The sequence below is a fragment of the Vicugna pacos genome, unplaced genomic scaffold (genome assembly GCF_048564905.1).
Source record: "Vicugna pacos unplaced genomic scaffold, VicPac4 scaffold_19, whole genome shotgun sequence".
NCBI lineage: Eukaryota > Metazoa > Chordata > Mammalia > Artiodactyla > Camelidae > Vicugna > Vicugna pacos.
In genome coordinates, this window is record NW_027328740.1 from 30,880,198 (window position 1) to 30,951,841 (window position 71,644).

The window sequence follows — 71,644 nt, forward strand, 5'->3', positions numbered from 1 at the left end:
ATAGAGATCTGAACAAAAGGAAAGAGGGAAGAAGAAAGGCCCATGGGACGCTAGTGGGTAGAATCACATTTACCTTAGGAACCTCTCGTCGGATGCAGCCCCTCCCCCAACACTGACAAGATGCAGCAGCCATTGGGGATGGCAGTTAGCGGTTGGATTCCAGGTGGAATGTTGGTGTGTACCGCGAGGCTTGTTGTGGCTGTTGGATCCTAGGTAACCGGGCAGAGTTCTGTGGGTGGATCAGTGTGATGGAGGGGCTGCCGCCCTCTGTGGAGCTTGGCTTAGGTGTTTGGTCCGGGAAGCTGTGTAAGTTCGAGATACTGCTGCTGCCCAAAGACCTGAGGTCACAGGTCAGTTTCCAGAACCTGAAAGGGCAGACAGTGGAAGATCTGCCTGTCATCAGCTTACTGGTGAGGCTCCGAGGTACTTTCAGACTTGCCCAGTCCTGGTGAAGTCAACTTTAGGGGAGACACGAAGAGAAGCTGGCCGAAAAGCTGGCTGAACGGATTGAGGAGAGATGCGAACACATGGATGAGAGATGTTCTGCTACAATGGAGAATACTGGCGTGGAGACAGCTGTAGAGGATACCAGGCTCCAAAGACATTCATGAGACATATTGAACCTCGCTGATACTGGCAGAAACATACGGAGTGCCAACGTGGACTTGAGGAAGTTCCTCAATTCTCTTCTCCAAGAACGGGTCCAAGGTCCCTGACGTCTGCAAGAGAAGAGATGGCAGAGATGATCAAAACGCTCCTGTTCTTGGAAGAGGTCATGGGAATCCACACTTCCCAAGGGGCCTTCCCAAGCCATTCAGACCAGAATTCACCAAGCCCAGGTAAGCCTTTTCCCAGGTTTGGGCCTAGCTAGCAAGCACTTGCCTTCCCTCCCCTCCACACAGGCATCCATTTTGAAGGATCAGTAGCTGAGCTGCAATGAAGCCATTACGAGTAAAACAAGCCCCTCCTAGAATCAGAGTTCCTCCAGCTTCACACTCTGTGAACAACAGTGAACTCCTTAAAGGTCCAATAAACTTGGCTGAAATAGATAGGAATTGAATACTTAGCTCACACCTAGAAACGATGGCCTTCCGCTAGATTCAGCAAATGTTGTGCTTATGTCTTCCCTGGGGTGAAGGGAGTGTGGTAAGAGAGGGGAATCTGACTGAACTTGAATCTGTATTAGGCCTCAATTTTTCAAGACAGTATAGGTAAATAGTACAAGTCAGAAAGAGAACTGTACTGTAAAAGTCGCCAATGATATAAAAGACACAGCTTATGTGGATCGTCTTTCACTTGAGTCAAGCCCCCGTGGGCACTATATCATGCGGGTGCAGACTTGGTTGCGTTAAATGGCTTTACCCAACATGATCGGATGATTAAGCGTTCTCATCACTGATAGAAGAACACCTGGTTCTCCATAGACTAGCATAATTGCAGCAGGGTTCTCCTAGCTAGAATGCCTCTAGGTGCTTTTGGATTCAAACCTAAATGTATATATTTGGTTTCTTTCCTCTTGTATTTTCCTAGAGAGGGATGTTACCCCTTGAAATGCCAATATTGGCCAGTAGGTGTCATTGGGAGTAAAGGGCACCAATGCACAAGTGTATCCAAGTTTGGGGGTTATTTCAAGTTTCCAATAGTTATTTCATGGTTCCTGTTGGTTTCGGAGGCTTCAACCGTAAAGAGCCGACATGAACCCTTTAACAGTTTGGACTGCCAATTTGCATTCTATCTGTCTAGGTTTTCCGTCGAGCTGACAAAATGTTACCAAAATTGACAAGTCTGGCTTCTAGGTCGATTGAGTGTGTTTCAAAAAATAACTTCATTTCCGTATAACTCCCAAAACATGTAAATGAATTCTTTTAAACTTCTTAAAGACTGCAAATGAGATATCAACACAATGTCAAAACAGGTGTATTCGGACCATCCCTCCCACCACGGCTGTATAGAAACAAAGAGCTAAGCAAATATCACATTTCTGTGAAATGTATCTGGATAGTGTTGATTCATCGATGCCCAGTTGGCAGAGAAGAAGTGCAACCTGCACTCACTCGCTCCCATGAACAGAGCAATGGAAACATCCACTCACCCAGCCCTTGGCACAGGACACTTGCCGAAGAGAGGTCTGTTACTTCCAAAGACAGGATGAGGCCTCAGGACACCTGGAAGCAGGAGAAGGCAAAGCAGGAAATGGAATCCAGTGAGGGTCTGACCCCTAGTGATGGAGCAACAAGGGTGAACCTCTGTTTAACTTGGACGCACACTCTCAAGCGGACAGGAGACATGGGATAGAAGGTGATGTGCTGAGATTTACAAGAGTGCACAGCAGATGCTTGGCTGACAGAACTCAAAGAAACCAGCGCAAAATATCCCCACAGTTGATTCGGAGTCCAAGATCCCAGCTGCCACATTTGAGGTAGCAGAGGCAACGTTCTGTGAGGGATAGGGCTACGAATGATGGCACACGCTGAGTCTCAGGGATCTGGAGTGCATTGTGGGATGTGGTGGGTCGAATCAAGAGAGCAAACCAAAATGTGTACCAATGATAAAGCATCAAAACTGGTCACGTGGTTGAGATTACCAATATGTCCCATGGCCACACCCAGTGCATCTGCAGGACCAGGGACCAATTGGGCATTTTGCCAATAGAGCACGTGTGGGGCTGAATCAGAGATATCGTTCATCTGGTCTGAGGGATCCAGGGGGCCTTGGTTTTGAAATCAGAATGAAAAGCCTTAGGATCTGCTACATTCATAACCTGGGCTGGGATTATGGTTTGGTTTGAGGCACAGGATGCGCAACAGCTGTGTGGTTGCCTTCGTGCACCCGTGCCACAAGGATGAGAGGACAAGGAAGAGTGGTCCAAGTCCACAGCGTTAGAAGAGGAAGCATTACCTACAGCATTATCTCCCTAAAGCGGATGCTACATTTTGGATGGCACCAGCACGGTACGGCACCGAGGACACCAAGGTAGGTGTGCGGGATCATTCCAGCAGGCCCTGATATGTGACATCCATAGATATGCTTCCACTGTTGCTTCTGTAGACAGAGAAGCTCTGAGAAGAACTGCTTTCATTGGCACATTCCCGTGGAACTACAAAGCACAAGCGCACTCTCAGTTTGCTGTTTTGGAAACACTCCAAAATGACATAGAGCAGAATGCAGAGCTGAGAACCTTTAAAAGCTTCATTTCCACAAGAGGAAGTGTCCTGCGCACTTTCAGAATTGTGAGATAAGCATTATCAAAATGAAGTTATGCAAATCGAAATAGTATTGGTTTTTCATCAAAACTAATGCAACAACAGCAATTGGAGATATACCAGACAACACACACAGGAACACGATATGGCATCAATGTCTAGGAGAAATTGTCCGCACAGAAATCCCATGGAATTGCGTAGAGCCAAAAGTCTAAAATTTTCACTTAACAAAGCCCTAGAAGTCCACATTACATACCTGATATTACCTGAGCAGTAGAGGTGAAGAAGTACAGTAAAAGAAACAGGAAGTACCATTTTCAGTTCCAAAGATATTGAAGGCCCAAAAGATAAGCTTTCAAACAACTAGACTGCAAAACGCTATCCAGACCATGTGTTGAAAATGGAGGTCAGGAAATCACTGAAAAACAACAGTGTCTCAGAATCACATAAGGCAGAATACCGGAAAAGGGGAAGAGAAAGTCTAAAGACGAGCCAAAAAATATCAGGAAACTCAATGGATGTGATAATATCAGGGCTAAAATTTAGTCGTAAGCAGACTAGATAATGCAGAGGGACGCGTGAATGACTGTGAAGACATGGGATCAGAAAAACCTCGGTCAGAAGCAGACATAGGAAAGCAAGTGCAAAGCAATGTAAACATTGCTGTTGAACCCTGGGTTAAGACAGGGCATGAAAGACTAGAATTCATAAGGGTCCCAGATGGAAAAGCAAGAGATAAGGAAACAAAAAATGTCTGAAAATTTATCTGTAGAAAAATCAGACTGAAACTTCCTGAAAGCCAAGAAAGAATCATGTATGCGAATTCAGGAATTACACAGCATCCAAAGGAGGTGGAATCCCAATAGACCTACCAGCAGCTGTATGATTCAAATCAACAAAGCTCACGAATATCACAGTGATTTAAAATGCACCTGGAGGAAACAACATAGTCACAAGGGAACCTCAAGAGGGGATTCAGCTGATATCTCGGCAGCAATATTGCAGGAGAGGGAGGAGTGCCAGGACACAGACCATATCCTGAATGGCCAAATGCTGCCACCTAGGGGAGCCTATGCCACATGACCGCCAGTCCTAATAACGGCAGAGCTAGAAAATTCCACAAACCGGCAAATCTTAAAAGATTTCAGCAGTTCAAAACTTATCCTACAAGAATGGTTGAGAAATCTACCCTGAATAGAAAAGCAGCAAGATGAAATGGAAAGAAGAAACCATTATTGGAAATGCAAGAAGAGCATGAGTGGCAAAGAAGAAACAAGAAGAAGGCAAGGAGGACATCAAAACCCTAAAGATGGGAGAGGGAAGCAGGAAATCATAGGTGATTGGAAGCACTCTCTTAAGTGAATCAGCTTACTTGACTCTCTGTTTCAAGCTTAAGGAGAGATGCATGGCCTGTCGTGTTTGCAATACAAGCGAGAAGCAGACCAACAAAGAATCAAACCAACAAGCAAACACCAAAATGGTACGGTTGGCTGATATTTACCAAGGGAACCATGATTATTCAAAAGAAAATACTTAAGGTGATGTCAAGGATCATTCAGCATGCATCGACCCATTATCGCGGCTTGCATGTACTCAGCACACTTGTATTCGGAGGCGTGCATTCATATTCGTAAATTTTGATTCATAAGAACATATCGTGACCTAACCCTAATGCCGATTTGGAATCAAATGGATTCCTAGTCCGTGATGTAGACTTGTATGTCTTCCAACAGGATGAAGGAATGCCATATTCTAGGCTACGTAGAGAAGAATTGTAAGAAGCCTATAACAAAGGCAAGTAGCTCTGCCAAAGTGTACTAAGAGCAAAAGAGACTGACAGCAAAGTGCACATTGGGGTTGGTTTCATTTCTTGGAATTTCAGCCCCCATGAAACCAATGGATCCATGTCCTGAGAGTGCGGGTGTTTCAGCAGAAATCAGGCGACGCATATGTATTCCGGGTGTACGGATATTATAGGAACATAAGTCTCCTTTAGTGGGTCTCTGTGTACTGTGAACTGTTAGAAAGTTTAAAGACGTGTGAAACCATCAACTGAAAAGGGACACACTTCCCTCCATTGGTACTGTGCATAGAGATCTGAACAAAAGGAAAGAGGGAAGAAGAAAGGCCCATGGGACGCTAGTGGGTAGAATCACATTTACCTTAGGAACTTCTCGTCGGATGCAGCCCCTCCCCCAACACTGACAAGATGCAGCAGCCATTGGGGATGGCAGTTAGCGGTTGGATTCCAGGTGGAATGTTGGTGTGTACCGCGAGGCTTGTTGTGGCTGTTGGATCCTAGGTAACCGGGCAGAGTTCTGTGGGTGGATCAGTGTGATGGAGGGGCTGCCGCCCTCTGTGGAGCTTGGCTTAGGTGTTTGGTCCGGGAAGCTGTGTAAGTTCGAGATACTGCTGCTGCCCAAAGACCTGAGGTCACAGGTCAGTTTCCAGAACCTGAAAGGGCAGACAGTGGAAGATCTGCCTGTCATCAGCTTACTGGTGAGGCTCCGAGGTACTTTCAGACTTGCCCAGTCCTGGTGAAGTCAACTTTAGGGGAGACACGAAGAGAAGCTGGCCGAAAAGCTGGCTGAACGGATTGAGGAGAGATGCGAACACATGGATGAGAGATGTTCTGCTACAATGGAGAATACTGGCGTGGAGACAGCTGTAGAGGATACCAGGCTCCAAAGACATTCATGAGACATATTGAACCTCGCTGATACTGGCAGAAACATACGGAGCGCCAACGTGGACTTGAGGAAGTTCCTCAATTCTCTTCTCCAAGAACGGGTCCAAGGTCCCTGACGTCTGCAAGAGAAGAGATGGCAGAGATGATCAAAACGCTCCTGTTCTTGGAAGAGGTCATGGGAATCCACACTTCCCAAGGGGCCTTCCCAAGCCATTCAGACCAGAATTCACCAAGCCCAGGTAAGCCTTTTCCCAGGTTTGGGCCTAGCTAGCAAGCAATTGCCTTCCCTCCCCTCCACACAGGCATCCATTTTGAAGGATCAGTAGCTGAGCTGCAATGAAGCCATTACGAGTAAAACAAGCCCCTCCTAGAATCAGAGTTCCTCCAGCTTCACACTCTGTGAACAACAGTGAACTCCTTAAAGGTCCAATAAACTTGGCTGAAATAGATAGGAATTGAATACTTAGCTCACACCTAGAAACGATGGCCTTCCGCTAGATTCAGCAAATGTTGTGCTTATGTCTTCCCTGGGGTGAAGGGAGTGTGGTAAGAGAGGGGAATCTGACTGAACTTGAATCTGTATTAGGCCTCAATTTTTCAAGACAGTATAGGTAAATAGTACAAGTCAGAAAGAGAACTGTACTGTAAAAGTCGCCAATGATATAAAAGACACAGCTTATGTGGATCGTCTTTCACTTGAGTCAAGCCCCCGTGGGCACTATATCATGCGGGTGCAGACTTGGTTGCGTTAAATGGCTTTACCCAACATGATCGGATGATTAAGCGTTCTCATCACTGATAGAAGAACACCTGGTTCTCCATAGACTAACATAATTGCAGCAGGGTTCTCCTAGCTAGAATGCCTCTAGGTGCTTTTGGATTCAAACCTAAATGTATATATTTGGTTTCTTTCCTCTTGTATTTTCCTAGAGAGGGATGTTACCCCTTGAAATGCCAATATTGGCCAGTAGGTGTCATTGGGAGTAAAGGGCACCAATGCACAAGTGTATCCAAGTTTGGGGGTTATTTCAAGTTTCCAATAGTTATTTCATGGTTCCTGTTGGTTTCGGAGGCTTCAACCGTAAAGAGCCGACATGAACCCTTTAACAGTTTGGACTGCCAATTTGCATTCTATCTGTCTAGGTTTTCCGTCGAGCTGACAAAATGTTACCAAAATTGACAAGTCTGGCTTCTAGGTCGATTGAGTGTGTTTCAAAAAATAACTTCATTTCCGTATAACTCCCAAAACATGTAAATGAATTCTTTTAAACTTCTTAAAGACTGCAAATGAGATATCAACACAATGTCAAAACAGGTGTATTCGGACCATCCCTCCCACCACGGCTGTATAGAAACAAAGAGCTAAGCAAATATCACATTTCTGTGAAATGTATCTGGATAGTGTTGATTCATCGATGCCCAGTTGGCAGAGAAGAAGTGCAACCTGCACTCACTCGCTCCCATGAACAGAGCAATGGAAACATCCACTCACCCAGCCCTTGGCACAGGACACTTGCCGAAGAGAGGTCTGTTACTTCCAAAGACAGGATGAGGCCTCAGGACACCTGGAAGCAGGAGAAGGCAAAGCAGGAAATGGAATCCAGTGAGGGTCTGACCCCTGGTGATGGAGCAACAAGGGTGAAACTCTGTTTAACATGGACGCACACTCTCAAGCGGACAGGAGACATGGGATAGAAGGTGATGTGCTGAGATTTACAAGAGTGCACAGCAGATGCTTGGCTGACAGAACTCAAAGAAACCAGCGCAAAATATCCCCACAGTTGATTCGGAGTCCAAGATCCCAGCTGCCACATTTGAGGTAGCAGAGGCAACGTTCTGTGAGGGATAGGGCTACGAATGATGGCACACGCTGAGTCTCAGGGATCTGGAGTGCATTGTGGGATGTGGTGGGTCGAATCAAGAGAGCAAACCAAAATGTGTACCAATGATAAAGCATCAAAACTGGTCACGTGGTTGAGATTACCAATATGTCCCATGGCCACAGCCAGTGCATCTGCAGGACCAGGGACCAATTGGGCATTTTGCCAATAGAGCACGTGTGGGGCTGAATCAGAGATATCGTTCATCTGGTCTGAGGGATCCAGGGGGCCTTGGTTTTGAAATCAGAATGAAAAGACTTAGGATCTGCTACATTCATAACCTGGGCTGGGATTATGGTTTGGTTTGAGGCACAGGATGCGCAACAGCTGTGTGGTTGCCTTCGTGCACCCGTGCCACAAGGATGAGAGGACAAGGAAGAGTGGTCCAAGTCCACAGCGTTAGAAGAGGAAGCATTACCTACAGCATTATCTCCCTAAAGCGGATGCTACATTTTGGATGGCACCAGCACGGTACGGCACCGAGGACACCAAGGTAGGTCTGCGGGATCATTCCAGCAGGCCCTGATATGTGACATCCATAGATATGCATTCCACTGGTGTTTCTGTAGACAGAGAAGCTCTGAGAAGAACTGCTTTCATTGGGACATTCCCGTGGAACTACAAAGCACAAGCGCACTCTCAGTTTGCTGTTTTGGAAACACTCCAAAATGACATAGAGCAGAATGCAGAGCTGAGAACCTTTAAAAGCTTCATTTCCACAAGAGGAAGTGTCCTGCGCACTTTCAGAATTGTGAGATAAGCATTATCAAAATGAAGTTATGCAAATCGAAATAGTATTGGTTTTTCATCAAAACTAATGCAACAACAGCAATTGGAGATATACCAGACAACACACACAGGAACACGATATGGCATCAATGTCTAGGAGAAATTGTCCGCACAGAAATCCCATGGAATTGCGTAGAGCCAAAAGTCTAAAATTTTCACTTAACAAAGCCCTAGAAGTCCACATTACATACCTGATATTACCTGAGCAGTAGAGGTGAAGAAGTACAGTAAAAGAAACAGGAAGTACCATTTTCAGTTCCAAAGATATTGAAGGCCCAAAAGATAAGCTTTCAAACAACTAGACTGCAAAACGCTATCCAGACCATGTGTTGAAAATGGAGGTCAGGAAATCACTGAAAAACAACAGTGTCTCAGAATCACATAAGGCAGAATACCGGAAAAGGGGAAGAGAAAGTCTAAAGACGAGCCAAAAAATATCAGGAAACTCAATGGATGTGATAATATCAGGGCTAAAATTTAGTCGTAAGCAGACTAGATAATGCAGAGGGACGCGTGAATGACTGTGAAGACATGGGATCAGAAAAACCTCGGTCAGAAGCAGACATAGGAAAGCAAGTGCAAAGCAATGTAAACATTGCTGTTGAACCCTGGGTTAAGACAGGGCATGAAAGACTAGAATTCATAAGGGTCCCAGATGGAAAAGCAAGAGATAAGGAAACAAAAAATGTCTGAAAATTTATCTGTAGAAAAATCAGACTGAAACTTCCTGAAAGCCAAGAAAGAATCATGTATGCGAATTCAGGAATTACACAGCATCCAAAGGAGGTGGAATCCCAATAGACCTACCAGCAGCTGTATGATTCAAATCAACAAAGCTCACGAATATCACAGTGATTTACAATGCACCTGGAGGAAACAACATAGTCACAAGGGAACCTCAAGAGGGGATTCAGCTGATATCTCGGCAGCAATATTGCAGGAGAGGGAGGAGTGCCAGGACACAGACCATATCCTGAATGGCCAAATGCTGCCACCTAGGGGAGCCTATGCCACATGACCGCCAGTCCTAATAACGGCAGAGCTAGAAAATTCCACAAACCGGCAAATCTTAAAAGAATTCAGCAGTTCAAAACTTATCCTACAAGAATGGTTGAGAAATCTACCCTGAATAGAAAAGCAGCAAGATGAAATGGAAAGAAGAAACCATTATTGGAAATGCAAGAAGAGCATGAGTGGCAAAGAAGAAACAAGAAGAAGGCAAGGAGGACATCAAAACCCTAAAGATGGGAGAGGGAAGCAGGAAATCATAGGTGATTGGAAGCACTCTCTTAAGTGAATCAGCTTATTTGACTCTCTGTTTCAAGCTTAAGGAGAGATGCATGGCCTGTCGTGTTTGCAATACAAGCGAGAAGCAGACCAACAAAGAATCAAACCAACAAACAAACACCAAAATGGTACGGTTGGCTGATATTTACCAAGGGAACCATGATTATTCAAAAGAAAATACTTAAGGTGATGTCAAGGATCATTCAGCATGCATCGACCCATTATCGCGGCTTGCATGTACTCAGCACACTTGTATTCGGAGGCGTGCATTCATATTCGTAAATTTTGATTCATAAGAACATATCGTGACCTAACCCTAATGCCGATTTGGAATCAAATGGATTCCTAGTCCGTGATGTAGACTTGTATGTCTTCCAACAGGATGAAGGAATGCCATATTCTAGGCTACGTAGAGAAGAATTGTAAGAAGCCTATAACAAAGGCAAGTAGCTCTGCCAAAGTGTACTAAGAGCAAAAGAGACTGACAGCAAAGTGCACATTGGGGTTGGTTTCATTTCTTGGAATTTCAGCCCCCATGAAACCAATGGATCCATGTCCTGAGAGTGCGGGTGTTTCAGCAGAAATCAGGCGACGCATATGTATTCCGGGTGTACGGATATTATAGGAACATAAGTCTCCTTTAGTGGGTCTCTGTGTACTGTGAACTGTTAGAAAGTTTAAAGACGTGTGAAACCATCAACTGAAAAGGGACACACTTCCCTCCATTGGTACTGTGCATAGAGATCTGAACAAAAGGAAAGAGGGAAGAAGAAAGGCCCATGGGACGCTAGTGGGTAGAATCACATTTACCTTAGGAACTTCTCGTCGGATGCAGCCCCTCCCCCAACACTGACAAGATGCAGCAGCCATTGGGGATGGCAGTTAGCGGTTGGATTCCAGGTGGAATGTTGGTGTGTACCGCGAGGCTTGTTGTGGCTGTTGGATCCTAGGTAACCGGGCAGAGTTCTGTGGGTGGATCAGTGTGATGGAGGGGCTGCCGCCCTCTGTGGAGCTTGGCTTAGGTGTTTGGTCCGGGAAGCTGTGTAAGTTCGAGATACTGCTGCTGCCCAAAGACCTGAGGTCACAGGTCAGTTTCCAGAACCTGAAAGGGCAGACAGTGGAAGATCTGCCTGTCATCAGCTTACTGGTGAGGCTCCGAGGTACTTTCAGACTTGCCCAGTCCTGGTGAAGTCAACTTTAGGGGAGACACGAAGAGAAGCTGGCCGAAAAGCTGGCTGAACGGATTGAGGAGAGATGCGAACACATGGATGAGAGATGTTCTGCTACAATGGAGAATACTGGCGTGGAGACAGCTGTAGAGGATACCAGGCTCCAAAGACATTCATGAGACATATGGAACCTCGCTGATACTGGCAGAAACATACGGAGTGCCAACGTGGACTTGAGGAAGTTCCTCAATTCTCTTCTCCAAGAACGGGTCCAAGGTCCCTGACGTCTGCAAGAGAAGAGATGGCAGAGATGATCAAAACGCTCCTGTTCTTGGAAGAGGTCATGGGAATCCACACTTCCCAAGGGGCCTTCCCAAGCCATTCAGACCAGAATTCACCAAGCCCAGGTAAGCCTTTTCCCAGGTTTGGGCCTAGCTAGCAAGCAATTGCCTTCCCTCCCCTCCACACAGGCATCCATTTTGAAGGATCAGTAGCTGAGCTGCAATGAAGCCATTACGAGTAAAACAAGCCCCTCCTAGAATCAGAGTTCCTCCAGCTTCACACTCTGTGAACAACAGTGAACTCCTTAAAGGTCCAATAAACTTGGCTGAAATAGATAGGAATTGAATACTTAGCTCACACCTAGAAACGATGGCCTTCCGCTAGATTCAGCAAATGTTGTGTCTATGTCTTCCCTGGGGTGAAGGGAGTGTGGTAAGAGAGGGGAATCTGACTGAACTTGAATCTGTATTAGGCCTCAATTTTTCAAGACAGTATAGGTAAATAGTACAAGTCAGAAAGAGAACTGTACTGTAAAAGTCGCCAATGATATAAAAGACACAGCTTATGTGGATCGTCTTTCACTTGAGTCAAGCCCCCGTGGGCACTATATCATGCGGGTGCAGACTTGGTTGCGTTAAATGGCTTTACCCAACATGATCGGATGATTAAGCGTTCTCATCACTGATAGAAGAACACCTGGTTCTCCATAGACTAGCATAATTGCAGCAGGGTTCTCCTAGCTAGAATGCCTCTAGGTGCTTTTGGATTCAAACCTAAATGTATATATTTGGTTTCTTTCCTCTTGTATTTTCCTAGAGAGGGATGTTACCCCTTGAAATGCCAATATTGGCCAGTAGGTGTCATTGGGAATAAAGGGCACCAATGCACAAGTGTATCCAAGTTTGGGGGTTATTTCAAGTTTCCAATAGTTATTTCATGGTTCCTGTTGGTTTCGGAGGCTTCAACCGTAAAGAGCCGACATGAACCCTTTAACAGTTTGGACTGCCAATTTGCATTCTATCTGTCTAGGTTTTCCGTCGAGCTGACAAAATGTTACCAAAATTGACAAGTCTGGCTTCTAGGTCGATTGAGTGTGTTTTAAAAAATAACTTCATTTCCGTATAACTCCCAAAACATGTAAATGAATTCTTTTAAACTTCTTAAAGACTGCAAATGAGATATCAACACAATGTCAAAACAGGTGTATTCGGACCATCCCTCCCACCACGGCTGTATAGAAACAAAGAGCTAAGCAAATATCACATTTCTGTGAAATGTATCTGGATAGTGTTGATTCATCGATGCCCAGTTGGCAGAGAAGAAGTGCAACCTGCACTCACTCGCTCCCATGAACAGAGCAATGGAAACATCCACTCACCCAGCCCTTGGCACAGGACACTTGCCGAAGAGAGGTCTGTTACTTCCAAAGACAGGATGAGGCCTCAGGACACCTGGAAGCAGGAGAAGGCAAAGCAGGAAATGGAATCCAGTGAGGGTCTGACCCCTGGTGATGGAGCAACAAGGGTGAACCTCTGTTTAACTTGGACGCACACTCTCAAGCGGACAGGAGACATGGGATAGAAGGTGATGTGCTGAGATTTACAAGAGTGCACAGCAGATGCTTGGCTGACAGAACTCAAAGAAACCAGCGCAAAATATCCCCACAGTTGATTCGGAGTCCAAGATCCCAGCTGCCACATTTGAGGTAGCAGAGGCAACGTTCTGTGAGGGATAGGGCTACGAATGATGGCACACGCTGAGTCTCAGGGATCTGGAGTGCATTGTGGGATGTGGTGGGTCGAATCAAGAGAGCAAACCAAAATGTGTACCAATGATAAAGCATCAAAACTGGTCACGTGGTTGAGATTACCAATATGTCCCATGGCCACAGCCAGTGCATCTGCAGGACCAGGGACCAATTGGGCATTTTGCCAATAGAGCACGTGTGGGGCTGAATCAGAGATATCGTTCATCTGGTCTGAGGGATCCAGGGGGCCTTGGTTTTGAAATCAGAATGAAAAGCCTTAGGATCTGCTACATTCATAACCTGGGCTGGGATTATGGTTTGGTTTGAGGCACAGGATGCGCAACAGCTGTGTGGTTGCCTTCGTGCACCCGTGCCACAAGGATGAGAGGACAAGGAAGAGTGGTCCAAGTCCACAGCGTTAGAAGAGGAAGCATTACCTACAGCATTATCTCCCTAAAGCGGATGCTACATTTTGGATGGCACCAGCACGGTACGGCACCGAGGACACCAAGGTAGGTCTGCGGGATCATTCCAGCAGGCCCTGATATGTGACATCCATAGATATGCATTCCACTGGTGTTTCTGTAGACAGAGAAGCTCTGAGAAGAACTGCTTTCATTGGGACATTCCCGTGGAACTACAAAGCACAAGCGCACTCTCAGTTTGCTGTTTTGGAAACACTCCAAAATGACATAGAGCAGAATGCAGAGCTGAGAACCTTTAAAAGCTTCATTTCCACAAGAGGAAGTGTCCTGCGCACTTTCAGAATTGTGAGATAAGCATTATCAAAATGAAGTTATGCAAATCGAAATAGTATTGGTTTTTCATCAAAACTAATGCAACAACAGCAATTGGAGATATACCAGACAACACACACAGGAACACGATATGGCATCAATGTCTAGGAGAAATTGTCCGCACAGAAATCCCATGGAATTGCGTAGAGCCAAAAGTCTAAAATTTTCACTTAACAAAGCCCTAGAAGTCCACATTACATACCTTATATTACCTGAGCAGTAGAGGTGAAGAAGTACAGTAAAAGAAACAGGAAGTACCATTTTCAGTTCCAAAGATATTGAAGGCCCAAAAGATAAGCTTTCAAACAACTAGACTGCAAAACGCTATCCAGAAAATGTGTTGAAAATGGAGGTCAGGAAATCACTGAAAAACAACAGTGTCTCAGAATCACATAAGGCAGAATACCGGAAAAGGGGAAGAGAAAGTCTAAAGACGAGCCAAAAAATATCAGGAAACTCAATGGATGTGATAATATCAGGGCTAAAATTTAGTCGTAAGCAGACTAGATAATGCAGAGGGACGCGTGAATGACTGTGAAGACATGGGATCAGAAAAACCTCGGTCAGAAGCAGACATAGGAAAGCAAGTGCAAAGCAATGTAAACATTGCTGTTGAACCCTGGGTTAAGACAGGGCATGAAAGACTAGAATTCATAAGGGTCCCAGATGGAAAAGCAAGAGATAAGGAAACAAAAAATGTCTGAAAATTTATCTGTAGAAAAATCAGACTGAAACTTCCTGAAAGCCAAGAAAGAATCATGTATGCGAATTCAGGAATTACACAGCATCCAAAGGAGGTGGAATCCCAATAGACCTACCAGCAGCTGTATGATTCAAATCAACAAAGCTCACGAATATCACAGTGATTTAAAATGCACCTGGAGGAAACAACATAGTCACAAGGGAACCTCAAGAGGGGATTCAGCTGATATCTCGGCAGCAATATTGCAGGAGAGGGAGGAGTGCCAGGACACAGACCATATCCTGAATGGCCAAATGCTGCCACCTAGGGGAGCCTATGCCACATGACCGCCAGTCCTAATAACGGCAGAGCTAGAAAATTCCACAAACCGGCAAATCTTAAAAGAATTCAGCAGTTCAAAACTTATCCTACAAGAATGGTTGAGAAATCTACCCTGAATAGAAAAGCAGCAAGATGAAATGGAAAGAAGAAACCATTATTGGAAATGCAAGAAGAGCATGAGTGGCAAAGAAGAAACAAGAAGAAGGCAAGGAGGACATCAAAACCCTAAAGATGGGAGAGGGAAGCAGGAAATCATAGGTGATTGGAAGCACTCTCTTAAGTGAATCAGCTTATTTGACTCTCTGTTTCAAGCTTAAGGAGAGATGCATGGCCTGTCGTGTTTGCAATACAAGCGAGAAGCAGACCAACAAAGAATCAAACCAACAAACAAACACCAAAATGGTACAGTTGGCTGATATTTACCAAGGGAACCATGATTATTCAAAAGAAAATACTTAAGGTGATGTCAAGGATCATTCAGCATGCATCGACCCATTATCGCGGCTTGCATGTACTCAGCACACTTGTATTCGGAGGCGTGCATTCATATTCGTAAATTTTGATTCATAAGAACATATCGTGACCTAACCCTAATGCCGATTTGGAATCAAATGGATTCCTAGTCCGTGATGTAGACTTGTATGTCTTCCAACAGGATGAAGGAATGCCATATTCTAGGCTACGTAGAGAAGAATTGTAAGAAGCCTATAACAAAGGCAAGTAGCTCTGCCAATGTGTACTAAGAGCAAAAGAGACTGACAGCAAAGTGCACATTGGGGTTGGTTTCATTTCTTGGAATTTCAGCCCCCATGAAACCAATGGATCCATGTCCTGAGAGTGCGGGTGTTTCAGCAGAAATCAGGCGACGCATATGTATTCCGGGTGTACGGATATTATAGGAACATAAGTCTCCTTTAGTGGGTCTCTGTGTACTGTGAACTGTTAGAAAGTTTAAAGACGTGTGAAACCATCAACTGAAAAGGGACACACTTCCCTCCATTGGTACTGTGCATAGAGATCTGAACAAAAGGAAAGAGGGAAGAAGAAAGGCCCATGGGACGCTAGTGGGTAGAATCACATTTACCTTAGGAACTTCTCGTCGGATGCAGCCCCTCCCCCAACACTGACAAGATGCAGCAGCCATTGGGGATGGCAGTTAGCGATTGGATTCCAGGTGGAATGTTGGTGTGTACCGCGAGGCTTGTTGTGGCTGTTGGATCCTAGGTAACCGGGCAGAGTTCTGTGGGTGGATCAGTGTGATGGAGGGGCTGCCGCCCTCTGTGGAGCTTGGCTTAGGTGTTTGGTCCGGGAAGCTGTGTAAGTTCGAGATACTGCTGCTGCCCAAAGACCTGAGGTCACAGGTCAGTTTCCAGAACCTGAAAGGGCAGACAGTGGAAGATCTGCCTGTCATCAGCTTACTGGTGAGGCTCCGAGGTACTTTCAGACTTGCCCAGTCCTGGTGAAGTCAACTTTAGGGGAGACACGAAGAGAAGCTGGCCGAAAAGCTGGCTGAACGGATTGAGGAGAGATGCGAACACATGGATGAGAGATGTTCTGCTACAATGGAGAATACTGGCGTGGAGACAGCTGTAGAGGATACCAGGCTCCAAAGACATTCATGAGACATATTGAACCTCGCTGATACTGGCAGAAACATACGGAGCGCCAACGTGGACTTGAGGAAGTTCCTCAATTCTCTTCTCCAAGAACGGGTCCAAGGTCCCTGACGTCTGCAAGAGAAGAGATGGCAGAGATGATCAAAACGCTCCTGTTCTTGGAAGAGGTCATGGGAATCCACACTTCCCAAGGGGCCTTCCCAAGCCATTCAGACCAGAATTCACCAAGCCCAGGTAAGCCTTTTCCCAGGTTTGGGCCTAGCTAGCAAGCACTTGCCTTCCCTCCCCTCCACACAGGCATCCATTTTGAAGGATCAGTAGCTGAGCTGCAATGAAGCCATTACGAGTAAAACAAGCCCCTCCTAGAATCAGAGTTCCTCCAGCTTCACACTCTGTGAACAACAGTGAACTCCTTAAAGGTCCAATAAACTTGGCTGAAATAGATAGGAATTGAATACTTAGCTCACACCTAGAAACGATGGCCTTCCGCTAGATTCAGCAAATGTTGTGCTTATGTCTTCCCTGGGGTGAAGGGAGTGTGGTAAGAGAGGGGAATCTGACTGAACTTGAATCTGTATTAGGCCTCAATTTTTCAAGACAGTATAGGTAAATAGTACAAGTCAGAAAGAGAACTGTACTGTAAAAGTCGCCAATGATATAAAAGACACAGCTTATGTGGATCGTCTTTCACTTGAGTCAAGCCCCCGTGGGCACTATATCATGCGGGTGCAGACTTGGTTGCGTTAAATGGCTTTACCCAACATGATCGGATGATTAAGCGTTCTCATCACTGATAGAAGAACACCTGGTTCTCCATAGACTAACATAATTGCAGCAGGGTTCTCCTAGCTAGAATGCCTCTAGGTGCTTTTGGATTCAAACCTAAATGTATATATTTGGTTTCTTTCCTCTTGTATTTTCCTAGAGAGGGATGTTACCCCTTGAAATGCCAATATTGGCCAGTAGGTGTCATTGGGAGTAAAGGGCACCAATGCACAAGTGTATCCAAGTTTGGGGGTTATTTCAAGTTTCCAATAGTTATTTCATGGTTCCTGTTGGTTTCGGAGGCTTCAACCGTAAAGAGCCGACATGAACCCTTTAACAGTTTGGACTGCCAATTTGCATTCTATCTGTCTAGGTTTTCCGTCGAGCTGACAAAATGTTACCAAAATTGACAAGTCTGGCTTCTAGGTCGATTGAGTGTGTTTCAAAAAATAACTTCATTTCCGTATAACTCCCAAAACATGTAAATGAATTCTTTTAAACTTCTTAAAGACTGCAAATGAGATATCAACACAATGTCAAAACAGGTGTATTCGGACCATCCCTCCCACCACGGCTGTATAGAAACAAAGAGCTAAGCAAATATCACATTTCTGTGAAATGTATCTGGATAGTGTTGATTCATCGATGCCCAGTTGGCAGAGAAGAAGTGCAACCTGCACTCACTCGCTCCCATGAACAGAGCAATGGAAACATCCACTCACCCAGCCCTTGGCACAGGACACTTGCCGAAGAGAGGTCTGTTACTTCCAAAGACAGGATGAGGCCTCAGGACACCTGGAAGCAGGAGAAGGCAAAGCAGGAAATGGAATCCAGTGAGGGTCTGACCCCTGGTGATGGAGCAACAAGGGTGAAACTCTGTTTAACATGGACGCACACTCTCAAGCGGACAGGAGACATGGGATAGAAGGTGATGTGCTGAGATTTACAAGAGTGCACAGCAGATGCTTGGCTGACAGAACTCAAAGAAACCAGCGCAAAATATCCCCACAGTTGATTCGGAGTCCAAGATCCCAGCTGCCACATTTGAGGTAGCAGAGGCAACGTTCTGTGAGGGATAGGGCTACGAATGATGGCAAACGCTGAGTCTCAGGGATCTGGAGTGCATTGTGGGATGTGGTGGGTCGAATCAAGAGAGCAAACCAAAATGTGTACCAATGATAAAGCATCAAAACTGGTCACGTGGTTGAGATTACCAATATGTCCCATGGCCACAGCCAGTGCATCTGCAGGACCAGGGACCAATTGGGCATTTTGCCAATAGAGCACGTGTGGGGCTGAATCAGAGATATCGTTCATCTGGTCTGAGGGATCCAGGGGGCCTTGGTTTTGAAATCAGAATGAAAAGACTTAGGATCTGCTACATTCATAACCTGGGCTGGGATTATGGTTTGGTTTGAGGCACAGGATGCGCAACAGCTGTGTGGTTGCCTTCGTGCACCTGTGCCACAAGGATGAGAGGACAAGGAAGAGTGGTCCAAGTCCACAGCGTTAGAAGAGGAAGCATTACCTACAGCATTATCTCCCTAAAGCGGATGCTACATTTTGGATGGCACCAGCACGGTACGGCACCGAGGACACCAAGGTAGGTCTGCGGGATCATTCCAGCAGGCCCTGATATGTGACATCCATAGATATGCATTCCACTGGTGTTTCTGTAGACAGAGAAGCTCTGAGAAGAACTGCTTTCATTGGCACATTCCCGTGGAACTACAAAGCACAAGCGCACTCTCAGTTTGCTGTTTTGGAAACACTCCAAAATGACATAGAGCAGAATGCAGAGCTGAGAACCTTTAAAAGCTTCATTTCCACAAGAGGAAGTGTCCTGCGCACTTTCAGAATTGTGAGATAAGCATTATCAAAATGAAGTTATGCAAATCGAAATAGTATTGGTTTTTCATCAAAACTAATGCAACAACAGCAATTGGAGATATACCAGACAACACACACAGGAACACGATATGGCATCAATGTCTAGGAGAAATTGTCCGCACAGAAATCCCATGGAATTGCGTAGAGCCAAAAGTCTAAAATTTTCACTTAACAAAGCCCTAGAAGTCCACATTACATACCTGATATTACCTGAGCAGTAGAGGTGAAGAAGTACAGTAAAAGAAACAGGAAGTACCATTTTCAGTTCCAAAGATATTGAAGGCCCAAAAGATAAGCTTTCAAACAACTAGACTGCAAAACGCTATCCAGACCATGTGTTGAAAATGGAGGTCAGGAAATCACTGAAAAACAACAGTGTCTCAGAATCACATAAGGCAGAATACCGGAAAAGGGGAAGAGAAAGTCTAAAGACGAGCCAAAAAATATCAGGAAACTCAATGGATGTGATAATATCAGGGCTAAAATTTAGTCGTAAGCAGACTAGATAATGCAGAGGGACGCGTGAATGACTGTGAAGACATGGGATCAGAAAAACCTCGGTCAGAAGCAGACATAGGAAAGCAAGTGCAAAGCAATGTAAACATTGCTGTTGAACCCTGGGTTAAGACAGGGCATGAAAGACTAGAATTCATAAGGGTCCCAGATGGAAAAGCAAGAGATAAGGAAACAAAAAATGTCTGAAAATTTATCTGTAGAAAAATCAGACTGAAACTTCCTGAAAGCCAAGAAAGAATCATGTATGCGAATTCAGGAATTACACAGCATCCAAAGGAGGTGGAATCCCAATAGACCTACCAGCAGCTGTATGATTCAAATCAACAAAGCTCACGAATATCACAGTGATTTACAATGCACCTGGAGGAAACAACATAGTCACAAGGGAACCTCAAGAGGGGATTCAGCTGATATCTCGGCAGCAATATTGCAGGAGAGGGAGGAGTGCCAGGACACAGACCATATCCTGAATGGCCAAATGCTGCCACCTAGGGGAGCCTATGCCACATGACCGCCAGTCCTAATAACGGCAGAGCTAGAAAATTCCACAAACCGGCAAATCTTAAAAGAATTCAGCAGTTCAAAACTTATCCTACAAGAATGGTTGAGAAATCTACCCTGAATAGAAAAGCAGCAAGATGAAATGGAAAGAAGAAACCATTATTGGAAATGCAAGAAGAGCATGAGTGGCAAAGAAGAAACAAGAAGAAGGCAAGGAGGACATCAAAACCCTAAAGATGGGAGAGGGAAGCAGGAAATCATAGGTGATTGGAAGCACTCTCTTAAGTGAATCAGCTTATTTGACTCTCTGTTTCAAGCTTAAGGAGAGATGCATGGCCTGTCGTGTTTGCAATACAAGCGAGAAGCAGACCAACAAAGAATCAAACCAACAAACAAACACCAAAATGGTACGGTTGGCTGATATTTACCAAGGGAACCATGATTATTCAAAAGAAAATACTTAAGGTGATGTCAAGGATCATTCAGCATGCATCGACCCATTATCGCGGCTTGCATGTACTCAGCACACTTGTATTCGGAGGCGTGCATTCATATTCGTAAATTTTGATTCATAAGAACATATCGTGACCTAACCCTAATGCCGATTTGGAATCAAATGGATTCCTAGTCCGTGATGTAGACTTGTATGTCTTCCAACAGGATGAAGGAATGCCATATTCTAGGCTACGTAGAGAAGAATTGTAAGAAGCCTATAACAAAGGCAAGTAGCTCTGCCAAAGTGTACTAAGAGCAAAAGAGACTGACAGCAAAGTGCACATTGGGGTTGGTTTCATTTCTTGGAATTTCAGCCCCCATGAAACCAATGGATCCATGTCCTGAGAGTGCGGGTGTTTCAGCAGAAATCAGGCGACGCATATGTATTCCGGGTGTACGGATATTATAGGAACATAAGTCTCCTTTAGTGGGTCTCTGTGTACTGTGAACTGTTAGAAAGTTTAAAGACGTGTGAAACCATCAACTGAAAAGGGACACACTTCCCTCCATTGGTACTGTGCATAGAGATCTGAACAAAAGGAAAGAGGGAAGAAGAAAGGCCCATGGGACGCTAGTGGGTAGAATCACATTTACCTTAGGAACTTCTCGTCGGATGCAGCCCCTCCCCCAACACTGACAAGATGCAGCAGCCATTGGGGATGGCAGTTAGCGGTTGGATTCCAGGTGGAATGTTGGTGTGTACCGCGAGGCTTGTTGTGGCTGTTGGATCCTAGGTAACCGGGCAGAGTTCTGTGGGTGGATCAGTGTGATGGAGGGGCTGCCGCCCTCTGTGGAGCTTGGCTTAGGTGTTTGGTCCGGGAAGCTGTGTAAGTTCGAGATACTGCTGCTGCCCAAAGACCTGAGGTCACAGGTCAGTTTCCAGAACCTGAAAGGGCAGACAGTGGAAGATCTGCCTGTCATCAGCTTACTGGTGAGGCTCCGAGGTACTTTCAGACTTGCCCAGTCCTGGTGAAGTCAACTTTAGGGGAGACACGAAGAGAAGCTGGCCGAAAAGCTGGCTGAACGGATTGAGGAGAGATGCGAACACATGGATGAGAGATGTTCTGCTACAATGGAGAATACTGGCGTGGAGACAGCTGTAGAGGATACCAGGCTCCAAAGACATTCATGAGACATATGGAACCTCGCTGATACTGGCAGAAACATACGGAGCGCCAACGTGGACTTGAGGAAGTTCCTCAATTCTCTTCTCCAAGAACGGGTCCAAGGTCCCTGACGTCTGCAAGAGAAGAGATGGCAGAGATGATCAAAACGCTCCTGTTCTTGGAAGAGGTCATGGGAATCCACACTTCCCAAGGGGCCTTCCCAAGCCATTCAGACCAGAATTCACCAAGCCCAGGTAAGCCTTTTCCCAGGTTTGGGCCTAGCTAGCAAGCACTTGCCTTCCCTCCCCTCCACACAGGCATCCATTTTGAAGGATCAGTAGCTGAGCTGCAATGAAGCCATTACGAGTAAAACAAGCCCCTCCTAGAATCAGAGTTCCTCCAGCTTCACACTCTGTGAACAACAGTGAACTCCTTAAAGGTCCAATAAACTTGGCTGAAATAGATAGGAATTGAATACTTAGCTCACACCTAGAAACGATGGCCTTCCGCTAGATTCAGCAAATGTTGTGCTTATGTCTTCCCTGGGGTGAAGGGAGTGTGGTAAGAGAGGGGAATCTGACTGAACTTGAATCTGTATTAGGCCTCAATTTTTCAAGACAGTATAGGTAAATAGTACAAGTCAGAAAGAGAACTGTACTGTAAAAGTCGCCAATGATATAAAAGACACAGCTTATGTGGATCGTCTTTCACTTGAGTCAAGCCCCCGTGGGCACTATATCATGCGGGTGCAGACTTGGTTGCGTTAAATGGCTTTACCCAACATGATCGGATGATTAAGCGTTCTCATCACTGATAGAAGAACACCTGGTTCTCCATAGACTAACATAATTGCAGCAGGGTTCTCCTAGCTAGAATGCCTCTAGGTGCTTTTGGATTCAAACCTAAATGTATATATTTGGTTTCTTTCCTCTTGTATTTTCCTAGAGAGGGATGTTACCCCTTGAAATGCCAATATTGGCCAGTAGGTGTCATTGGGAGTAAAGGGCACCAATGCACAAGTGTATCCAAGTTTGGGGGTTATTTCAAGTTTCCAATAGTTATTTCATGGTTCCTGTTGGTTTCGGAGGCTTCAACCGTAAAGAGCCGACATGAACCCTTTAACAGTTTGGACTGCCAATTTGCATTCTATCTGTCTAGGTTTTCCGTCGAGCTGACAAAATGTTACCAAAATTGACAAGTCTGGCTTCTAGGTCGATTGAGTGTGTTTCAAAAAATAACTTCATTTCCGTATAACTCCCAAAACATGTAAATGAATTCTTTTAAACTTCTTAAAGACTGCAAATGAGATATCAACACAATGTCAAAACAGGTGTATTCGGACCATCCCTCCCACCACGGCTGTATAGAAACAAAGAGCTAAGCAAATATCACATTTCTGTGAAATGTATCTGGATAGTGTTGATTCATCGATGCCCAGTTGGCAGAGAAGAAGTGCAACCTGCACTCACTCGCTCCCATGAACAGAGCAATGGAAACATCCACTCACCCAGCCCTTGGCACAGGACACTTGCCGAAGAGAGGTCTGTTACTTCCAAAGACAGGATGAGGCCTCAGGACACCTGGAAGCAGGAGAAGGCAAAGCAGGAAATGGAATCCAGTGAGGGTCTGACCCCTGGTGATGGAGCAACAAGGGTGAAACTCTGTTTAACATGGACGCACACTCTCAAGCGGACAGGAGACATGGGATAGAAGGTGATGTGCTGAGATTTACAAGAGTGCACAGCAGATGCTTGGCTGACAGAACTCAAAGAAACCAGCGCAAAATATCCCCACAGTTGATTCGGAGTCCAAGATCCCAGCTGCCACATTTGAGGTAGCAGAGGCAACGTTCTGTGAGGGATAGGGCTACGAATGATGGCAAACGCTGAGTCTCAGGGATCTGGAGTGCATTGTGGGATGTGGTGGGTCGAATCAAGAGAGCAAACCAAAATGTGTACCAATGATAAAGCATCAAAACTGGTCACGTGGTTGAGATTACCAATATGTCCCATGGCCACAGCCAGTGCATCTGCAGGACCAGGGACCAATTGGGCATTTTGCCAATAGAGCACGTGTGGGGCTGAATCAGAGATATCGTTCATCTGGTCTGAGGGATCCAGGGGGCCTTGGTTTTGAAATCAGAATGAAAAGACTTAGGATCTGCTACATTCATAACCTGGGCTGGGATTATGGTTTGGTTTGAGGCACAGGATGCGCAACAGCTGTGTGGTTGCCTTCGTGCACCCGTGCCACAAGGATGAGAGGACAAGGAAGAGTGGTCCAAGTCCACAGCGTTAGAAGAGGAAGCATTACCTACAGCATTATCTCCCTAAAGCGGATGCTACATTTTGGATGGCACCAGCACGGTACGGCACCGAGGACACCAAGGTAGGTCTGCGGGATCATTCCAGCAGGCCCTGATATGTGACATCCATAGATATGCATTCCACTGGTGTTTCTGTAGACAGAGAAGCTCTGAGAAGAACTGCTTTCATTGGGACATTCCCGTGGAACTACAAAGCACAAGCGCACTCTCAGTTTGCTGTTTTGGAAACACTCCAAAATGACATAGAGCAGAATGCAGAGCTGAGAACCTTTAAAAGCTTCATTTCCACAAGAGGAAGTGTCCTGCGCACTTTCAGAATTGTGAGATAAGCATTATCAAAATGAAGTTATGCAAATCGAAATAGTATTGGTTTTTCATCAAAACTAATGCAACAACAGCAATTGGAGATATACCAGACAACACACACAGGAACACGATATGGCATCAATGTCTAGGAGAAATTGTCCGCACAGAAATCCCATGGAATTGCGTAGAGCCAAAAGTCTAAAATTTTCACTTAACAAAGCCCTAGAAGTCCACATTACATACCTGATATTACCTGAGCAGTAGAGGTGAAGAAGTACAGTAAAAGAAACAGGAAGTACCATTTTCAGTTCCAAAGATATTGAAGGCCCAAAAGATAAGCTTTCAAACAACTAGACTGCAAAACGCTATCCAGACCATGTGTTGAAAATGGAGGTCAGGAAATCACTGAAAAACAACAGTGTCTCAGAATCACATAAGGCAGAATACCGGAAAAGGGGAAGAGAAAGTCTAAAGACGAGCCAAAAAATATCAGGAAACTCAATGGATGTGATAATATCAGGGCTAAAATTTAGTCGTAAGCAGACTAGATAATGCAGAGGGACGCGTGAATGACTGTGAAGACATGGGATCAGAAAAACCTCGGTCAGAAGCAGACATAGGAAAGCAAGTGCAAAGCAATGTAAACATTGCTGTTGAACCCTGGGTTAAGACAGGGCATGAAAGACTAGAATTCATAAGGGTCCCAGATGGAAAAGCAAGAGATAAGGAAACAAAAAATGTCTGAAAATTTATCTGTAGAAAAATCAGACTGAAACTTCCTGAAAGCCAAGAAAGAATCATGTATGCGAATTCAGGAATTACACAGCATCCAAAGGAGGTGGAATCCCAATAGACCTACCAGCAGCTGTATGATTCAAATCAACAAAGCTCACGAATATCACAGTGATTTACAATGCACCTGGAGGAAACAACATAGTCACAAGGGAACCTCAAGAGGGGATTCAGCTGATATCTCGGCAGCAATATTGCAGGAGAGGGAGGAGTGCCAGGACACAGACCATATCCTGAATGGCCAAATGCTGCCACCTAGGGGAGCCTATGCCACATGACCGCCAGTCCTAATAACGGCAGAGCTAGAAAATTCCACAAACCGGCAAATCTTAAAAGAATTCAGCAGTTCAAAACTTATCCTACAAGAATGGTTGAGAAATCTACCCTGAATAGAAAAGCAGCAAGATGAAATGGAAAGAAGAAACCATTATTGGAAATGCAAGAAGAGCATGAGTGGCAAAGAAGAAACAAGAAGAAGGCAAGGAGGACATCAAAACCCTAAAGATGGGAGAGGGAAGCAGGAAATCATAGGTGATTGGAAGCACTCTCTTAAGTGAATCAGCTTATTTGACTCTCTGTTTCAAGCTTAAGGAGAGATGCATGGCCTGTCGTGTTTGCAATACAAGCGAGAAGCAGACCAACAAAGAATCAAACCAACAAACAAACACCAAAATGGTACGGTTGGCTGATATTTACCAAGGGAACCATGATTATTCAAAAGAAAATACTTAAGGTGATGTCAAGGATCATTCAGCATGCATCGACCCATTATCGCGGCTTGCATGTACTCAGCACACTTGTATTCGGAGGCGTGCATTCATATTCGTAAATTTTGATTCATAAGAACATATCGTGACCTAACCCTAATGCCGATTTGGAATCAAATGGATTCCTAGTCCGTGATGTAGACTTGTATGTCTTCCAACAGGATGAAGGAATGCCATATTCTAGGCTACGTAGAGAAGAATTGTAAGAAGCCTATAACAAAGGCAAGTAGCTCTGCCAAAGTGTACTAAGAGCAAAAGAGACTGACAGCAAAGTGCACATTGGGGTTGGTTTCATTTCTTGGAATTTCAGCCCCCATGAAACCAATGGATCCATGTCCTGAGAGTGCGGGTGTTTCAGCAGAAATCAGGCGACGCATATGTATTCCGGGTGTACGGATATTATAGGAACATAAGTCTCCTTTAGTGGGTCTCTGTGTACTGTGAACTGTTAGAAAGTTTAAAGACGTGTGAAACCATCAACTGAAAAGGGACACACTTCCCTCCATTGGTACTGTGCATAGAGATCTGAACAAAAGGAAAGAGGGAAGAAGAAAGGCCCATGGGACGCTAGTGGGTAGAATCACATTTACCTTAGGAACTTCTCGTCGGATGCAGCCCCTCCCCCAACACTGACAAGATGCAGCAGCCATTGGGGATGGCAGTTAGCGGTTGGATTCCAGGTGGAATGTTGGTGTGTACCGCGAGGCTTGTTGTGGCTGTTGGATCCTAGGTAACCGGGCAGAGTTCTGTGGGTGGATCAGTGTGATGGAGGGGCTGCCGCCCTCTGTGGAGCTTGGCTTAGGTGTTTGGTCCGGGAAGCTGTGTAAGTTCGAGATACTGCTGCTGCCCAAAGACCTGAGGTCACAGGTCAGTTTCCAGAACCTGAAAGGGCAGACAGTGGAAGATCTGCCTGTCATCAGCTTACTGGTGAGGCTCCGAGGTACTTTCAGACTTGCCCAGTCCTGGTGAAGTCAACTTTAGGGGAGACACGAAGAGAAGCTGGCCGAAAAGCTGGCTGAACGGATTGAGGAGAGATGCGAACACATGGATGAGAGATGTTCTGCTACAATGGAGAATACTGGCGTGGAGACAGCTGTAGAGGATACCAGGCTCCAAAGACATTCATGAGACATATGGAACCTCGCTGATACTGGCAGAAACATACGGAGCGCCAACGTGGACTTGAGGAAGTTCCTCAATTCTCTTCTCCAAGAACGGGTCCAAGGTCCCTGACGTCTGCAAGAGAAGAGATGGCAGAGATGATCAAAACGCTCCTGTTCTTGGAAGAGGTCATGGGAATCCACACTTCCCAAGGGGCCTTCCCAAGCCATTCAGACCAGAATTCACCAAGCCCAGGTAAGCCTTTTCCCAGGTTTGGGCCTAGCTAGCAAGCACTTGCCTTCCCTCCCCTCCACACAGGCATCCATTTTGAAGGATCAGTAGCTGAGCTGCAATGAAGCCATTACGAGTAAAACAAGCCCCTCCTAGAATCAGAGTTCCTCCAGCTTCACACTCTGTGAACAACAGTGAACTCCTTAAAGGTCCAATAAACTTGGCTGAAATAGATAGGAATTGAATACTTAGCTCACACCTAGAAACGATGGCCTTCCGCTAGATTCAGCAAATGTTGTGCTTATGTCTTCCCTGGGGTGAAGGGAGTGTGGTAAGAGAGGGGAATCTGACTGAACTTGAATCTGTATTAGGCCTCAATTTTTCAAGACAGTATAGGTAAATAGTACAAGTCAGAAAGAGAACTGTACTGTAAAAGTCGCCAATGATATAAAAGACACAGCTTATGTGGATCGTCTTTCACTTGAGTCAAGCCCCCGTGGGCACTATATCATGCGGGTGCAGACTTGGTTGCGTTAAATGGCTTTACCCAACATGATCGGATGATTAAGCGTTCTCATCACTGATAGAAGAACACCTGGTTCTCCATAGACTAACATAATTGCAGCAGGGTTCTCCTAGCTAGAATGCCTCTAGGTGCTTTTGGATTCAAACCTAAATGTATATATTTGGTTTCTTTCCTCTTGTATTTTCCTAGAGAGGGATGTTACCCCTTGAAATGCCAATATTGGCCAGTAGGTGTCATTGGGAGTAAAGGGCACCAATGCACAAGTGTATCCAAGTTTGGGGGTTATTTCAAGTTTCCAATAGTTATTTCATGGTTCCTGTTGGTTTCGGAGGCTTCAACCGTAAAGAGCCGACATGAACCCTTTAACAGTTTGGACTGCCAATTTGCATTCTATCTGTCTAGGTTTTCCGTCGAGCTGACAAAATGTTACCAAAATTGACAAGTCTGGCTTCTAGGTCGATTGAGTGTGTTTCAAAAAATAACTTCATTTCCGTATAACTCCCAAAACATGTAAATGAATTCTTTTAAACTTCTTAAAGACTGCAAATGAGATATCAACACAATGTCAAAACAGGTGTATTCGGACCATCCCTCCCACCACGGCTGTATAGAAACAAAGAGCTAAGCAAATATCACATTTCTGTGAAATGTATCTGGATAGTGTTGATTCATCGATGCCCAGTTGGCAGAGAAGAAGTGCAACCTGCACTCACTCGCTCCCATGAACAGAGCAATGGAAACATCCACTCACCCAGCCCTTGGCACAGGACACTTGCCGAAGAGAGGTCTGTTACTTCCAAAGACAGGATGAGGCCTCAGGACACCTGGAAGCAGGAGAAGGCAAAGCAGGAAATGGAATCCAGTGAGGGTCTGACCCCTGGTGATGGAGCAACAAGGGTGAAACTCTGTTTAACATGGACGCACACTCTCAAGCGGACAGGAGACATGGGATAGAAGGTGATGTGCTGAGATTTACAAGAGTGCACAGCAGATGCTTGGCTGACAGAACTCAAAGAAACCAGCGCAAAATATCCCCACAGTTGATTCGGAGTCCAAGATCCCAGCTGCCACATTTGAGGTAGCAGAGGCAACGTTCTGTGAGGGATAGGGCTACGAATGATGGCAAACGCTGAGTCTCAGGGATCTGGAGTGCATTGTGGGATGTGGTGGGTCGAATCAAGAGAGCAAACCAAAATGTGTACCAATGATAAAGCATCAAAACTGGTCACGTGGTTGAGATTACCAATATGTCCCATGGCCACAGCCAGTGCATCTGCAGGACCAGGGACCAATTGGGCATTTTGCCAATAGAGCACGTGTGGGGCTGAATCAGAGATATCGTTCATCTGGTCTGAGGGATCCAGGGGGCCTTGGTTTTGAAATCAGAATGAAAAGACTTAGGATCTGCTACATTCATAACCTGGGCTGGGATTATGGTTTGGTTTGAGGCACAGGATGCGCAACAGCTGTGTGGTTGCCTTCGTGCACCTGTGCCACAAGGATGAGAGGACAAGGAAGAGTGGTCCAAGTCCACAGCGTTAGAAGAGGAAGCATTACCTACAGCATTATCTCCCTAAAGCGGATGCTACATTTTGGATGGCACCAGCACGGTACGGCACCGAGGACACCAAGGTAGGTCTGCGGGATCATTCCAGCAGGCCCTGATATGTGACATCCATAGATATGCATTCCACTGGTGTTTCTGTAGACAGAGAAGCTCTGAGAAGAACTGCTTTCATTGGCACATTCCCGTGGAACTACAAAGCACAAGCGCACTCTCAGTTTGCTGTTTTGGAAACACTCCAAAATGACATAGAGCAGAATGCAGAGCTGAGAACCTTTAAAAGCTTCATTTCCACAAGAGGAAGTGTCCTGCGCACTTTCAGAATTGTGAGATAAGCATTATCAAAATGAAGTTATGCAAATCGAAATAGTATTGGTTTTTCATCAAAACTAATGCAACAACAGCAATTGGAGATATACCAGACAACACACACAGGAACACGATATGGCATCAATGTCTAGGAGAAATTGTCCGCACAGAAATCCCATGGAATTGCGTAGAGCCAAAAGTCTAAAATTTTCACTTAACAAAGCCCTAGAAGTCCACATTACATACCTGATATTACCTGAGCAGTAGAGGTGAAGAAGTACAGTAAAAGAAACAGGAAGTACCATTTTCAGTTCCAAAGATATTGAAGGCCCAAAAGATAAGCTTTCAAACAACTAGACTGCAAAACGCTATCCAGACCATGTGTTGAAAATGGAGGTCAGGAAATCACTGAAAAACAACAGTGTCTCAGAATCACATAAGGCAGAATACCGGAAAAGGGGAAGAGAAAGTCTAAAGACGAGCCAAAAAATATCAGGAAACTCAATGGATGTGATAATATCAGGGCTAAAATTTAGTCGTAAGCAGACTAGATAATGCAGAGGGACGCGTGAATGACTGTGAAGACATGGGATCAGAAAAACCTCGGTCAGAAGCAGACATAGGAAAGCAAGTGCAAAGCAATGTAAACATTGCTGTTGAACCCTGGGTTAAGACAGGGCATGAAAGACTAGAATTCATAAGGGTCCCAGATGGAAAAGCAAGAGATAAGGAAACAAAAAATGTCTGAAAATTTATCTGTAGAAAAATCAGACTGAAACTTCCTGAAAGCCAAGAAAGAATCATGTATGCGAATTCAGGAATTACACAGCATCCAAAGGAGGTGGAATCCCAATAGACCTACCAGCAGCTGTATGATTCAAATCAAACAAAGCTCACGAATATCACAGTGATTTAAAATGCACCTGGAGGAAACAACATAGTCACAAGGGAACCTCAAGAGGGGATTCAGCTGATATCTCGGCAGCAATATTGCAGGAGAGGGAGGAGTGCCAGGACAAAGACCATATCCTGAATGGCCAAATGCTGCCACCTAGGGGAGCCTATGCCACATGACCGCCAGTCCTAATAACGGCAGAGCTAGAAAATTCCACAAACCGGCAAATCTTAAAAGATTTCAGCAGTTCAAAACTTATCCTACAAGAATGGTTGAGAAATCTACCCTGAATAGAAAAGCAGCAAGATGAAATGGAAAGAAGAAACCATTATTGGAAATGCAAGAAGAGCATGAGTGGCAAAGAAGAAACAAGAAGAAGGCAAGGAGGACATCAAAACCCTAAAGATGGGAGAGGGAAGCAGGAAATCATAGGTGATTGGAAGCACTCTCTTAAGTGAATCAGCTTATTTGACTCTCTGTTTCAAGCTTAAGGAGAGATGCATGGCCTGTCGTGTTTGCAATACAAGCGAGAAGCAGACCAACAAAGAATCAAACCAACAAACAAACACCAAAATGGTACGGTTGGCTGATATTTACCAAGGGAACCATGATTATTCAAAAGAAAATACTTAAGGTGATGTCAAGGATCATTCAGCATGCATCGACCCATTATCGCGGCTTGCATGTACTCAGCACACTTGTATTCGGAGGCGTGCATTCATATTCGTAAATTTTGATTCATAAGAACATATCGTGACCTAACCCTAATGCCGATTTGGAATCAAATGGATTCCTAGTCCGTGATGTAGACTTGTATGTCTTCCAACAGGATGAAGGAATGCCATATTCTAGGCTACGTAGAGAAGAATTGTAAGAAGCCTATAACAAAGGCAAGTAGCTCTGCCAAAGTGTACTAAGAGCAAAAGAGACTGACAGCAAAGTGCACATTGGGGTTGGTTTCATTTCTTGGAATTTCAGCCCCCATGAAACCAATGGATCCATGTCCTGAGAGTGCGGGTGTTTCAGCAGAAATCAGGCGACGCATATGTATTCCGGGTGTACGGATATTATAGGAACATAAGTCTCCTTTAGTGGGTCTCTGTGTACTGTGAACTGTTAGAAAGTTTAAAGACGTGTGAAACCATCAACTGAAAAGGGGCACACTTCCCTCCATTGGTACTGTGCATAGAGATCTGAACAAAAGGAAAGAGGGAAGAAGAAAGGCCCATGGGACGCTAGTGGGTAGAATCACATTTACCTTAGGAACTTCTCGTCGGATGCAGCCCCTCCCCCAACACTGACAAGATGCAGCAGCCATTGGGGATGGCAGTTAGCGGTTGGATTCCAGGTGGAATGTTGGTGTGTACCGCGAGGCTTGTTGTGGCTGTTGGATCCTAGGTAACCGGGCAGAGTTCTGTGGGTGGATCAGTGTGATGGAGGGGCTGCCGCCCTCTGTGGAGCTTGGCTTAGGTGTTTGGTCCGGGAAGCTGTGTAAGTTCGAGATACTGCTGCTGCCCAAAGACCTGAGGTCACAGGTCAGTTTCCAGAACCTGAAAGGGCAGACAGTGGAAGATCTGCCTGTCATCAGCTTACTGGTGAGGCTCCGAGGTACTTTCAGACTTGCCCAGTCCTGGTGAAGTCAACTTTAGGGGAGACACGAAGAGAAGCTGGCCGAAAAGCTGGCTGAACGGATTGAGGAGAGATGCGAACACATGGATGAGAGATGTTCTGCTACAATGGAGAATACTGGCGTGGAGACAGCTGTAGAGGATACCAGGCTCCAAAGACATTCATGAGACATATTGAACCTCGCTGATACTGGCAGAAACATACGGAGTGCCAACGTGGACTTGAGGAAGTTCCTCAATTCTCTTCTCCAAGAACGGGTCCAAGGTCCCTGACGTCTGCAAGAGAAGAGATGGCAGAGATGATCAAAACGCTCCTGTTCTTGGAAGAGGTCATGGGAATCCACACTTCCCAAGGGGCCTTCCCAAGCCATTCAGACCAGAATTCACCAAGCCCAGGTAAGCCTTTTCCCAGGTTTGGGCCTAGCTAGCAAGCACTTGCCTTCCCTCCCCTCCACACAGGCATCCATTTTGAAGGATCAGTAGCTGAGCTGCAATGAAGCCATTACGAGTAAAACAAGCCCCTCCTAGAATCAGAGTTCCTCCAGCTTCACACTCTGTGAACAACAGTGAACTCCTTAAAGGTCCAATAAACTTGGCTGAAATAGATAGGAATTGAATACTTAGCTCACACCTAGAAACGATGGCCTTCCGCTAGATTCAGCAAATGTTGTGCTTATGTCTTCCCTGGGGTGAAGGGAGTGTGGTAAGAGAGGGGAATCTGACTGAACTTGAATCTGTATTAGGCCTCAATTTTTCAAGACAGTATAGGTAAATAGTACAAGTCAGAAAGAGAACTGTACTGTAAAAGTCGCCAATGATATAAAAGACACAGCTTATGTGGATCGTCTTTCACTTGAGTCAAGCCCCCGTGGGCACTATATCATGCGGGTGCAGACTTGGTTGCGTTAAATGGCTTTACCCAACATGATCGGATGATTAAGCGTTCTCATCACTGATAGAAGAACACCTGGTTCTCCATAGACTAGCATAATTGCAGCAGGGTTCTCCTAGATAGAATGCCTCTAGGTGCTTTTGGATTCAAACCTAAATGTATATATTTGGTTTCTTTCCTCTTGTATTTTCCTAGAGAGGGATGTTACCCCTTGAAATGCCAATATTGGCCAGTAGGTGTCTTTGGGAGTAAAGGGCACCAATGCACAAGTGTATCCAAGTTTGGGGGTTATTTCAAGTTTCCAATAGTTATTTCATGGTTCCTGTTGGTTTCGGAGGCTTCAACCGTAAAGAGCCGACATGAACCCTTTAACAGTTTGGACTGCCAATTTGCATTCTATCTGTCTAGGTTTTCCGTCGAGCTGACAAAATGTTACCAAAATTGACAAGTCTGGCTTCTAGGTCGATTGAGTGTGTTTCAAAAAATAACTTCATTTCCGTATAACTCCCAAAACATGTAAATGAATTCTTTTAAACTTCTTAAAGACTGCAAATGAGATATCAACACAATGTCAAAACAGGTGTATTCGGACCATCCCTCCCACCACGGCTGTATAGAAACAAAGAGCTAAGCAAATATCACATTTCTGTGAAATGTATCTGGATAGTGTTGATTCATCGATGCCCAGTTGGCAGAGAAGAAGTGCAACCTGCACTCACTCGCTCCCATGAACAGAGCAATGGAAACATCCACTCACCCAGCCCTTGGCACAGGACACTTGCCGAAGAGAGGTCTGTTACTTCCAAAGACAGGATGAGGCCTCAGGACACCTGGAAGCAGGAGAAGGCAAAGCAGGAAATGGAATCCAGTGAGGGTCTGACCCCTGGTGATGGAGCAACAAGGGTGAAACTCTGTTTAACTTGGACGCACACTCTCAAGCGGACAGGAGACATGGGATAGAAGGTGATGTGCTGAGATTTACAAGAGTGCACAGCAGATGCTTGGCTGACAGAACTCAAAGAAACCAGCACAAAATATCCCCACAGTTGATTCGGAGTCCAAGATCCCAGCTGCCACATTTGAGGTAGCAGAGGCAACGTTCTGTGAGGGATAGGGCTACGAATGATGGCACACGCTGAGTCTCAGGGATCTGGAGTGCATTGTGGGATGTGGTGGGTCGAATCAAGAGAGCAAACCAAAATGTGTACCAATGATAAAGCATCAAAACTGGTCACGTGGTTGAGATTACCAATATGTCCCATGGCCACAGCCAGTGCATCTGCAGGACCAGGGACCAATTGGGCATTTTGCCAATAGAGCACGTGTGGGGCTGACTCAGAGATATCGTTCATCTGGTCTGAGGGATCCAGGGGGCCTTGGTTTTGAAATCAGAATGAAAAGACTTAGGATCTGCTACATTCATAACCTGGGCTGGGATTATGGTTTGGTTTGAGGCACAGGATGCGCAACAGCTGTGTGGTTGCCTTCGTGCACCTGTGCCACAAGGATGAGAGGACAAGGAAGAGTGGTCCAAGTCCACAGCGTTAGAAGAGGAAGCATTACCTACAGCATTATCTCCCTAAAGCGGATGCTACATTTTGGATGGCACCAGCACGGTACGGCACCGAGGACACCAAGGTAGGTCTGCGGGATCATTCCAGCAGGCCCTGATATGTGACATCCATAGATATGCATTCCACTGGTGTTTCTGTAGACAAAGAAGCTCTGAGAAGAACTGCTTTCATTGGGACATTCCCGTGGAACTACAAAGCACAAGCGCACTCTCAGTTTGCTGTTTTGGAAACACTCCAAAATGACATAGAGCAGAATGCAGAGCTGAGAACCTTTAAAAGCTTCATTTCCACAAGAGGAAGTGTCCTGCGCACTTTCAGAATTGTGAGATAAGCATTATCAAAATGAAGTTATGCAAATCGAAATAGTATTGGTTTTTCATCAAAACTAATGCAACAACAGCAATTGGAGATATACCAGACAACACACACAGGAACACGATATGGCATCAATGTCTAGGAGAAATTGTCCGCACAGAAATCCCATGGAATTGCGTAGAGCCAAAAGTCTAAAATTTTCACTTAACAAAGCCCTAGAAGTCCATATTACATACCTGATATTACCTGAGCAGTAGAGGTGAAGAAGTACAGTAAAAGAAACAGGAAGTACCATTTTCAGTTCCAAAGATATTGAAGGCCCAAAAGATAAGCTTTCAAACAACTAGACTGCAAAACGCTATCCAGACCATGTGTTGAAAATGGAGGTCAGGAAATCACTGAAAAACAACAGTGTCTCAGAATCACATAAGGCAGAATACCGGAAAAGGGGAAGAGAAAGTCTAAAGACGAGCCAAAAAATATCAGGAAACTCAATGGATGTGATAATATCAGGGCTAAAATTTAGTCGTAAGCAGACTAGATAATGCAGAGGGACGCGTGAATGACTGTGAAGACATGGGATCAGAAAAACCTCGGTCAGAAGCAGACATAGGAAAGCAAGTGCAAAGCAATGTAAACATTGCTGTTGAACCCTGGGTTAAGACAGGGCATGAAAGACTAGAATTCATAAGGGTCCCAGATGGAAAAGCAAGAGATAAGGAAACAAAAAATGTCTGAAAATTTATCTGTAGAAAAATCAGACTGAAACTTCCTGAAAGCCAAGAAAGAATCATGTATGCGAATTCAGGAATTACACAGCATCCAAAGGAGGTGGAATCCCAATAGACCTACCAGCAGCTGTATGATTCAAATCAACAAAGCTCACGAATATCACAGTGATTTAAAATGCACCTGGAGGAAACAACATAGTCACAAGGGAACCTCAAGAGGGGATTCAGCTGATATCTCGGCAGCAATATTGCAGGAGAGGGAGGAGTGCCAGGACACAGACCATATCCTGAATGGCCAAATGCTGCCACCTAGGGGAGCCTATGCCACATGACCGCCAGTCCTAATAACGGCAGAGCTAGAAAATTCCACAAACCGGCAAATCTTAAAAGAATTCAGCAGTTCAAAACTTATCCTACAAGAATGGTTGAGAAATCTACCCTGAATAGAAAAGCAGCAAGATGAAATGGAAAGAAGAAACCATTATTGGAAATGCAAGAAGAGCATGAGTGGCAAAGAAGAAACAAGAAGAAGGCAAGGAGGACATCAAAACCCTAAAGATGGGAGAGGGAAGCAGGAAATCATAGGTGATTGGAAGCACTCTCTTAAGTGAATCAGCTTATTTGACTCTCTGTTTCAAGCTTAAGGAGAGATGCATGGCCTGTCGTGTTTGCAATACAAGCGAGAAGCAGACCAACAAAGAATCAAACCAACAAACAAACACCAAAATGGTACGGTTGGCTGATATTTACCAAGGGAACCATGATTATTCAAAAGAAAATACTTAAGGTGATGTCAAGGATCATTCAGCATGCATCGACCCATTATCGCGGCTTGCATGTACTCAGCACACTTGTATTCGGAGGCGTGCATTCATATTCGTAAATTTTGATTCATAAGAACATATCGTGACCTAACCCTAATGCCGATTTGGAATCAAATGGATTCCTAGTCCGTGATGTAGACTTGTATGTCTTCCAACAGGATGAAGGAATGCCATATTCTAGGCTACGTAGAGAAGAATTGTAAGAAGCCTATAACAAAGGCAAGTAGCTCTGCCAAAGTGTACTAAGAGCAAAAGAGACTGACAGCAAAGTGCACATTGGGGTTGGTTTCATTTCTTGGAATTTCAGCCCCCATGAAACCAATGGATCCATGTCCTGAGAGTGCGGGTGTTTCAGCAGAAATCAGGCGACGCATATGTATTCCGGGTGTACGGATATTATAGGAACATAAGTCTCCTTTAGTGGGTCTCTGTGTACTGTGAACTGTTAGAAAGTTTAAAGACGTGTGAAACCATCAACTGAAAAGGGACACACTTCCCTCCATTGGTACTGTGCATAGAGATCTGAACAAAAGGAAAGAGGGAAGAAGAAAGGCCCATGGGACGCTAGTGGGTAGAATCACATTTACCTTAGGAACTTCTCGTCGGATGCAGCCCCTCCCCCAACACTGACAAGATGCAGCAGCCATTGGGGATGGCAGTTAGCGGTTGGATTCCAGGTGGAATGTTGGTGTGTACCGCGAGGCTTGTTGTGGCTGTTGGATCCTAGGTAACCGGGCAGAGTTCTGTGGGTGGATCAGTGTGATGGAGGGGCTGCCGCCCTCTGTGGAGCTTGGCTTAGGTGTTTGGTCCGGGAAGCTGTGTAAGTTCGAGATACTGCTGCTGCCCAAAGACCTGAGGTCACAGGTCAGTTTCCAGAACCTGAAAGGGCAGACAGTGGAAGATCTGCCTGTCATCAGCTTACTGGTGAGGCTCCGAGGTACTTTCAGACTTGCCCAGTCCTGGTGAAGTCAACTTTAGGGGAGACACGAAGAGAAGCTGGCCGAAAAGCTGGCTGAACGGATTGAGGAGAGATGCGAACACATGGATGAGAGATGTTCTGCTACAATGGAGAATACTGGCGTGGAGACAGCTGTAGAGGATACCAGGCTCCAAAGACATTCATGAGACATATGGAACCTCGCTGATACTGGCAGAAACATACGGAGTGCCAACGTGGACTTGAGGAAGTTCCTCAATTCTCTTCTCCAAGAACGGGTCCAAGGTCCCTGACGTCTGCAAGAGAAGAGATGGCAGAGATGATCAAAACGCTCCTGTTCTTGGAAGAGGTCATGGGAATCCACACTTCCCAAGGGGCCTTCCCAAGCCATTCAGACCAGAATTCACCAAGCCCAGGTAAGCCTTTTCCCAGGTTTGGGCCTAGCTAGCAAGCACTTGCCTTCCCTCCCCTCCACACAGGCATCCATTTTGAAGGATCAGTAGCTGAGCTGCAATGAAGCCATTACGAGTAAAACAAGCCCCTCCTAGAATCAGAGTTCCTCCAGCTTCACACTCTGTGAACAACAGTGAACTCCTTAAAGGTCCAATAAACTTGGCTGAAATAGATAGGAATTGAATACTTAGCTCACACCTAGAAACGATGGCCTTCCGCTAGATTCAGCAAATGTTGTGTCTATGTCTTCCCTGGGGTGAAGGGAGTGTGGTAAGAGAGGGGAATCTGACTGAACTTGAATCTGTATTAGGCCTCAATTTTTCAAGACAGTATAGGTAAATAGTACAAGTCAGAAAGAGAACTGTACTGTAAAAGTCGCCAATGATATAAAAGACACAGCTTATGTGGATCGTCTTTCACTTGAGTCAAGCCCCCGTGGGCACTATATCATGCGGGTGCAGACTTGGTTGCGTTAAATGGCTTTACCCAACATGATCGGATGATTAAGCGTTCTCATCACTGATAGAAGAACACCTGGTTCTCCATAGACTAGCATAATTGCAGCAGGGTTCTCCTAGCTAGAATGCCTCTAGGTGCTTTTGGATTCAAACCTAAATGTATATATTTGGTTTCTTTCCTCTTGTATTTTCCTAGAGAGGGATGTTACCCCTTGAAATGCCAATATTGGCCAGTAGGTGTCATTGGGAATAAAGGGCACCAATGCACAAGTGTATCCAAGTTTGGGGGTTATTTCAAGTTTCCAATAGTTATTTCATGGTTCCTGTTGGTTTCGGAGGCTTCAACCGTAAAGAGCCGACATGAACCCTTTAACAGTTTGGACTGCCAATTTGCATTCTATCTGTCTAGGTTTTCCGTCGAGCTGACAAAATGTTACCAAAATTGACAAGTCTGGCTTCTAGGTCGATTGAGTGTGTTTTAAAAAATAACTTCATTTCCGTATAACTCCCAAAACATGTAAATGAATTCTTTTAAACTTCTTAAAGACTGCAAATGAGATATCAACACAATGTCAAAACAGGTGTATTCGGACCATCCCTCCCACCACGGCTGTATAGAAACAAAGAGCTAAGCAAATATCACATTTCTGTGAAATGTATCTGGATAGTGTTGATTCATCGATGCCCAGTTGGCAGAGAAGAAGTGCAACCTGCACTCACTCGCTCCCATGAACAGAGCAATGGAAACATCCACTCACCCAGCCCTTGGCACAGGACACTTGCCGAAGAGAGGTCTGTTACTTCCAAAGACAGGATGAGGCCTCAGGACACCTGGAAGCAGGAGAAGGCAAAGCAGGAAATGGAATCCAGTGAGGGTCTGACCCCTGGTGATGGAGCAACAAGGGTGAAACTCTGTTTAACTTGGACGCACACTCTCAAGCGGACAGGAGACATGGGATAGAAGGTGATGTGCTGAGATTTACAAGAGTGCACAGCAGATGCTTGGCTGACAGAACTCAAAGAAACCAGCGCAAAATATCCCCACAGTTGATTCGGAGTCCAAGATCCCAGCTGCCACATTTGAGGTAGCAGAGGCAACGTTCTGTGAGGGATAGGGCTACGAATGATGGCACACGCTGAGTCTCAGGGATCTGGAGTGCATTGTGGGATGTGGTGGGTCGAATCAAGAGAGCAAACCAAAATGTGTACCAATGATAAAGCATCAAAACTGGTCACGTGGTTGAGATTACCAATATGTCCCATGGCCACAGCCAGTGCATCTGCAGGACCAGGGACCAATTGGGCATTTTGCCAATAGAGCACGTGTGGGGCTGACTCAGAGATATCGTTCATCTGGTCTGAGGGATCCAGGGGGCCTTGGTTTTGAAATCAGAATGAAAAGACTTAGGATCTGCTACATTCATAACCTGGGCTGGGATTATGGTTTGGTTTGAGGCACAGGATGCGCAACAGCTGTGTGGTTGCCTTCGTGCACCCGTGCCACAAGGATGAGAGGACAAGGAAGAGTGGTCCAAGTCCACAGCGTTAGAAGAGGAAGCATTACCTACAGCATTATCTCCCTAAAGCGGATGCTACATTTTGGATGGCACCAGCACGGTACGGCACCGAGGACACCAAGGTAGGTCTGCGGGATCATTCCAGCAGGCCCTGATATGTGACATCCATAGATATGCATTCCACTGGTGTTTCTGTAGACAGAGAAGCTCTGAGAAGAACTGCTTTCATTGGGACATTCCCGTGGAACTACAAAGCACAAGCGCACTCTCAGTTTGCTGTTTTGGAAACACTCCAAAATGACATAGAGCAGAATGCAGAGCTGAGAACCTTTAAAAGCTTCATTTCCACAAGAGGAAGTGTCCTGCGCACTTTCAGAATTGTGAGATAAGCATTATCAAAATGAAGTTATGCAAATCGAAATAGTATTGGTTTTTCATCAAAACTAATGCAACAACAGCAATTGGAGATATACCAGACAACACACACAGGAACACGATATGGCATCAATGTCTAGGAGAAATTGTCCGCACAGAAATCCCATGGAATTGCGTAGAGCCAAAAGTCTAAATTTTCACTTAACAAAGCCCTAGAAGTCCACATTACATACCTGATATTACCTGAGCAGTAGAGGTGAAGAAGTACAGTAAAAGAAACAGGAAGTACCATTTTCAGTTCCAAAGATATTGAAGGCCCAAAAGATAAGCTTTCAAACAACTAGACTGCAAAACGCTATCCAGAAAATGTGTTGAAAATGGAGGTCAGGAAATCACTGAAAAACAACAGTGTCTCAGAATCACATAAGGCAGAATACCAGAAAAGGGGAAGAGAAAGTCTAAAGACGAGCCAAAAAATATCAGGAAACTCAATGGATGTGATAATATCAGGGCTAAAATTTAGTCGTAAGCAGACTAGATAATGCAGAGGGACGCGTGAATGACTGTGAAGACATGGGATCAGAAAAACCTCGGTCAGAAGCAGACATAGGAAAGCAAGTGCAAAGCAATGTAAACATTGCTGTTGAACCCTGGGTTAAGACAGGGCATGAAAGACTAGAATTCATAAGGGTCCCAGATGGAAAAGCAAGAGATAAGGAAACAAAAAATGTCTGAAAATTTATCTGTAGAAAAATCAGACTGAAACTTCCTGAAAGCCAAGAAAGAATCATGTATGCGAATTCAGGAATTACACAGCATCCAAAGGAGGTGGAATCCCAATAGACCTACCAGCAGCTGTATGATTCAAATCAACAAAGCTCACGAATATCACAGTGATTTACAATGCACCTGGAGGAAACAACATAGTCACAAGGGAACCTCAAGAGGGGATTCAGCTGATATCTCGGCAGCAATATTGCAGGAGAGGGAGGAGTGCCAGGACACAGACCATATCCTGAATGGCCAAATGCTGCCACCTAGGGGAGCCTATGCCACATGACCGCCAGTCCTAATAACGGCAGAGCTAGAAAATTCCACAAACCGGCAAATCTTAAAAGAATTCAGCAGTTCAAAACTTATCCTACAAGAATGGTTGAGAAATCTACCCTGAATAGAAAAGCAGCAAGATGAAATGGAAAGAAGAAACCATTATTGGAAATGCAAGAAGAGCATGAGTGGCAAAGAAGAAACAAGAAGAAGGCAAGGAGGACATCAAAACCCTAAAGATGGGAGAGGGAAGCAGGAAATCATAGGTGATTGGAAGCACTCTCTTAAGTGAATCAGCTTATTTGACTCTCTGTTTCAAGCTTAAGGAGAGATGCATGGCCTGTCGTGTTTGCAATACAAGCGAGAAGCAGACCAACAAAGAATCAAACCAACAAACAAACACCAAAATGGTACAGTTGGCTGATATTTACCAAGGGAACCATGATTATTCAAAAGAAAATACTTAAGGTGATGTCAAGGATCATTCAGCATGCATCGACCCATTATCGCGGCTTGCATGTACTCAGCACACTTGTATTCGGAGGCGTGCATTCATATTCGTAAATTTTGATTCATAAGAACATATCGTGACCTAACCCTAATGCCGATTTGGAATCAAATGGATTCCTAGTCCGTGATGTAGACTTGTATGTCTTCCAACAGGATGAAGGAATGCCATATTCTAGGCTACGTAGAGAAGAATTGTAAGAAGCCTATAACAAAGGCAAGTAGCTCTGCCAAAGTGTACTAAGAGCAAAAGAGACTGACAGCAAAGTGCACATTGGGGTTGGTTTCATTTCTTGGAATTTCAGCCCCCATGAAACCAATGGATCCATGTCCTGAGAGTGCGGGTGTTTCAGCAGAAATCAGGCGACGCATATGTATTCCGGGTGTACGGATATTATAGGAACATAAGTCTCCTTTAGTGGGTCTCTGTGTACTGTGAACTGTTAGAAAGTTTAAAGACGTGTGAAACCATCAACTGAAAAGGGACACACTTCCCTCCATTGGTACTGTGCATAGAGATCTGAACAAAAGGAAAGAGGGAAGAAGAAAGGCCCATGGGACGCTAGTGGGTAGAATCACATTTACCTTAGGAACTTCTCGTCGGATGCAGCCCCTCCCCCAACACTGACAAGATGCAGCAGCCATTGGGGATGGCAGTTAGCGGTTGGATTCCAGGTGGAATGTTGGTGTGTACCGCGAGGCTTGTTGTGGCTGTTGGATCCTAGGTAACCGGGCAGAGTTCTGTGGGTGGATCAGTGTGATGGAGGGGCTGCCGCCCTCTGTGGAGCTTGGCTTAGGTGTTTGGTCCGGGAAGCTGTGTAAGTTCGAGATACTGCTGCTGCCCAAAGACCTGAGGTCACAGGTCAGTTTCCAGAACCTGAAAGGGCAGACAGTGGAAGATCTGCCTGTCATCAGCTTACTGGTGAGGCTCCGAGGTACTTTCAGACTTGCCCAGTCCTGGTGAAGTCAACTTTAGGGGAGACACGAAGAGAAGCTGGCCGAAAAGCTGGCTGAACGGATTGAGGAGAGATGCGAACACATGGATGAGAGATGTTCTGCTACAATGGAGAATACTGGCGTGGAGACAGCTGTAGAGGATACCAGGCTCCAAAGACATTCATGAGACATATTGAACCTCGCTGATACTGGCAGAAACATACGGAGCGCCAACGTGGACTTGAGGAAGTTCCTCAATTCTCTTCTCCAAGAACGGGTCCAAGGTCCCTGACGTCTGCAAGAGAAGAGATGGCAGAGATGATCAAAACGCTCCTGTTCTTGGAAGAGGTCATGGGAATCCACACTTCCCAAGGGGCCTTCCCAAGCCATTCAGACCAGAATTCACCAAGCCCAGGTAAGCCTTTTCCCAGGTTTGGGCCTAGCTAGCAAGCACTTGCCTTCCCTCCCCTCCACACAGGCATCCATTTTGAAGGATCAGTAGCTGAGCTGCAATGAAGCCATTACGAGTAAAACAAGCCCCTCCTAGAATCAGAGTTCCTCCAGCTTCACACTCTGTGAACAACAGTGAACTCCTTAAAGGTCCAATAAACTTGGCTGAAATAGATAGGAATTGAATACTTAGCTCACACCTAGAAACGATGGCCTTCCGCTAGATTCAGCAAATGTTGTGCTTATGTCTTCCCTGGGGTGAAGGGAGTGTGGTAAGAGAGGGGAATCTGACTGAACTTGAATCTGTATTAGGCCTCAATTTTTCAAGACAGTATAGGTAAATAGTACAAGTCAGAAAGAGAACTGTACTGTAAAAGTCGCCAATGATATAAAAGACACAGCTTATGTGGATCGTCTTTCACTTGAGTCAAGCCCCCGTGGGCACTATATCATGCGGGTGCAGACTTGGTTGCGTTAAATGGCTTTACCCAACATGATCGGATGATTAAGCGTTCTCATCACTGATAGAAGAACACCTGGTTCTCCATAGACTAACATAATTGCAGCAGGGTTCTCCTAGCTAGAATGCCTCTAGGTGCTTTTGGATTCAAACCTAAATGTATATATTTGGTTTCTTTCCTCTTGTATTTTCCTAGAGAGGGATGTTACCCCTTGAAATGCCAATATTGGCCAGTAGGTGTCATTGGGAGTAAAGGGCACCAATGCACAAGTGTATCCAAGTTTGGGGGTTATTTCAAGTTTCCAATAGTTATTTCATGGTTCCTGTTGGTTTCGGAGGCTTCAACCGTAAAGAGCCGACATGAACCCTTTAACAGTTTGGACTGCCAATTTGCATTCTATCTGTCTAGGTTTTCCGTCGAGCTGACAAAATGTTACCAAAATTGACAAGTCTGGCTTCTAGGTCGATTGAGTGTGTTTCAAAAAATAACTTCATTTCCGTATAACTCCCAAAACATGTAAATGAATTCTTTTAAACTTCTTAAAGACTGCAAATGAGATATCAACACAATGTCAAAACAGGTGTATTCGGACCATCCCTCCCACCACGGCTGTATAGAAACAAAGAGCTAAGCAAATATCACATTTCTGTGAAATGTATCTGGATAGTGTTGATTCATCGATGCCCAGTTGGCAGAGAAGAAGTGCAACCTGCACTCACTCGCTCCCATGAACAGAGCAATGGAAACATCCACTCACCCAGCCCTTGGCACAGGACACTTGCCGAAGAGAGGTCTGTTACTTCCAAAGACAGGATGAGGCCTCAGGACACCTGGAAGCAGGAGAAGGCAAAGCAGGAAATGGAATCCAGTGAGGGTCTGACCCCTGGTGATGGAGCAACAAGGGTGAAACTCTGTTTAACATGGACGCACACTCTCAAGCGGACAGGAGACATGGGATAGAAGGTGATGTGCTGAGATTTACAAGAGTGCACAGCAGATGCTTGGCTGACAGAACTCAAAGAAACCAGCGCAAAATATCCCCACAGTTGATTCGGAGTCCAAGATCCCAGCTGCCACATTTGAGGTAGCAGAGGCAACGTTCTGTGAGGGATAGGGCTACGAATGATGGCACACGCTGAGTCTCAGGGATCTGGAGTGCATTGTGGGATGTGGTGGGTCGAATCAAGAGAGCAAACCAAAATGTGTACCAATGATAAAGCATCAAAACTGGTCACGTGGTTGAGATTACCAATATGTCCCATGGCCACAGCCAGTGCATCTGCAGGACCAGGGACCAATTGGGCATTTTGCCAATAGAGCACGTGTGGGGCTGACTCAGAGATATCGTTCATCTGGTCTGAGGGATCCAGGGGGCCTTGGTTTTGAAATCAGAATGAAAAGACTTAGGATCTGCTACATTCATAACCTGGGCTGGGATTATGGTTTGGTTTGAGGCACAGGATGCGCAACAGCTGTGTGGTTGCCTTCGTGCACCCGTGCCACAAGGATGAGAGGACAAGGAAGAGTGGTCCAAGTCCACAGCGTTAGAAGAGGAAGCATTACCTACAGCATTATCTCCCTAAAGCGGATGCTACATTTTGGATGGCACCAGCACGGTACGGCACCGAGGACACCAAGGTAGGTCTGCGGGATCATTCCAGCAGGCCCTGATATGTGACATCCATAGATATGCATTCCACTGGTGTTTCTGTAGACAGAGAAGCTCTGAGAAGAACTGCTTTCATTGGGACATTCCCGTGGAACTACAAAGCACAAGCGCACTCTCAGTTTGCTGTTTTGGAAACACTCCAAAATGACATAGAGCAGAATGCAGAGCTGAGAACCTTTAAAAGCTTCATTTCCACAAGAGGAAGTGTCCTGCGCACTTTCAGAATTGTGAGATAAGCATTATCAAAATGAAGTTATGCAAATCGAAATAGTATTGGTTTTTCATCAAAACTAATGCAACAACAGCAATTGGAGATATACCAGACAACACACACAGGAACACGATATGGCATCAATGTCTAGGAGAAATTGTCCGCACAGAAATCCCATGGAATTGCGTAGAGCCAAAAGTCTAAAATTTTCACTTAACAAAGCCCTAGAAGTCCACATTACATACCTGATATTACCTGAGCAGTAGAGGTGAAGAAGTACAGTAAAAGAAACAGGAAGTACCATTTTCAGTTCCAAAGATATTGAAGGCCCAAAAGATAAGCTTTCAAACAACTAGACTGCAAAACGCTATCCAGACCATGTGTTGAAAATGGAGGTCAGGAAATCACTGAAAAACAACAGTGTCTCAGAATCACATAAGGCAGAATACCGGAAAAGGGGAAGAGAAAGTCTAAAGACGAGCCAAAAAATATCAGGAAACTCAATGGATGTGATAATATCAGGGCTAAAATTTAGTCGTAAGCAGACTAGATAATGCAGAGGGACGCGTGAATGACTGTGAAGACATGGGATCAGAAAAACCTCGGTCAGAAGCAGACATAGGAAAGCAAGTGCAAAGCAATGTAAACATTGCTGTTGAACCCTGGGTTAAGACAGGGCATGAAAGACTAGAATTCATAAGGGTCCCAGATGGAAAAGCAAGAGATAAGGAAACAAAAAATGTCTGAAAATTTATCTGTAGAAAAATCAGACTGAAACTTCCTGAAAGCCAAGAAAGAATCATGTATGCGAATTCAGGAATTACACAGCATCCAAAGGAGGTGGAATCCCAATAGACCTACCAGCAGCTGTATGATTCAAATCAACAAAGCTCACGAATATCACAGTGATTTAAAATGCACCTGGAGGAAACAACATAGTCACAAGGGAACCTCAAGAGGGGATTCAGCTGATATCTCGGCAGCAATATTGCAGGAGAGGGAGGAGTGCCAGGACACAGACCATAACCTGAATGGCCAAATGCTGCCACCTAGGGGAGCCTATGCCACATGACCGCCAGTCCTAATAACGGCAGAGCTAGAAAATTCCACAAACCGGCAAATCTTAAAAGAATTCAGCAGTTCAAAACTTATCCTACAAGAATGGTTGAGAAATCTACCCTGAATAGAAAAGCAGCAAGATGAAATGGAAAGAAGAAACCATTATTGGAAATGCAAGAAGAGCATGAGTGGCAAAGAAGAAACAAGAAGAAGGCAAGGAGGACATCAAAACCCTAAAGATGGGAGAGGGAAGCAGGAAATCATAGGTGATTGGAAGCACTCTCTTAAGTGAATCAGCTTATTTGACTCTCTGTTTCAAGCTTAAGGAGAGATGCATGGCCTGTCGTGTTTGCAATACAAGCGAGAAGCAGACCAACAAAGAATCAAACCAACAAACAAACACCAAAATGGTACGGTTGGCTGATATTTACCAAGGGAACCATGATTATTCAAAAGAAAATACTTAAGGTGATGTCAAGGATCATTCAGCATGCATCGACCCATTATCGCGGCTTGCATGTACTCAGCACACTTGTATTCGGAGGCGTGCATTCATATTCGTAAATTTTGATTCATAAGAACATATCGTGACCTAACCCTAATGCCGATTTGGAATCAAATGGATTCCTAGTCCGTGATGTAGACTTGTATGTCTTCCAACAGGATGAAGGAATGCCATATTCTAGGCTACGTAGAGAAGAATTGTAAGAAGCCTATAACAAAGGCAAGTAGCTCTGCCAAAGTGTACTAAGAGCAAAAGAGACTGACAGCAAAGTGCACATTGGGGTTGGTTTCATTTCTTGGAATTTCAGCCCCCATGAAACCAATGGATCCATGTCCTGAGAGTGCGGGTGTTTCAGCAGAAATCAGGCGACGCATATGTATTCCGGGTGTACGGATATTATAGGAACATAAGTCTCCTTTAGTGGGTCTCTGTGTACTGTGAACTGTTAGAAAGTTTAAAGACGTGTGAAACCATCAACTGAAAAGGGACACACTTCCCTCCATTGGTACTGTGCATAGAGATCTGAACAAAAGGAAAGAGGGAAGAAGAAAGGCCCATGGGACGCTAGTGGGTAGAATCACATTTACCTTAGGAACTTCTCGTCGGATGCAGCCCCTCCCCCAACACTGACAAGATGCAGCAGCCATTGGGGATGGCAGTTAGCGGTTGGATTCCAGGTGGAATGTTGGTGTGTACCGCGAGGCTTGTTGTGGCTGTTGGATCCTAGGTAACCGGGCAGAGTTCTGTGGGTGGATCAGTGTGATGGAGGGGCTGCCGCCCTCTGTGGAGCTTGGCTTAGGTGTTTGGTCCGGGAAGCTGTGTAAGTTCGAGATACTGCTGCTGCCCAAAGACCTGAGGTCACAGGTCAGTTTCCAGAACCTGAAAGGGCAGACAGTGGAAGATCTGCCTGTCATCAGCTTACTGGTGAGGCTCCGAGGTACTTTCAGACTTGCCCAGTCCTGGTGAAGTCAACTTTAGGGGAGACACGAAGAGAAGCTGGCCGAAAAGCTGGCTGAACGGATTGAGGAGAGATGCGAACACATGGATGAGAGATGTTCTGCTACAATGGAGAATACTGGCGTGGAGACAGCTGTAGAGGATACCAGGCTCAAAAGACATTCATGAGACATATTGAACCTCGCTGATACTGGCAGAAACATACGGAGTGCCAACGTGGACTTGAGGAAGTTCCTCAATTCTCTTCTCCAAGAACGGGTCCAAGGTCCCTGACGTCTGCAAGAGAAGAGATGGCAGAGATGATCAAAACGCTCCTGTTCTTGGAAGAGGTCATGGGAATCCACACTTCCCAAGGGGCCTTCCCAAGCCATTCAGACCAGAATTCACCAAGCCCAGGTAAGCCTTTTCCCAGGTTTGGGCCTAGCTAGCAAGCACTTGCCTTCCCTCCCCTCCACACAGGCATCCATTTTGAAGGATCAGTAGCTGAGCTGCAATGAAGCCATTACGAGTAAAACAAGCCCCTCCTAGAATCAGAGTTCCTCCAGCTTCACACTCTGTGAACAACAGTGAACTCCTTAAAGGTCCAATAAACTTGGCTGAAATAGATAGGAATTGAATACTTAGCTCACACCTAGAAACGATGGCCTTCCGCTAGATTCAGCAAATGTTGTGCTTATGTCTTCCCTGGGGTGAAGGGAGTGTGGTAAGAGAGGGGAATCTGACTGAACTTGAATCTGTATTAGGCCTCAATTTTTCAAGACAGTATAGGTAAATAGTACAAGTCAGAAAGAGAACTGTACTGTAAAAGTCGCCAATGATATAAAAGACACAGCTTATGTGGATCGTCTTTCACTTGAGTCAAGCCCCCGTGGGCACTATATCATGCGGGTGCAGACTTGGTTGCGTTAAATGGCTTTACCCAACATGATCGGATGATTAAGCGTTCTCATCACTGATAGAAGAACACCTGGTTCTCCATAGACTAACATAATTGCAGCAGGGTTCTCCTAGCTAGAATGCCTCTAGGTGCTTTTGGATTCAAACCTAAATGTATATATTTGGTTTCTTTCCTCTTGTATTTTCCTAGAGAGGGATGTTACCCCTTGAAATGCCAATATTGGCCAGTAGGTGTCATTGGGAGTAAAGGGCACCAATGCACAAGTGTATCCAAGTTTGGGGGTTATTTCAAGTTTCCAATAGTTATTTCATGGTTCCTGTTGGTTTCGGAGGCTTCAACCGTAAAGAGCCGACATGAACCCTTTAACAGTTTGGACTGCCAATTTGCATTCTATCTGTCTAGGTTTTCCGTCGAGCTGACAAAATGTTACCAAAATTGACAAGTCTGGCTTCTAGGTCGATTGAGTGTGTTTCAAAAAATAACTTCATTTCCGTATAACTCCCAAAACATGTAAATGAATTCTTTTAAACTTCTTAAAGACTGCAAATGAGATATCAACACAATGTCAAAACAGGTGTATTCGGACCATCCCTCCCACCACGGCTGTATAGAAACAAAGAGCTAAGCAAATATCACATTTCTGTGAAATGTATCTGGATAGTGTTGATTCATCGATGCCCAGTTGGCAGAGAAGAAGTGCAACCTGCACTCACTCGCTCCCATGAACAGAGCAATGGAAACATCCACTCACCCAGCCCTTGGCACAGGACACTTGCCGAAGAGAGGTCTGTTACTTCCAAAGACAGGATGAGGCCTCAGGACACCTGGAAGCAGGAGAAGGCAAAGCAGGAAATGGAATCCAGTGAGGGTCTGACCCCTGGTGATGGAGCAACAAGGGTGAAACTCTGTTTAACATGGACGCACACTCTCAAGCGGACAGGAGACATGGGATAGAAGGTGATGTGCTGAGATTTACAAGAGTGCACAGCAGATGCTTGGCTGACAGAACTCAAAGAAACCAGCGCAAAATATCCCCACAGTTGATTCGGAGTCCAAGATCCCAGCTGCCACATTTGAGGTAGCAGAGGCAACGTTCTGTGAGGGATAGGGCTACGAATGATGGCACACGCTGAGTCTCAGGGATCTGGAGTGCATTGTGGGATGTGGTGGGTCGAATCAAGAGAGCAAACCAAAATGTGTACCAATGATAAAGCATCAAAACTGGTCACGTGGTTGAGATTACCAATATGTCCCATGGCCACAGCCAGTGCATCTGCAGGACCAGGGACCAATTGGGCATTTTGCCAATAGAGCACGTGTGGGGCTGACTCAGAGATATCGTTCATCTGGTCTGAGGGATCCAGGGGGCCTTGGTTTTGAAATCAGAATGAAAAGACTTAGGATCTGCTACATTCATAACCTGGGCTGGGATTATGGTTTGGTTTGAGGCACAGGATGCGCAACAGCTGTGTGGTTGCCTTCGTGCACCCGTGCCACAAGGATGAGAGGACAAGGAAGAGTGGTCCAAGTCCACAGCGTTAGAAGAGGAAGCATTACCTACAGCATTATCTCCCTAAAGCGGATGCTACATTTTGGATGGCACCAGCACGGTACGGCACCGAGGACACCAAGGTAGGTCTGCGGGATCATTCCAGCAGGCCCTGATATGTGACATCCATAGATATGCATTCCACTGGTGTTTCTGTAGACAGAGAAGCTCTGAGAAGAACTGCTTTCATTGGCACATTCCCGTGGAACTACAAAGCACAAGCGCACTCTCAGTTTGCTGTTTTGGAAACACTCCAAAATGACATAGAGCAGAATGCAGAGCTGAGAACCTTTAAAAGCTTCATTTCCACAAGAGGAAGTGTCCTGCGCACTTTCAGAATTGTGAGATAAGCATTATCAAAATGAAGTTATGCAAATCGAAATAGTATTGGTTTTTCATCAAAACTAATGCAACAACAGCAATTGGAGATATACCAGACAACACACACAGGAACACGATATGGCATCAATGTCTAGGAGAAATTGTCCGCACAGAAATCCCATGGAATTGCGTAGAGCCAAAAGTCTAAAATTTTCACTTAACAAAGCCCTAGAAGTCCACATTACATACCTGATATTACCTGAGCAGTAGAGGTGAAGAAGTACAGTAAAAGAAACAGGAAGTACCATTTTCAGTTCCAAAGATATTGAAGGCCCAAAAGATAAGCTTTCAAACAACTAGACTGCAAAACGCTATCCAGACCATGTGTTGAAAATGGAGGTCAGGAAATCACTGAAAAACAACAGTGTCTCAGAATCACATAAGGCAGAATACCGGAAAAGGGGAAGAGAAAGTCTAAAGACGAGCCAAAAAATATCAGGAAACTCAATGGATGTGATAATATCAGGGCTAAAATTTAGTCGTAAGCAGACTAGATAATGCAGAGGGACGCGTGAATGACTGTGAAGACATGGGATCAGAAAAACCTCGGTCAGAAGCAGACATAGGAAAGCAAGTGCAAAGCAATGTAAACATTGCTGTTGAACCCTGGGTTAAGACAGGGCATGAAAGACTAGAATTCATAAGGGTCCCAGATGGAAAAGCAAGAGATAAGGAAACAAAAAATGTCTGAAAATTTATCTGTAGAAAAATCAGACTGAAACTTCCTGAAAGCCAAGAAAGAATCATGTATGCGAATTCAGGAATTACACAGCATCCAAAGGAGGTGGAATCCCAATAGACCTACCAGCAGCTGTATGATTCAAATCAACAAAGCTCACGAATATCACAGTGATTTACAATGCACCTGGAGGAAACAACATAGTCACAAGGGAACCTCAAGAGGGGATTCAGCTGATATCTCGGCAGCAATATTGCAGGAGAGGGAGGAGTGCCAGGACACAGACCATATCCTGAATGGCCAAATGCTGCCACCTAGGGGAGCCTATGCCACATGACCGCCAGTCCTAATAACGGCAGAGCTAGAAAATTCCACAAACCGGCAAATCTTAAAAGAATTCAGCAGTTCAAAACTTATCCTACAAGAATGGTTGAGAAATCTACCCTGAATAGAAAAGCAGCAAGATGAAATGGAAAGAAGAAACCATTATTGGAAATGCAAGAAGAGCATGAGTGGCAAAGAAGAAACAAGAAGAAGGCAAGGAGGACATCAAAACCCTAAAGATGGGAGAGGGAAGCAGGAAATCATAGGTGATTGGAAGCACTCTCTTAAGTGAATCAGCTTATTTGACTCTCTGTTTCAAGCTTAAGGAGAGATGCATGGCCTGTCGTGTTTGCAATACAAGCGAGAAGCAGACCAACAAAGAATCAAACCAACAAACAAACACCAAAATGGTACGGTTGGCTGATATTTACCAAGGGAACCATGATTATTCAAAAGAAAATACTTAAGGTGATGTCAAGGATCATTCAGCATGCATCGACCCATTATCGCGGCTTGCATGTACTCAGCACACTTGTATTCGGAGGCGTGCATTCATATTCGTAAATTTTGATTCATAAGAACATATCGTGACCTAACCCTAATGCCGATTTGGAATCAAATGGATTCCTAGTCCGTGATGTAGACTTGTATGTCTTCCAACAGGATGAAGGAATGCCATATTCTAGGCTACGTAGAGAAGAATTGTAAGAAGCCTATAACAAAGGCAAGTAGCTCTGCCAAAGTGTACTAAGAGCAAAAGAGACTGACAGCAAAGTGCACATTGGGGTTGGTTTCATTTCTTGGAATTTCAGCCCCCATGAAACCAATGGATCCATGTCCTGAGAGTGCGGGTGTTTCAGCAGAAATCAGGCGACGCATATGTATTCCGGGTGTACGGATATTATAGGAACATAAGTCTCCTTTAGTGGGTCTCTGTGTACTGTGAACTGTTAGAAAGTTTAAAGACGTGTGAAACCATCAACTGAAAAGGGACACACTTCCCTCCATTGGTACTGTGCATAGAGATCTGAACAAAAGGAAAGAGGGAAGAAGAAAGGCCCATGGGACGCTAGTGGGTAGAATCACATTTACCTTAGGAACTTCTCGTCGGATGCAGCCCCTCCCCCAACACTGACAAGATGCAGCAGCCATTGGGGATGGCAGTTAGCGGTTGGATTCCAGGTGGAATGTTGGTGTGTACCGCGAGGCTTGTTGTGGCTGTTGGATCCTAGGTAACCGGGCAGAGTTCTGTGGGTGGATCAGTGTGATGGAGGGGCTGCCGCCCTCTGTGGAGCTTGGCTTAGGTGTTTGGTCCGGGAAGCTGTGTAAGTTCGAGATACTGCTGCTGCCCAAAGACCTGAGGTCACAGGTCAGTTTCCAGAACCTGAAAGGGCAGACAGTGGAAGATCTGCCTGTCATCAGCTTACTGGTGAGGCTCCGAGGTACTTTCAGACTTGCCCAGTCCTGGTGAAGTCAACTTTAGGGGAGACACGAAGAGAAGCTGGCCGAAAAGCTGGCTGAACGGATTGAGGAGAGATGCGAACACATGGATGAGAGATGTTCTGCTACAATGGAGAATACTGGCGTGGAGACAGCTGTAGAGGATACCAGGCTCAAAAGACATTCATGAGACATATTGAACCTCGCTGATACTGGCAGAAACATACGGAGTGCCAACGTGGACTTGAGGAAGTTCCTCAATTCTCTTCTCCAAGAACGGGTCCAAGGTCCCTGACGTCTGCAAGAGAAGAGATGGCAGAGATGATCAAAACGCTCCTGTTCTTGGAAGAGGTCATGGGAATCCACACTTCCCAAGGGGCCTTCCCAAGCCATTCAGACCAGAATTCACCAAGCCCAGGTAAGCCTTTTCCCAGGTTTGGGCCTAGCTAGCAAGCACTTGCCTTCCCTCCCCTCCACACAGGCATCCATTTTGAAGGATCAGTAGCTGAGCTGCAATGAAGCCATTACGAGTAAAACAAGCCCCTCCTAGAATCAGAGTTCCTCCAGCTTCACACTCTGTGAACAACAGTGAACTCCTTAAAGGTCCAATAAACTTGGCTGAAATAGATAGGAATTGAATACTTAGCTCACACCTAGAAACGATGGCCTTCCGCTAGATTCAGCAAATGTTGTGCTTATGTCTTCCCTGGGGTGAAGGGAGTGTGGTAAGAGAGGGGAATCTGACTGAACTTGAATCTGTATTAGGCCTCAATTTTTCAAGACAGTATAGGTAAATAGTACAAGTCAGAAACAGAACAGTACAGTAAAAGTCGCCAATGATATAAAAGACACAGCTTATGTGGATCGTCTTTCACTTGAGTCAAGCCCCCGTGGGCACTATATCATGCGGGTGCAGACTTGGTTGCGTTAAATGGCTTTACCCAACATGATCGGATGATTAAGCGTTCTCATCACTGATAGAAGAACACCTGGTTCTCCATAGACTAGCATAACTGCAGCAGGGTTCTCCTAGCTAGAATGCCTCTAGGTGCTTTTGGATTCAAACCTAAATGTATATATTTGGTTTCTTTCCTCTTGTATTTTCCTAGAGAGGGATGTTACCCCTTGAAATGCCAATATTGGCCAGTAGGTGTCTTTGGGAGTAAAGGGCACCAATGCACAAGTGTATCCAAGTTTGGGGGTTATTTCAAGTTTCCAATAGTTATTTCATGGTTCCTGTTGGTTTCGGAGGCTTCAACCGTAAAGAGCCGACATGAACCCTTTAACAGTTTGGACTGCCAATTTGCATTCTATCTGTCTAGGTTTTCCGTCGAGCTGACAAAATGTTACCAAAATTGACAAGTCTGGCTTCTAGGTCGATTGAGTGTGTTTCAAAAAGCAACTTCATTTCCGTATAACTCCCAAAACATGTAAATGAATTCTTTTAAACTTCTTAAAGACTGCAAATGAGATATCAACACAATGTCAAAACAGGTGTATTCGGACCATCCCTCCCACCACGGCTGTATAGAAACAAAGAGCTAAGCAAATATCACATTTCTGTGAAATGTATCTGGATAGTGTTGATTCATCGATGCCCAGTTGGCAGAGAAGAAGTGCAACATGCACTCACTCGCTCCCATGAACAGAGCAATGGAAACATCCACTCACCCAGCCCTTGGCACAGGACACTTGCCGAAGAGAGGTCTGTTACTTCCAAAGACAGGATGAGGCCTCAGGACACCTGGAAGCAGGAGAAGGCAAAGCAGGAAATGGAATCCAGTGAAGGTTTGACCCCTGGTGATGGAGCAACAAGGGTGAAACTCTGTTTAACTTGGACGCACACTCTCAAGCGGACAGGAGACATGGGATAGAAGGTGATGTGCTGAGATTTACAAGAGTGCACAGCAGATGCTTGGCTGACAGAACTCAAAGAAACCAGCGCAAAATATCCCCACAGTTGATTCGGAGTCCAAGATCCCAGCTGCCACATTTGAGGTAGCAGAGGCAACGTTCTGTGAGGGATAGGGCTACGAATGATGGCACACGCTGAGTCTCAGGGATCTGGAGTGCATTGTGGGATGTGGTGGGTCGAATCAAGAGAGCAGACCAAAATGTGTACCAATGATAAAGCATCAAAACTGGTCACGTGGTTGAGATTACCAATATGTCCCATGGCCACAGCCAGTGCATCTGCAGGACCAGGGACCAATTGGGCATTTTGCCAATAGAGCACGTGTGGGGCTGAATCAGAGATATCGTTCATCTGGTCTGAGGGATCCAGGGGGCCTTGGTTTTGAAATCAGAATGAAAAGACTTAGGATCTGCTACATTCATAACCTGGGCTGGGATTATGGTTTGGTTTGAGGCACAGGATGCGCAACAGCTGTGTGGTTGCCTTCGTGCACCCGTGCCACAAGGATGAGAGGACAAGGAAGAGTGGTCCAAGTCCACAGCGTTAGAAGAGGAAGCATTACCTACAGCATTATCTCCCTAAAGCGGATGCTACATTTTGGATGGCACCAGCACGGTACGGCACCGAGGACACCAAGGTAGGTCTGCGGGATCATTCCAGCAGGCCCTGATATGTGACATCCATAGATATGCATTCCACTGGTGTTTCTGTAGACAGAGAAGCTCTGAGAAGAACTGCTTTCATTGGGACATTCCCGTGGAACTACAAAGCACAAGCGCACTCTCAGTTTGCTGTTTTGGAAACACTCCAAAATGACATAGAGCAGAATGCAGAGCTGAGAACCTTTAAAAGCTTCATTTCCACAAGAGGAAGTGTCCTGCGCACTTTCAGAATTGTGAGATAAGCATTATCAAAATGAAGTTATGCAAATCGAAATAGTATTGGTTTTTCATCAAAACTAATGCAACAACAGCAATTGGAGATATACCAGACAACACACACAGGAACACGATATGGCATCAATGTCTAGGAGAAATTGTCCGCACAGAAATCCCATGGAATTGCGTAGAGCCAAAAGTCTAAAATTTTCACTTAACAAAGCCCTAGAAGTCCACATTACATACCTGATATTACCTGAGCAGTAGAGGTGAAGAAGTACAGTAAAAGAAACAGGAAGTACCATTTTCAGTTCCAAAGATATTGAAGGCCCAAAAGATAAGCTTTCAAACAACTAGACTGCAAAACGCTATCCAGACCATGTGTTGAAAATGGAGGTCAGGAAATCACTGAAAAACAACAGTGTCTCAGAATCACATAAGGCAGAATACCGGAAAAGGGGAAGAGAAAGTCTAAAGACGAGCCAAAAAATATCAGGAAACTCAATGGATGTGATAATATCAGGGCTAAAATTTAGTCGTAAGCAGACTAGATAATGCAGAGGGACGCGTGAATGACTGTGAAGACATGGGATCAGAAAAACCTCGGTCAGAAGCAGACATAGGAAAGCAAGTGCAAAGCAATGTAAACATTGCTGTTGAACCCTGGGTTAAGACAGGGCATGAAAGACTAGAATTCATAAGGGTCCCAGATGGAAAAGCAAGAGATAAGGAAACAAAAAATGTCTGAAAATTTATCTGTAGAAAAATCAGACTGAAACTTCCTGAAAGCCAAGAAAGAATCATGTATGCGAATTCAGGAATTACACAGCATCCAAAGGAGGTGGAATCCCAATAGACCTACCAGCAGCTGTATGATTCAAATCAACAAAGCTCACGAATATCACAGTGATTTAAAATGCACCTGGAGGAAACAACATAGTCACAAGGGAACCTCAAGAGGGGATTCAGCTGATATCTCGGCAGCAATATTGCAGGAGAGGGAGGAGTGCCAGGACACAGACCATATCCTGAATGGCCAAATGCTGCCACCTAGGGGAGCCTATGCCACATGACCGCCAGTCCTAATAACGGCAGAGCTAGAAAATTCCACAAACCGGCAAATCTTAAAAGAATTCAGCAGTTCAAAACTTATCCTACAAGAATGGTTGAGAAATCTACCCTGAATAGAAAAGCAGCAAGATGAAATGGAAAGAAGAAACCATTATTGGAAATGCAAGAAGAGCATGAGTGGCAAAGAAGAAACAAGAAGAAGGCAAGGAGGACATCAAAACCCTAAAGATGGGAGAGGGAAGCAGGAAATCATAGGTGATTGGAAGCACTCTCTTAAGTGAATCAGCTTATTTGACTCTCTGTTTCAAGCTTAAGGAGAGATGCATGGCCTGTCGTGTTTGCAATACAAGCGAGAAGCAGACCAACAAAGAATCAAACCAACAAACAAACACCAAAATGGTACGGTTGGCTGATATTTACCAAGGAAACCATGATTATTCAAAAGAAAATACTTAAGGTGATGTCAAGGATCATTCAGCATGCATCGACCCATTATCGCGGCTTGCATGTACTCAGCACACTTGTATTCGGAGGCGTGCATTCATATTCGTAAATTTTGATTCATAAGAACATATCGTGACCTAACCCTAATGCCGATTTGGAATCAAATGGATTCCTAGTCCGTGATGTAGACTTGTATGTCTTCCAACAGGATGAAGGAATGCCATATTCTAGGCTACGTAGAGAAGAATTGTAAGAAGCCTATAACAAAGGCAAGTAGCTCTGCCAAAGTGTACTAAGAGCAAAAGAGACTGACAGCAAAGTGCACATTGGGGTTGGTTTCATTTCTTGGAATTTCAGCCCCCATGAAACCAATGGATCCATGTCCTGAGAGTGCGGGTGTTTCAGCAGAAATCAGGCGACGCATATGTATTCCGGGTGTACGGATATTATAGGAACATAAGTCTCCTTTAGTGGGTCTCTGTGTACTGTGAACTGTTAGAAAGTTTAAAGACGTGTGAAACCATCAACTGAAAAGGGACACACTTCCCTCCATTGGTACTGTGCATAGAGATCTGAACAAAAGGAAAGAGGGAAGAAGAAAGGCCCATGGGACGCTAGTGGGTAGAATCACATTTACCTTAGGAACTTCTCGTCGGATGCAGCCCCTCCCCCAACACTGACAAGATGCAGCAGCCATTGGGGATGGCAGTTAGCGGTTGGATTCCAGGTGGAATGTTGGTGTGTACCGCGAGGCTTGTTGTGGCTGTTGGATCCTAGGTAACCGGGCAGAGTTCTGTGGGTGGATCAGTGTGATGGAGGGGCTGCCGCCCTCTGTGGAGCTTGGCTTAGGTGTTTGGTCCGGGAAGCTGTGTAAGTTCGAGATACTGCTGCTGCCCAAAGACCTGAGGTCACAGGTCAGTTTCCAGAACCTGAAAGGGCAGACAGTGGAAGATCTGCCTGTCATCAGCTTACTGGTGAGGCTCCGAGGTACTTTCAGACTTGCCCAGTCCTGGTGAAGTCAACTTTAGGGGAGACACGAAGAGAAGCTGGCCGAAAAGCTGGCTGAACGGATTGAGGAGAGATGCGAACACATGGATGAGAGATGTTCTGCTACAATGGAGAATACTGGCGTGGAGACAGCTGTAGAGGATACCAGGCTCAAAAGACATTCATGAGACATATTGAACCTCGCTGATACTGGCAGAAACATACGGAGTGCCAACGTGGACTTGAGGAAGTTCCTCAATTCTCTTCTCCAAGAACGGGTCCAAGGTCCCTGACGTCTGCAAGAGAAGAGATGGCAGAGATGATCAAAACGCTCCTGTTCTTGGAAGAGGTCATGGGAATCCACACTTCCCAAGGGGCCTTCCCAAGCCATTCAGACCAGAATTCACCAAGCCCAGGTAAGCCTTTTCCCAGGTTTGGGCCTAGCTAGCAAGCACTTGCCTTCCCTCCCCTCCACACAGGCATCCATTTTGAAGGATCAGTAGCTGAGCTGCAATGAAGCCATTACGAGTAAAACAAGCCCCTCCTAGAATCAGAGTTCCTCCAGCTTCACACTCTGTGAACAACAGTGAACTCCTTAAAGGTCCAATAAACTTGGCTGAAATAGATAGGAATTGAATACTTAGCTCACACCTAGAAACGATGGCCTTCCGCTAGATTCAGCAAATGTTGTGCTTATGTCTTCCCTGGGGTGAAGGGAGTGTGGTAAGAGAGGGGAATCTGACTGAACTTGAATCTGTATTAGGCCTCAATTTTTCAAGACAGTATAGGTAAATAGTACAAGTCAGAAAGAGAACTGTACTGTAAAAGTCGCCAATGATATAAAAGACACAGCTTATGTGGATCGTCTTTCACTTGAGTCAAGCCCCCGTGGGCACTATATCATGCGGGTGCAGACTTGGTTGCGTTAAATGGCTTTACCCAACATGATCGGATGATTAAGCGTTCTCATCACTGATAGAAGAACACCTGGTTCTCCATAGACTAACATAATTGCAGCAGGGTTCTCCTAGCTAGAATGCCTCTAGGTGCTTTTGGATTCAAACCTAAATGTATATATTTGGTTTCTTTCCTCTTGTATTTTCCTAGAGAGGGATGTTACCCCTTGAAATGCCAATATTGGCCAGTAGGTGTCATTGGGAGTAAAGGGCACCAATGCACAAGTGTATCCAAGTTTGGGGGTTATTTCAAGTTTCCAATAGTTATTTCATGGTTCCTGTTGGTTTCGGAGGCTTCAACCGTAAAGAGCCGACATGAACCCTTTAACAGTTTGGACTGCCAATTTGCATTCTATCTGTCTAGGTTTTCCGTCGAGCTGACAAAATGTTACCAAAATTGACAAGTCTGGCTTCTAGGTCGATTGAGTGTGTTTCAAAAAATAACTTCATTTCCGTATAACTCCCAAAACATGTAAATGAATTCTTTTAAACTTCTTAAAGACTGCAAATGAGATATCAACACAATGTCAAAACAGGTGTATTCGGACCATCCCTCCCACCACGGCTGTATAGAAACAAAGAGCTAAGCAAATATCACATTTCTGTGAAATGTATCTGGATAGTGTTGATTCATCGATGCCCAGTTGGCAGAGAAGAAGTGCAACCTGCACTCACTCGCTCCCATGAACAGAGCAATGGAAACATCCACTCACCCAGCCCTTGGCACAGGACACTTGCCGAAGAGAGGTCTGTTACTTCCAAAGACAGGATGAGGCCTCAGGACACCTGGAAGCAGGAGAAGGCAAAGCAGGAAATGGAATCCAGTGAGGGTCTGACCCCTGGTGATGGAGCAACAAGGGTGAAACTCTGTTTAACATGGACGCACACTCTCAAGCGGACAGGAGACATGGGATAGAAGGTGATGTGCTGAGATTTACAAGAGTGCACAGCAGATGCTTGGCTGACAGAACTCAAAGAAACCAGCGCAAAATATCCCCACAGTTGATTCGGAGTCCAAGATCCCAGCTGCCACATTTGAGGTAGCAGAGGCAACGTTCTGTGAGGGATAGGGCTACGAATGATGGCACACGCTGAGTCTCAGGGATCTGGAGTGCATTGTGGGATGTGGTGGGTCGAATCAAGAGAGCAAACCAAAATGTGTACCAATGATAAAGCATCAAAACTGGTCACGTGGTTGAGATTACCAATATGTCCCATGGCCACAGCCAGTGCATCTGCAGGACCAGGGACCAATTGGGCATTTTGCCAATAGAGCACGTGTGGGGCTGACTCAGAGATATCGTTCATCTGGTCTGAGGGATCCAGGGGGCCTTGGTTTTGAAATCAGAATGAAAAGACTTAGGATCTGCTACATTCATAACCTGGGCTGGGATTATGGTTTGGTTTGAGGCACAGGATGCGCAACAGCTGTGTGGTTGCCTTCGTGCACCCGTGCCACAAGGATGAGAGGACAAGGAAGAGTGGTCCAAGTCCACAGCGTTAGAAGAGGAAGCATTACCTACAGCATTATCTCCCTAAAGCGGATGCTACATTTTGGATGGCACCAGCACGGTACGGCACCGAGGACACCAAGGTAGGTCTGCGGGATCATTCCAGCAGGCCCTGATATGTGACATCCATAGATATGCATTCCACTGGTGTTTCTGTAGACAGAGAAGCTCTGAGAAGAACTGCTTTCATTGGCACATTCCCGTGGAACTACAAAGCACAAGCGCACTCTCAGTTTGCTGTTTTGGAAACACTCCAAAATGACATAGAGCAGAATGCAGAGCTGAGAACCTTTAAAAGCTTCATTTCCACAAGAGGAAGTGTCCTGCGCACTTTCAGAATTGTGAGATAAGCATTATCAAAATGAAGTTATGCAAATCGAAATAGTATTGGTTTTTCATCAAAACTAATGCAACAACAGCAATTGGAGATATACCAGACAACACACACAGGAACACGATATGGCATCAATGTCTAGGAGAAATTGTCCGCACAGAAATCCCATGGAATTGCGTAGAGCCAAAAGTCTAAAATTTTCACTTAACAAAGCCCTAGAAGTCCACATTACATACCTGATATTACCTGAGCAGTAGAGGTGAAGAAGTACAGTAAAAGAAACAGGAAGTACCATTTTCAGTTCCAAAGATATTGAAGGCCCAAAAGATAAGCTTTCAAACAACTAGACTGCAAAACGCTATCCAGACCATGTGTTGAAAATGGAGGTCAGGAAATCACTGAAAAACAACAGTGTCTCAGAATCACATAAGGCAGAATACCGGAAAAGGGGAAGAGAAAGTCTAAAGACGAGCCAAAAAATATCAGGAAACTCAATGGATGTGATAATATCAGGGCTAAAATTTAGTCGTAAGCAGACTAGATAATGCAGAGGGACGCGTGAATGACTGTGAAGACATGGGATCAGAAAAACCTCGGTCAGAAGCAGACATAGGAAAGCAAGTGCAAAGCAATGTAAACATTGCTGTTGAACCCTGGGTTAAGACAGGGCATGAAAGACTAGAATTCATAAGGGTCCCAGATGGAAAAGCAAGAGATAAGGAAACAAAAAATGTCTGAAAATTTATCTGTAGAAAAATCAGACTGAAACTTCCTGAAAGCCAAGAAAGAATCATGTATGCGAATTCAGGAATTACACAGCATCCAAAGGAGGTGGAATCCCAATAGACCTACCAGCAGCTGTATGATTCAAATCAACAAAGCTCACGAATATCACAGTGATTTAAAATGCACCTGGAGGAAACAACATAGTCACAAGGGAACCTCAAGAGGGGATTCAGCTGATATCTCGGCAGCAATATTGCAGGAGAGGGAGGAGTGCCAGGACACAGACCATATCCTGAATGGCCAAATGCTGCCACCTAGGGGAGCCTATGCCACATGACCGCCAGTCCTAATAACGGCAGAGCTAGAAAATTCCACAAACCGGCAAATCTTAAAAGATTTCAGCAGTTCAAAACTTATCCTACAAGAATGGTTGAGAAATCTACCCTGAATAGAAAAGCAGCAAGATGAAATGGAAAGAAGAAACCATTATTGGAAATGCAAGAAGAGCATGAGTGGCAAAGAAGAAACAAGAAGAAGGCAAGGAGGACATCAAAACCCTAAAGATGGGAGAGGGAAGCAGGAAATCATAGGTGATTGGAAGCACTCTCTTAAGTGAATCAGCTTATTTGACTCTCTGTTTCAAGCTTAAGGAGAGATGCATGGCCTGTCGTGTTTGCAATACAAGCGAGAAGCAGACCAACAAAGAATCAAACCAACAAACAAACACCAAAATGGTACGGTTGGCTGATATTTACCAAGGGAACCATGATTATTCAAAAGAAAATACTTAAGGTGATGTCAAGGATCATTCAGCATGCATCGACCCATTATCGCGGCTTGCATGTACTCAGCACACTTGTATTCGGAGGCGTGCATTCATATTCGTAAATTTTGATTCATAAGAACATATCGTGACCTAACCCTAATGCCGATTTGGAATCAAATGGATTCCTAGTCCGTGATGTAGACTTGTATGTCTTCCAACAGGATGAAGGAATGCCATATTCTAGGCTACGTAGAGAAGAATTGTAAGAAGCCTATAACAAAGGCAAGTAGCTCTGCCAAAGTGTACTAAGAGCAAAAGAGACTGACAGCAAAGTGCACATTGGGGTTGGTTTCATTTCTTGGAATTTCAGCCCCCATGAAACCAATGGATCCATGTCCTGAGAGTGCGGGTGTTTCAGCAGAAATCAGGCGACGCATATGTATTCCGGGTGTACGGATATTATAGGAACATAAGTCTCCTTTAGTGGGTCTCTGTGTACTGTGAACTGTTAGAAAGTTTAAAGACGTGTGAAACCATCAACTGAAAAGGGACACACTTCCCTCCATTGGTACTGTGCATAGAGATCTGAACAAAAGGAAAGAGGGAAGAAGAAAGGCCCATGGGACGCTAGTGGGTAGAATCACATTTACCTTAGGAACTTCTCGTCGGATGCAGCCCCTCCCCCAACACTGACAAGATGCAGCAGCCATTGGGGATGGCAGTTAGCGGTTGGATTCCAGGTGGAATGTTGGTGTGTACCGCGAGGCTTGTTGTGGCTGTTGGATCCTAGGTAACCGGGCAGAGTTCTGTGGGTGGATCAGTGTGATGGAGGGGCTGCCGCCCTCTGTGGAGCTTGGCTTAGGTGTTTGGTCCGGGAAGCTGTGTAAGTTCGAGATACTGCTGCTGCCCAAAGACCTGAGGTCACAGGTCAGTTTCCAGAACCTGAAAGGGCAGACAGTGGAAGATCTGCCTGTCATCAGCTTACTGGTGAGGCTCCGAGGTACTTTCAGACTTGCCCAGTCCTGGTGAAGTCAACTTTAGGGGAGACACGAAGAGAAGCTGGCCGAAAAGCTGGCTGAACGGATTGAGGAGAGATGCGAACACATGGATGAGAGATGTTCTGCTACAATGGAGAATACTGGCGTGGAGACAGCTGTAGAGGATACCAGGCTCCAAAGACATTCATGAGACATATTGAACCTCGCTGATAGTGGCAGAAACATACGGAGTGCCAACGTGGACTTGAGGAAGTTCCTCAATTCTCTTCTCCAAGAACGGGTCCAAGGTCCCTGACGTCTGCAAGAGAAGAGATGGCAGAGATGATCAAAACGCTCCTGTTCTTGGAAGAGGTCATGGGAATCCACACTTCCCAAGGGGCCTTCCCAAGCCATTCAGACCAGAATTCACCAAGCCCAGGTAAGCCTTTTCCCAGGTTTGGGCCTAGCTAGCAAGCACTTGCCTTCCCTCCCCTCCACACAGGCATCCATTTTGAAGGATCAGTAGCTGAGCTGCAATGAAGCCATTACGAGTAAAACAAGCCCCTCCTAGAATCAGAGTTCCTCCAGCTTCACACTCTGTGAACAACAGTGAACTCCTTAAAGGTCCAATAAACTTGGCTGAAATAGATAGGAATTGAATACTTAGCTCACACCTAGAAACGATGGCCTTCCGCTAGATTCAGCAAATGTTGTGCTTATGTCTTCCCTGGGGTGAAGGGAGTGTGGTAAGAGAGGGGAATCTGACTGAACTTGAATCTGTATTAGGCCTCAATTTTTCAAGACAGTATAGGTAAATAGTACAAGTCAGAAACAGAACAGTACAGTAAAAGTCGCCAATGATATAAAAGACACAGCTTATGTGGATCGTCTTTCACTTGAGTCAAGCCCCCGTGGGCACTATATCATGCGGGTGCAGACTTGGTTGCGTTAAATGGCTTTACCCAACATGATCGGATGATTAAGCGTTCTCATCACTGATAGAAGAACACCTGGTTCTCCATAGACTAGCATAACTGCAGCAGGGTTCTCCTAGCTAGAATGCCTCTAGGTGCTTTTGGATTCAAACCTAAATGTATATATTTGGTTTCTTTCCTCTTGTATTTTCCTAGAGAGGGATGTTACCCCTTGAAATGCCAATATTGGCCAGTAGGTGTCTTTGGGAGTAAAGGGCACCAATGCACAAGTGTATCCAAGTTTGGGGGTTATTTCAAGTTTCCAATAGTTATTTCATGGTTCCTGTTGGTTTCGGAGGCTTCAACCGTAAAGAGCCGACATGAACCCTTTAACAGTTTGGACTGCCAATTTGCATTCTATCTGTCTAGGTTTTCCGTCGAGCTGACAAAATGTTACCAAAATTGACAAGTCTGGCTTCTAGGTCGATTGAGTGTGTTTCAAAAAGCAACTTCATTTCCGTATAACTCCCAAAACATGTAAATGAATTCTTTTAAACTTCTTAAAGACTGCAAATGAGATATCAACACAATGTCAAAACAGGTGTATTCGGACCATCCCTCCCACCACGGCTGTATAGAAACAAAGAGCTAAGCAAATATCACATTTCTGTGAAATGTATCTGGATAGTGTTGATTCATCGATTCCCAGTTGGCAGAGAAGAAGTGCAACATGCACTCACTCGCTCCCATGAACAGAGCAATGGAAACATCCACTCACCCAGCCCTTGGCACAGGACACTTGCCGAAGAGAGGTCTGTTACTTCCAAAGACAGGATGAGGCCTCAGGACACCTGGAAGCAGGAGAAGGCAAAGCAGGAAATGGAATCCAGTGAAGGTTTGACCCCTGGTGATGGAGCAACAAGGGTGAAACTCTGTTTAACTTGGACGCACACTCTCAAGCGGACAGGAGACATGGGATAGAAGGTGATGTGCTGAGATTTACAAGAGTGCACAGCAGATGCTTGGCTGACAGAACTCAAAGAAACCAGCGCAAAATATCCCCACAGTTGATTCGGAGTCCAAGATCCCAGCTGCCACATTTGAGGTAGCAGAGGCAACGTTCTGTGAGGGATAGGGCTACGAATGATGGCACACGCTGAGTCTCAGGGATCTGGAGTGCATTGTGGGATGTGGTGGGTCGAATCAAGAGAGCAGACCAAAATGTGTACCAATGATAAAGCATCAAAACTGGTCACGTGGTTGAGATTACCAATATGTCCCATGGCCACAGCCAGTGCATCTGCAGGACCAGGGACCAATTGGGCATTTTGCCAATAGAGCACGTGTGGGGCTGAATCAGAGATATCGTTCATCTGGTCTGAGGGATCCAGGGGGCCTTGGTTTTGAAATCAGAATGAAAAGCCTTAGGATCTGCTACATTCATAACCTGGGCTGGGATTATGGTTTGGTTTGAGGCACAGGATGCGCAACAGCTGTGTGGTTGCCTTCGTGCACCCGTGCCACAAGGATGAGAGGACAAGGAAGAGTGGTCCAAGTCCACAGCGTTAGAAGAGGAAGCATTACCTACAGCATTATCTCCCTAAAGCGGATGCTACATTTTGGATGGCACCAGCACGGTACGGCACCGAGGACACCAAGGTAGGTCTGCGGGATCATTCCAGCAGGCCCTGATATGTGACATCCATAGATATGCTTCCACTGGTGTTTCTGTAGACAGAGAAGCTCTGAGAAGAACTGCTTTCATTGGCACATTCCCGTGGAACTACAAAGCACAAGCGCACTCTCAGTTTGCTGTTTTGGAAACACTCCAAAATGACATAGAGCAGAATGCAGAGCTGAGAACCTTTAAAAGCTTCATTTCCACAAGAGGAAGTGTCCTGCGCACTTTCAGAATTGTGAGATAAGCATTATCAAAATGAAGTTATGCAAATCGAAATAGTATTGGTTTTTCATCAAAACTAATGCAACAACAGCAATTGGAGATATACCAGACAACACACACAGGAACACGATATGGCATCAATGTCTAGGAGAAATTGTCCGCACAGAAATCCCATGGAATTGCGTAGAGCCAAAAGTCTAAAATTTTCACTTAACAAAGCCCTAGAAGTCCACATTACATACCTGATATTACCTGAGCAGTAGAGGTGAAGAAGTACAGTAAAAGAAACAGGAAGTACCATTTTCAGTTCCAAAGATATTGAAGGCCCAAAAGATAAGCTTTCAAACAACTAGACTGCAAAACGCTATCCAGACCATGTGTTGAAAATGGAGGTCAGGAAATCACTGAAAAACAACAGTGTCTCAGAATCACATAAGGCAGAATACCGGAAAAGGGGAAGAGAAAGTCTAAAGACGAGCCAAAAAATATCAGGAAACTCAATGGATGTGATAATATCAGGGCTAAAATTTAGTCGTAAGCAGACTAGATAATGCAGAGGGACGCGTGAATGACTGTGAAGACATGGGATCAGAAAAACCTCGGTCAGAAGCAGACATAGGAAAGCAAGTGCAAAGCAATGTAAACATTGCTGTTGAACCCTGGGTTAAGACAGGGCATGAAAGACTAGAATTCATAAGGGTCCCAGATGGAAAAGCAAGAGATAAGGAAACAAAAAATGTCTGAAAATTTATCTGTAGAAAAATCAGACTGAAACTTCCTGAAAGCCAAGAAAGAATCATGTATGCGAATTCAGGAATTACACAGCATCCAAGGAGGTGGAATCCCAATAGACCTACCAGCAGCTGTATGATTCAAATCAACAAAGCTCACGAATATCACAGTGATTTACAATGCACCTGGAGGAAACAACATAGTCACAAGGGAACCTCAAGAGGGGATTCAGCTGATATCTCGGCAGCAATATTGCAGGAGAGGGAGGAGTGCCAGGACACAGACCATATCCTGAATGGCCAAATGCTGCCACCTAGGGGAGCCTATGCCACATGACCGCCAGTCCTAATAACGGCAGAGCTAGAAAATTCCACAAACCGGCAAATCTTAAAAGAATTCAGCAGTTCAAAACTTATCCTACAAGAATGGTTGAGAAATCTACCCTGAATAGAAAAGCAGCAAGATGAAATGGAAAGAAGAAACCATTATTGGAAATGCAAGAAGAGCATGAGTGGCAAAGAAGAAACAAGAAGAAGGCAAGGAGGACATCAAAACCCTAAAGATGGGAGAGGGAAGCAGGAAATCATAGGTGATTGGAAGCACTCTCTTAAGTGAATCAGCTTATTTGACTCTCTGTTTCAAGCTTAAGGAGAGATGCATGGCCTGTCGTGTTTGCAATACAAGCGAGAAGCAGACCAACAAAGAATCAAACCAACAAACAAACACCAAAATGGTACGGTTGGCTGATATTTACCAAGGGAACCATGATTATTCAAAAGAAAATACTTAAGGTGATGTCAAGGATCATTCAGCATGCATCGACCCATTATCGCGGCTTGCATGTACTCAGCACACTTGTATTCGGAGGCGTGCATTCATATTCGTAAATTTTGATTCATAAGAACATATCGTGACCTAACCCTAATGCCGATTTGGAATCAAATGGATTCCTAGTCCGTGATGTAGACTTGTATGTCTTCCAACAGGATGAAGGAATGCCATATTCTAGGCTACGTAGAGAAGAATTGTAAGAAGCCTATAACAAAGGCAAGTAGCTCTGCCAAAGTGTACTAAGAGCAAAAGAGACTGACAGCAAAGTGCACATTGGGGTTGGTTTCATTTCTTGGAATTTCAGCCCCCATGAAACCAATGGATCCATGTCCTGAGAGTGCGGGTGTTTCAGCAGAAATCAGGCGACGCATATGTATTCCGGGTGTACGGATATTATAGGAACATAAGTCTCCTTTAGTGGGTCTCTGTGTACTGTGAACTGTTAGAAAGTTTAAAGACGTGTGAAACCATCAACTGAAAAGGGACACACTTCCCTCCATTGGTACTGTGCATAGAGATCTGAACAAAAGGAAAGAGGGAAGAAGAAAGGCCCATGGGACGCTAGTGGGTAGAATCACATTTACCTTAGGAACTTCTCGTCGGATGCAGCCCCTCCCCCAACACTGACAAGATGCAGCAGCCATTGGGGATGGCAGTTAGCGGTTGGATTCCAGGTGGAATGTTGGTGTGTACCGCGAGGCTTGTTGTGGCTGTTGGATCCTAGGTAACCGGGCAGAGTTCTGTGGGTGGATCAGTGTGATGGAGGGGCTGCCGCCCTCTGTGGAGCTTGGCTTAGGTGTTTGGTCCGGGAAGCTGTGTAAGTTCGAGATACTGCTGCTGCCCAAAGACCTGAGGTCACAGGTCAGTTTCCAGAACCTGAAAGGGCAGACAGTGGAAGATCTGCCTGTCATCAGCTTACTGGTGAGGCTCTGAGGTACTTTCAGACTTGCCCAGTCCTGGTGAAGTCAACTTTAGGGGAGACACGAAGAGAAGCTGGCCGAAAAGCTGGCTGAACGGATTGAGGAGAGATGCGAACACATGGATGAGAGATGTTCTGCTACAATGGAGAATACTGGCGTGGAGACAGCTGTAGAGGATACCAGGCTCCAAAGACATTCATGAGACATATTGAACCTCGCTGATAGTGGCAGAAACATACGGAGTGCCAACGTGGACTTGAGGAAGTTCCTCAATTCTCTTCTCCAAGAACGGGTCCAAGGTCCCTGACGTCTGCAAGAGAAGAGATGGCAGAGATGATCAAAACGCTCCTGTTCTTGGAAGAGGTCATGGGAATCCACACTTCACAAGGGGCCTTCCCTAGCCATTCAGACCAGAATTCACCAAGCCCAGGTAAGCCTTTTCCCAGGTTTGGGCCTAGCTAGCAAGCACTTGCCTTCCCTCCCCTCCACACAGGCATCCATTTTGAAGGATCAGTAGCTGAGCTGCAATGAAGCCATTACGAGTAAAACAAGCCCCTCCTAGAATCAGAGTTCCTCCAGCTTCACACTCTGTGAACAACAGTGAACTCCTTAAAGGTCCAATAAACTTGGCTGAAATAGATAGGAATTGAATACTTAGCTCACACCTAGAAACGATGGCCTTCCGCTAGATTCAGCAAATGTTGTGTTTATGTCTTCCCTGGGGTGAAGGGAGTGTGGTAAGAGAGGGGAATCTGACTGAACTTGAATCTGTATTAGGCCTCAATTTTTCAAGACAGTATAGGTAAATAGTACAAGTCAGAAAGAGAACTGTACTGTAAAAGTCGCCAATGATATAAAAGACACAGCTTATGTGGATCGTCTTTCATTTGAGTCAAGCCCCCGTGGGCACTATATCATGCGGGTGCAGACTTGGTTGCGTTAAATGGCTTTACCCAACATGATCGGATGATTAAGCGTTCTCATCACTGATAGAAGAACACCTGGTTCTCCATAGACTAACATAATAGCAGCAGGGTTCTCCTAGCTAGAATGCCTCTAGGTGCTTTTGGATTCAAACCTAAATGTATATATTTGGTTTCTTTCCTCTTGTATTTTCCTAGAGAGGGATGTTACCCCTTGAAATGCCAATATTGGCCAGTAGGTGTCATTGGGAGTAAAGGGCACCAATGCACAAGTGTATCCAAGTTTGGGGGTTATTTCAAGTTTCCAATAGTTATTTCATGGTTCCTGTTGGTTTCGGAGGCTTCAACCGTAAAGAGCCGACATGAACCCTTTAACAGTTTGGACTGCCAATTTGCATTCTATCTGTCTAGGTTTTCCGTCGAGCTGACAAAATGTTACCAAAATTGACAAGTCTGGCTTCTAGGTCGATTGAGTGTGTTTCAAAAAATAACTTCATTTCCGTATAACTCCCAAAACATGTAAATGAATTCTTTTAAACTTCTTAAAGACTGCAAATGAGATATCAACACAATGTCAAAACAGGTGTATTCGGACCATCCCTCCCACCACGGCTGTATAGAAACAAAGAGCTAAGCAAATATCACATTTCTGTGAAATGTATCTGGATAGTGTTGATTCATCGATGCCCAGTTGGCAGAGAAGAAGTGCAACCTGCACTCACTCGCTCCCATGAACAGAGCAATGGAAACATCCACTCACCCAGCCCTTGGCACAGGACACTTGCCGAAGAGAGGTCTGTTACTTCCAAAGACAGGATGAGGCCTCAGGACACCTGGAAGCAGGAGAAGGCAAAGCAGGAAATGGAATCCTGTGAGGGTCTGACCCCTGGTGATGGAGCAACAATTGTGAACCACTGTTTAACTTGGACGCACACTCTCAAGCGGACAGGAGACATGGGATAGAAGGTGATGTGCTGAGATTTACAAGAGTGCACAGCAGATGCTTGGCTGACAGAACTCAAAGAAACCAGCGCAAAATATCCCCACAGTTGATTCGGAGTCCAAGATCCCAGCTGCCACATTTGAGGTAGCAGAGGCAACGTTCTGTGAGGGATAGGGCTACGAATGATGGCACACGCTGAGTCTCAGGGATCTGGAGTGCATTGTGGGATGTGGTGGGTCGAATCAAGAGAGCAAACCAAAATGTGTACCAATGATAAAGCATCAAAACTGGTCACGTGGTTGAGATTACCAATATGTCCCATGGCCTCACCCAGTGCATCTGCAGGACCAGGGACCAATTGGGCATTTTGCCAATAGAGCACGTGTGGGGCTGAATCAGAGATATCGTTCATCTGGTCTGAGGGATCCAGGGGGCCTTGGTTTTGAAATCAGAATGAAAAGCCTTAGGATCTGCTACATTCATAACCTGGGCTGGGATTATGGTTTGGTTTGAGGCACAGGATGCGCAACAGCTGTGTGGTTGCCTTCGTGCACCCGTGCCAC

At 45.2% G+C, this 71,644-nt stretch overlaps 9 long non-coding RNA genes across 9 annotated transcripts; all 9 read right to left on the reverse strand.

The window, feature by feature from the left end:
• Window positions 1-525: 525 nt before the first annotated feature.
• On the reverse strand, window positions 526-5,447 carry LOC140693094 (uncharacterized). Its single transcript, XR_012068750.1, has 3 exons — window positions 5,366-5,447; window positions 2,093-2,165; window positions 526-719 (listed from the first exon to the last, which is right to left on the reverse strand). It is a non-coding gene; the product is annotated as an uncharacterized lncRNA (long non-coding RNA).
• Window positions 5,448-5,809: 362 nt separating this feature from the next.
• Window positions 5,810-10,796, reverse strand: LOC140693083 (uncharacterized). The gene is made up of 3 exons (XR_012068738.1): window positions 10,659-10,796; window positions 7,385-7,457; window positions 5,810-6,011 (listed from the first exon to the last, which is right to left on the reverse strand). It is a non-coding gene; the product is annotated as an uncharacterized lncRNA (long non-coding RNA).
• Window positions 10,797-11,098: 302 nt separating this feature from the next.
• Window positions 11,099-16,067, reverse strand: LOC140693075 (uncharacterized). The gene is made up of 3 exons (XR_012068730.1): window positions 15,952-16,067; window positions 12,678-12,750; window positions 11,099-11,304 (listed from the first exon to the last, which is right to left on the reverse strand). It is a non-coding gene; the product is annotated as an uncharacterized lncRNA (long non-coding RNA).
• Window positions 16,068-16,395: 328 nt separating this feature from the next.
• On the reverse strand, window positions 16,396-21,382 carry LOC140693079 (uncharacterized). Its single transcript, XR_012068734.1, has 3 exons — window positions 21,245-21,382; window positions 17,971-18,043; window positions 16,396-16,597 (listed from the first exon to the last, which is right to left on the reverse strand). It is a non-coding gene; the product is annotated as an uncharacterized lncRNA (long non-coding RNA).
• Window positions 21,383-21,772: 390 nt separating this feature from the next.
• Window positions 21,773-26,675, reverse strand: LOC140693102 (uncharacterized). The gene is made up of 3 exons (XR_012068758.1): window positions 26,538-26,675; window positions 23,264-23,336; window positions 21,773-21,890 (listed from the first exon to the last, which is right to left on the reverse strand). It is a non-coding gene; the product is annotated as an uncharacterized lncRNA (long non-coding RNA).
• Window positions 26,676-27,044: 369 nt separating this feature from the next.
• Window positions 27,045-31,973, reverse strand: LOC140693103 (uncharacterized). The gene is made up of 3 exons (XR_012068759.1): window positions 31,832-31,973; window positions 28,557-28,629; window positions 27,045-27,183 (listed from the first exon to the last, which is right to left on the reverse strand). It is a non-coding gene; the product is annotated as an uncharacterized lncRNA (long non-coding RNA).
• Window positions 31,974-32,283: 310 nt separating this feature from the next.
• LOC140693093 (uncharacterized) lies at window positions 32,284-37,251 on the reverse strand. The gene is made up of 3 exons (XR_012068749.1): window positions 37,125-37,251; window positions 33,851-33,923; window positions 32,284-32,477 (listed from the first exon to the last, which is right to left on the reverse strand). It is a non-coding gene; the product is annotated as an uncharacterized lncRNA (long non-coding RNA).
• Window positions 37,252-37,564: 313 nt separating this feature from the next.
• LOC140693072 (uncharacterized) lies at window positions 37,565-42,520 on the reverse strand. Its single transcript, XR_012068727.1, has 3 exons — window positions 42,417-42,520; window positions 39,144-39,216; window positions 37,565-37,770 (listed from the first exon to the last, which is right to left on the reverse strand). It is a non-coding gene; the product is annotated as an uncharacterized lncRNA (long non-coding RNA).
• Window positions 42,521-42,860: 340 nt separating this feature from the next.
• Window positions 42,861-47,847, reverse strand: LOC140693084 (uncharacterized). The gene is made up of 3 exons (XR_012068739.1): window positions 47,710-47,847; window positions 44,436-44,508; window positions 42,861-43,062 (listed from the first exon to the last, which is right to left on the reverse strand). It is a non-coding gene; the product is annotated as an uncharacterized lncRNA (long non-coding RNA).
• Between the last annotated feature and the right edge of the window lie 23,797 nt (window positions 47,848-71,644).